At 52.8% G+C, this 70,533-nt stretch overlaps 1 protein-coding gene across 4 annotated transcripts; it reads left to right on the top strand.

The window, feature by feature from the left end:
* The first annotated feature begins 22,995 nt into the window (after positions 1-22,995).
* SP7 (Sp7 transcription factor) lies at positions 22,996-57,149 on the top strand. Of its 4 annotated transcripts, XM_074980011.1 has the most exons (3): positions 32,208-32,263; positions 35,938-36,000; positions 55,289-57,149. In XM_074980011.1, exons 1-3 carry the CDS (start codon positions 32,243-32,245, stop codon positions 56,561-56,563), a joined length of 1,359 nt encoding a protein of 452 aa, XP_074836112.1. In that variant the 5' UTR covers positions 32,208-32,242; the 3' UTR covers positions 56,564-57,149. The 4 variants fall into 4 exon arrangements, with proteins under 4 accessions (XP_074836113.1, XP_074836112.1, XP_074836115.1 ...); XM_074980012.1 differs by lacking the exons at positions 32,208-32,263; positions 35,938-36,000 and adding an exon at positions 22,996-23,089; XM_074980014.1 differs by lacking the exons at positions 32,208-32,263; positions 35,938-36,000 and adding an exon at positions 32,280-32,367 and having other exon boundaries at positions 55,287-57,149.
* The last annotated feature ends 13,384 nt before the right edge of the window (positions 57,150-70,533 follow it).

Below are 70,533 nucleotides of genomic sequence, written 5' to 3' on the forward strand. Positions count from 1 at the left end.
AGACCAAGGTGTTCTGAGGATCTCTCCAGGGCTGAGTAGTTGGAATAATGGGGCCTAATGGTGGTTCCCAGCCCCTGTGTGGGTCGGGGAGGAGTGGGGGCTGCATGCAGGACCCACACATGGACTGGCCCTGTCCAGGTGCTTGGGTGGGGGTTGGAGATTTGCTGCTCATGGGGGGAATCTGCAGGCAGGACGTGGGGAGCTGGTGGCCTGCACGTCTCCCACAGCCAACGTCTTACGCAACTTTGGGTCAGCGGCGGGGGCGGGGCAGGGCTGCGCTTGGCTGGGAGTCTCCCAAAGAACGGGCAGGAGCTGCAGGCAGCCCAGTAGGGGGCGGTCTCCCCTCTGTCGGTGCAGCAGTAGGAGGTGCTGTGATGCAGGAAGCGGGGGGCAGCTACGCCCAACCCACGGGCACCTTCTGCAAGGAGCGGGCAGAGTCCAGGGGTCCAGACCCAGTGCCAGCCTGGGTAACACCTTCTGGCCCCTCCTCCATTGGAGAAAGGGGGCCCGAGTCACTGTCACCCCGAGGAAGGTGGGGGAGCCGGGGGGGGGCTGTACCCCCAGAAAGCACCACAGGGGCTGCTCTCCCCGAGGTGGGACCCAACCTGCCCTGAGTTCCAGTCTGACCCGCACCCCCAGGGTCACACAGGGAGGACTCTGCCACAGGACTCTTCCTTACCTCCTGCGGAAAGCTGCTGTGCCCCCTCCAGAGGTGGTGGCCTGGCAGGGTGGGGCCAGTGACCCCCTATGTGTGGTCTGAGAGGCAGCTCGGGGTCAGTCGGCATCATGCCAGGTGGGGCTTTTATTTCTGCCCCCTGCCTGCTTGCCCTTTGCCGCTCATCTCAGGCCACTGTGTCCCACCACTGCCGGGGGGGCACTGCCAACCCCTACCCACTCCCAGTGATGCAGGGCCATTGCCCACATGGGTCGCAGCGCTGTGAGCTTCCCTCCAGCAGTGCCCTGCCAGGGCCCACCTGCGATCTCAGCGTTGTGTGCTTCCCTTCAGCAGTGTCCTGCCATGGCCCCCCCCCCCGGAGCTCAGTGCTGTGAGCTTCCTTCCAACAGTGACCTGGCAATGCCCACCTGGGACTGCAGTGCTGTGAGCTTCCCTCCAGCAGTGCCCTGCCAGGGCCCACCTGGGACCTCAGTGCAATGAGCTTCCTCCAAGCTGTTCCCGTTGTATTCAGTGAGGAGCGAGGAGTCCCTGTCACTGTCCAGGGAGCAGCGGGGTGCTTAGGACCCCACCCAGGGGTGCCACTGGGGGTGTCTGGCTGCTGCAGGCTGGCAGGGAGAGAGGCTTGGCCCAGGGGCAGTGGAGCCTGGGGGCAGTGGGTCGCTGCCCAGGCCAGTGGTGCCAGCCACACTGGAATAGCAGCGGGCAGAGTAAGCGTCGCCAGGCTGCCCGCGGGGCTCCCAGCCATGGTGGTTGGGAACCACAGAAATGCAGCGCCCGGGTGTGCCAGAGCCACCCCCCACCACTGTGGGGAAACAGCCCCCCAGCCCCTGGCCTCATTCCCCCCCGGGACAATGCATCGCCTGTGTCACACACCTCGAACCACGACACAACTCTCTGCCTGCAACCCCCCATCACACCCCCAAAACACAGCATAACCTCTAGGTCATATCCACGCTTCCTGCCTCATACACTATGATAATACACAACCCTGCAACACATTCCCCCTGAACACAACACGCAACACACCATAACCCCATGCATCCCACACACCATACACACAATAGTGGCAGCATTACACCCTCCTCCACACCCCCCCCCCACAAGCCCACATTTCACTGCACACCGTCACTGCTGGAGCACACAGACCACCTACATTTCTCCCCACGGCCCCTGTGTAACACACACGCGTGCACGCGCACACGACAGCACACCATAATCCCTGGATTACACACTCCTACATCCCTCCCCATATTCTCTGTCATACATACACAACACACTGTAACACCAGCATCAGGCCCCCACAACCCCTGCATCGCACAACAACACAACAACAAACACGTAACCCACAACACCTGCAACATACTGCTCCCCACACCTCCCAGCACACACGCACATAGCCCCCCCGCCCCCCCCCCAAACACCCACATAACCCTGTCAACACAGCCCTAACACCAGGGCCCTTACACACACTGTACCGGACATGTAGGTGCACACAACCAGTGCAGCAGGCACATGGCCTCTGCAACGAACGCTGAGTGTCATGTTGTCCCCCAACATCCACACATGCCCGCAACCCATCCACACAAATGCCTGGTGCTGGGGTGGGTTTCCGCATTGTTCACAATAATAAGAGCAGGGCCGAGCCCTGGCTAGCCTCCAGTCAGATCAATGCAGCCACCTCTGGGGTGGAACAAGGTGGCTGTTCATGGTGACGCTGAGCAGTAGCTGGCAGTCACATGCACACAACACACAAAACACCACAACCCCTGCATCACACACACCACAACCCCTACTTCACACACGCGCTACAATCCCCACAAACCCTGCAACAAAGAGCTGGAATAGCATCCTGGGAAAATCCCCCTTCATGGGGGGCTGGACTGTGGACCAGGCCGGAGGGGGTGGGGGGCAACTCAGGAGATTCAGACCCTTTCTTAGCTTTGGATCAGAGCTCACCTGTAGCTTCCAATTTTAACCTCCGATGTGCCCTGGCCCATGAAATCCACATTCATCCCCCGGAGCCAGACAGACCACAGTATTTCTGCCTCCCCCATCCCTGGGGCAGTACTTTCAGATTGGGGCGAGGGGGTCTGAACGTCCCAGTGCTCTACCCACTCCCCATTGGCCCCCTAGTGACCTTCCAGGCTGGGCAGAGCCAGGAGGGGAGCAGAGCTGGGCCCCCCCGATCCAGGGGTGGGACTGATCTCTGCTACTTCCCCTGAAAATTCCCCTTCCTGGGGATGCCTGGGAGACCCTGCTGGGGTTGCCCTGTTGTGGCAAGATGCTGACACCTACTGGTCCTTCCCAGGGCTGGTTATTAGTCAAGGCTTCACTGTGCTGGGAGCTGTACGTTGGGACAGGCCCTGACCTAGCGAGCCTTTGGTTTAACTACTAGACAAAGGTTGGGCAGAGAGGAAGGGACCTGCCCAAAGTTACCCAGGGGTCCTGCACTGCCCCTCTTCTTAACTTGATTGTATTTCTACTGGCAGTGAAGGGCCAGGAGTTTTATCAGTGACCTGTTTGGCTCTATCCCCTCTGGGCCCCTGAATCTGACCTTCTGGCTCCCGGAGTCCCCCTCAGCGCTGTGCAATCTAACGCTCCACAGCTGGGGGCTCAAGCAGGAGGAGAGGCTGACAGCTCCCCATGGCTTTCACCCATCCCGGGGGCTCCATGGAACAGGAGTTAGGAAGTCCCATTCGGACTCCTGTAGTCTGCAACCATTTCATTTGCGCTGCCTGCCTGGATGGTGGCTGGATGAGAGAGACACGCCCACTGTGGAAGCCCTGCCTGGAGGCTAGCAGGGAGGGCACTGCTTGGGGGAAGTTCGCAGCATGGGGCTGCTGGCTGGGTACTGACAGGGCACTGTTTTGGGGAAGCTCACAGCACTGATGTCTTGATCGGGCACGACCGGGGCATTGTTGTGGGGCAGCTCCCAGTGCCAGGGTCCCAGCTGGGCACGGCTGCAGGGAGGCTCACAGCACTGCCTTGCTTGCCAGGTTCTAACCGAGCACTGCTGTGAGGAAGCTCGCAGCACTGAGATTCTGGCTGGAAGAAGCTCGCAGTGCTAGGATCCCAGCTATTACTGTCGGAACACTGCGGAAAGGAAGCTCGCAGCAGCCGGGCACTGCTACGAGGAAGCTCACCGCAGCTGGGCACTGTTGAGCAGGGCTGCCAGAGCCACTCACAGGCCGGGGCGAAATGCCAAGGCAGTGACTTCCGAGAGGGAAACTTTCTCATGCGGAATTAGCACTGGAGCAAGGCCCATGCCAGACTCGCTGCCTGTCTTCTTCCGCCTCTGGCTTTGGCTTCAGTATTAGCCAAACCCGGGCGCCCGCTGGACACCAGCACCCCTGGGGGCGAGCAGGCGGGGGACCATTTTGCCAGGGGGAGGGGAGACTCTGCAGGGGTTTGTCAATGACATGAGAAGCCCCATGGCGAGGCTGCTCCAGTATTGGGAGGAATAAATCACCATTCACCACGGCTAGGACGTGTGTCAAGCCCCAGCTTGTCTGCAAATGGGGGTTGGAGGGATTTGCCCAGGAGGAACTGGAGGGGCTGAGTTCTGGCGAGTCACGGCCCAGCTCAATGGCCTGGGGAGTAGTCCCAGGCCAGCCCCACGGCCAGGAAGATGAGGGGTCTGCGTGTTGCACAGCAAGGGGACGGCATGTGTGGGGGGGGTGCAGCTGGAAGAGCTGTAAACCTCCCCCACAGCCATGCAGTCACCCACAGCTGCTTGTGCTTAGCCGCACACAGTCACCCCCCCACACGCATGCACACGTGGACACGCCTGCGCTAACGTGTGCGCACGCACAGAGGCTCGCGCACTTATACAGAAATACGCACGGGTGCCCTCCACATAAACACCCCCGCCCAGGCAGAGCCACACCCTGGGGGAAGGGCAGAGCCACGGGCACAGACGTCACACTGACACGCAAGGCAGAAAGCCGGACACGCGTGTGAGCTCCCTGCCGATGTGGCCTCCCTGGAGCTAGAGGGAACCCAGCTTTCCAGGCAGCAGCATCCTGAGCGTGTGCATGTGACAGCAAGGGGAGTCTGCACGGGAGCGAGTGCGGCTAGGGGCTGGCGTGTGAACACGTGTGGCGGAGTGCCGGCCCCGCAGCTGGCACCCATCCGAGCGGCGCTGTGGCAGTCGACAGACCTGCCGCCCTTCCCACTAGCCGCCTTCCTGCTCTCGAGAGGTGCAAACCAGAGCTCGCCCGTGCAGCCGGGCGTGCCCGGCCCGTGTCTGTAGAGTGCAGGCGTGTGCACGCCCGGCCTGGACGGGCGCCCCCCACCTCCGTGTGCAATGGGTGGTGCATGCATCTGCAGCGTGTGCGTGTTCGCAGGGTGACCCGTGTCTGTGCGTGTGCCGAGACCACGTGTATAACGGGGGGGTGGGGGTGTACGGCGCTGTCCTGCCTCCCATGACATGCAGCCCCTCTCTGCGTCTCCCCCTGCCAGCCCCAGCCCCCAGCTCCCAGCTCAAGGCCCATTCATGCCTCTAGGCCTGTCCTCAGCTGAGTCACCTTCAAACCCCCTGCCCCGGACTGGAGCAGCAGCAGGGCTGGGGGACTCTGGAGCCAGCTGAGTTCCTTGCCCCATTCGGAGCTGGCTCCTGAGGCTAGGCCCTCCGGGGGTGCCTGTGGCCTGACCCGCCCTGGGGGCTGCAGGCCCCTGGATGCCCAGGGCCAGGCAGACGCCTGCCCCTCTTAGCCAGGGGCCCCCCGAAAGCAGTCAGGCCTTCTGCGGCCTGTGCGCTGCTAGCCAAGGCTTTGATGAGGGCTCCCACCACAAGCTCAATCGCTGCCACATGCCGGCTGCGAGGGGCTGGTTGGGCGGCGGGGGTGGAGGGTGGGGGGAGGCCGGCCTGGCCCAGCCTCTTTGAGCGGCCACGGAGCCTCCGCGAAGCCTGGTGCGTCTCTCATGTGGCTTTTGCAGCCTGGCCCGGCCTCCTCCGTTGGGAGCCTGCAATTAGGGAGCAATTCCCAGCGTGCGGTCGGGTTGGGACCAGGCGAGAGGAATGCGGCGCGGAGCCGAAGGGGGGCGGGGGGTGACCGCCCTCCCAGCGCCCCAACCGCAAGCAGCGCTGCTCCCCTGGGAACTGGGGGTGGGGGCAGGCTGCAGAATCCCCCAGCCCTGCTCCCCCATCCTGGGGCTGAGAGGGTGGTGGGCAGGAAACCCCCACTTCTGCCTTTGGGGGGGTGAGGGGACAGCAGCTGGAGAACCCACTGCCCCCTCCCTGTCTCCTCTAATTCTCTGTGCCTTCCTTCTCCCCCCCACTCTGATCTCCACAACCTCTTTCCCCAGCTGATTTCCAGCCCTTTCATCCCCGGCACTGCCCAGCCAGGTCCCTGGGAGCCAAGTGGCTTTTCTCTCACTGGGCAGACTGGCATGCACTCGGGGGATGGAAGCTCCGGCTGGCTGGTTATCAGGTGCCATGGGAAAACCAGGCTCAGATGGCTGGTCTGGATGAGCCTCCTCCCCCATCCCAGACCAGTGGGCCCCTCTCACTTGGGACTCTCTCTGCCATGCGCCTCATCTTGCCTCAGTGGAGCAGAACCCGCTCAGAGGTCACCTCTGGGAACAGCTAATGGTGCCATTTGAGCACCCTACAGTAAAACCACATGCAAGCTTCATGCGACGTGTTGGAGTCTCAGAGTTGGGGGTTGCTCGCCTCAGTTTGGCACAAGGACTGGGGCTACACACAAGTCAAAAAAGCTATAGCCACCAATCAGCCAGAAAGGCTTCCCATTCCAGGCCACCTCCCAGCCTCAGTTTGCCCATCTGTAAAGTGGGGATAATGTCCCTGCCCTCCATGGGAAAGAGCTTGGAGATCAACTGAGGGAAGTGGCAAGATAAGGCCAAGTTATTATTAATAATCTACGATAGCCATATGTCAGTTCAGAGGCCAGAAGTGACCATTACTGTCCAACACAGGCCACAGAATCTGCCTTAATGACCCTTGCAGGGAGCCCAATAACGCATGTTAGACTAACAGGCCTTCCACAAAGGCAGCCAGTGTGGATTTAATGTCTGAGTCCTTTGCATAAAGACCCGCTTTTCTGGGAGAGTCCATCGAACCGTTTCCTGGAACCTGCCTTTCAACTCGCCTCCCGCTCCCCAGTGCAAATCAAAGCTGCGTGCCCAAAGTGGGGCGGGGGGCAGGCCCTGCTCCCCCCATCTGCTGTCAAATGTGACTCTCACTCAGCAGGGAGAACAGAAGGGTTATTAGGTGTCAGGGACACAGCGTAGAACAGACTTGTCAGCACAGAAACCAGGAGCAGTCAGTACAATCCATCTTGGGGAGAGGGGCCCACAGGGGGTCCCTGAGCCAGAGCCCTGGCCCCCTTCCTCCATCTCCAGCCAGACCAGACTGCCCCACCCAACAGCCCAGTTCCAACTTAAACCAGTCAAGCCCCTTCTCCCTCCTTTGTCCTGTTTCTCAGGCAAGAGAGGTGCCACCTGGCTGCCTAGGTTACAAAGAGCTTGGAGGGTCTTGGACTACATGTGAGAAGACATCACACTGAAACTCCCATCACCGCTATGCACTGATGCTGTGCCTAGGGAAACTGAGGCACACACCTTGAGTTACTACAGGGCATCAGGAAACACACGCCGCCTAACCAGGGGGATAAAGGCCTCACACAGCCCACTTTGGCACACCAGCCTCACAGACCTAGGCTATTCCCCGCAACAGCTGTGATCCCACCCGTCCTGGGGCTGGTACCCAAGTGCCTCGACCCTGGTGCTGAGATTTCCACCTGCACAAAGGGCTGCTGAGCCTTAGACGTGAGTTCGATCAATGATTCATAAATAAAGGTCAATGAATTTATTCCAAACGCCCACGGCGCCACATTCAGCACCGTCTGCCGCTGTGCACAGAGCCAGTACATGCCATTTATGTGTAATATCTCTTTAAGGGAGGAAGGCAGGAGCAGTGGTTAGCACATGCTGGGGCTCAGGAGACTGTCTCTCTGCTCTGCCACAGACTTTTGGTGTGACTTTTGGGGTACAATTTTCAGAAGTTTCTAAGCAGGTTAGGAAATCAAATTCCATCCCTTCTGAGCCTCAGCTTCTGCATCCGTACAAGGGAATCTTAGCTCTGCCCTGCTGTTTGGAAGGGGAGATCCATTTAAGATTTGAAACGCTCAGAGGCTAAGGCCTTATAAGTACCTAGGCTAGATCTAAGAACCATCTGAGCTATTTCTCATCTCGGTACCGGATGTGATCATTGGACTGCACGACTCTATGCTGGAGGGCGTTCACGTAATGTCCGGGTGATCTGTCCGTTGAGTGAAATGAGCTCTGAGCGTAGGGGAAAGAAGCGTTCTTTACTAATTTTGATGTTGCAATAGCTTCTTTACAAAGGCAAAACCTCCAGGATCAATGCCCGTGTCTGGTTTTGGCCATTTGCAATCAAGTTTCTCTCTCTTCTGAGCTCGTGAAAAACTCCTCTTCCACTGAGGCATCCAAGAGCCCTGTGTATATACCAAGGTGGTTCTGCTTTATATTGGGATAGCTAAAGTGGAACAAACTCCCTGGATGTCCTTACACAAGTATAAATGTACTTACACTTGGGTAGCTATTCCCCTATAGGACGGTGAATAAACCAGTTTGTAATCTCAGAAGGGGAGCCATGTTAGTCTGTAAATTCATTACCTACTAAATAAATTTGTTAGTCTTTAAGGTGAAGAGCTATGAGGAGAGGCTAAGGGATTTGGGCTTGTTTAGTGTACAGAAGAGAAGACTTAGGGGTGATTTAATAGCAGCCTTCAACTTACTGAAGGGGAGCTCTAAAGAGGAGGGTGAGAAACTGTTCTCAGTGGTGTCCGATGGCAGAACAAGGAGTAATGGTCTGAAAATGAAGAGGGAGAGGTGTAGGTTAGATTTTAGGAAAAACTACATCACCAGGCGGGTGGTGAAGCACTGGAATGCGTTGCCTAGAGAGGTGGTGGATTCTCCATCCCTTGAGGTTTTTAAGTCCCGGCTGGACAAGGTCCTGGCTGGGATGACTTAGTGGGGTTGTTCCTGCTTGAAGCAGGGGGCTGGATTAGATGACCTGCTCAAGTCCCTTCCAGCCCTGTGATTCTGTGATTCTGTAAGGTGCTCTGGGACTGCTTGTTTTTATACTGGTGTAAGGCCCCTTCAATTCCCTATAGCTGCAGCCTCGCATGGATTTGTATGGGCTTAACTGTATAGGAAAAAAAACATCACACCTCCAGCTGACACCGGCTGCGTGCAGAGCTTTGCCCATGTAGGGAAAGTGGAATTTAGGCCATCTTTAGGCTACATCCATACTACTGTGAACGATTGATCTACTCAGTGTCAATCTTCCGGGGTTTGATTTTGCGCAGGTACAAAACGATGCTCTTGGGGGTCAAAGTTGACCTCTGCGCTCCTTGCAGGAGGCAAGGAATAAGGAAGGTCGAAGGGAGAAATATAGACAGACCCGTAGCTGAAATTTCATATCTGCTGTCGACTTCTACGTCTAGTGTAGACAGAGCCCAAGTCTGATCTAAACTCTTCCCTTCCCTAGTCAAGACAAGACTCAAGGGTTTGTCTACACAGAAGCTGCCCTGCTTGAGTTTAAATCAGTTTAGTTCAACTGGTGCTATTATCTTTGCGTGGCCTCTTTCATGCCACCTTCATGTCCCCCCAGCTTTCCCGATGGGGCTGATCAAACCAGGGGCAGCAGACCCATGTCAAGGGAAGGAGTGTGGAACAGTGCTGTGACTCTGACCAGGTGGGATTAAAACTGGGAGGCCCTTGGTCCCAGCCCCGCCTTTACAAGCGCTGCCAGGCAATGGAGCGGCTGACTGTGACTCGGTTTCCCCACTCGTACCATGGGGCGAAGGAGAGTGGGATGGGGTGGGCCAGCTGCCAGACTGAGAGCACAATGTGGGGTGCACGTGTCGGGAGCAGAATTTCCAGATGCCCGGGCCACTCCTTGTGCTTGGGTCACCCCATCTCCCCAGCCCATTGGGTTAAGGGGGCTGTGCTGCCACAGAGCGCAGCCACGTGACATGGGGCCGAGATCATGTCATGGTGGCAAGGCCTTGTTTTGCCTAGGATGCAGACTAGGTTTCTCATCATATAACGCTGCCCAGGACAGGATGCTGGGTCCATCATGACCATATCACCATGGCCTGGGCTGGTCTCAGGGCAAACTGCTGGACCCCGACTCTTCTGCCTGTGGGGGTCAATTCCATGGCAGGCTGTTCTCCATGGCACCCTCCAGTCAGGGCTCTGCCCCTGCTGGGAGCTGAGTCCTCTGGTCTCTCTTGCTAAGAGTGAGGTTCCAACAGTGCCCCCCTCCCCAGCCCCCAGACGCACAATGGCTTTGCAGAGCCATCCTCCCCCTGCCCCCCACCTCCAGGCCTCCACAACCCATAAATCTCTCTGGGCTTTATTTAAATAACTGGAATGTGAGGCTCTTTGTTCAGAAAATAGCTCTGCGGAGCTGCTCGGGCGCAGATAATGAGCTGGGAAGCTATATCGGTCGGTAACATTAGCGTAACTTTCCATATTTATATTCCAAACCTAATTATGGTTTGTGTGCTCACTTGAAATGATGATTCATCTAAACCAAGCCCGGGCCACAGAGCGGTGGCAGGAGCAGCGTGGTGGGGGCCGGCCCAGCTCCTCAGCTGAAACAGCAACGTGCCCCCGGCCGGCTGGCCGGCCCAGCCCTTCCCTCCCAGCAGTTGGTGAGGGGGCTGAGGGAAACCTTTGGTGGGCTCTGGGTCAGGCCTAGAGAGCAGGGGGATAGGCAGGCTGTAAAGGGAGGGAGTGATGTGGACTCTAGGTACAGAGAGAGAGAGATCAAAGGTGCGTGTGGGGAGAGAGACAGACAGATGGAGGGTATATACGTACATAGATAGTGTCTGGGGCAGACAGACAGACACGTTGCTAGCCTCTGGGGACAAACGGATCCATAGATAGAGGGTGCCTTGCGACAGACAGACACACAGACAGACAGATAGATAGACACTCTCAGTGGGCCAGGAATTCTCCCTTGTTCCCAGCTGTGCGGGGAGAATATCCTTTATTCCCAGGGGTGTTGAGCTCCTTTGCCGACCCCACGGTGGACCCAGCACCCTCCAGGATGGTGCTGCTGGAGCAGGAGCTGCCCCAGTGCAGGAATATCCCGGCTCAGGCCTGGGCACACAGCTAGGTAGTGAGCTCCAGTCGGGGGCCAGAAGGAGCAGGCGACTGAGGCCTAAATAGCCCCTGGGGTCTCTCCCTGGGCTGGCTGGGTTCATGCGGCACGGCCAGGCAGGGTTTGCCCATTCCACGTGGTGACCGCACCGCCCGGGCTGGAGAGACGCCCTGCCCTGTGCTTTGAGCCCTGGGAACGAGGTAATTAGAGGGTCGGAGGGGAGCCGGCCTGGCCTGGCTCTCTTTGCCAGGGTGGCTGCCTCCAAATCACAGTCTGCCTGGGCTCCGTGGGCACCAGCCTGGCAGGAGGAGGAGTGAGCCTAGAACCCCCAAGCCAGCCGCCCGCTGGCCTGCGTCGGTGCCTGCAGCTAAGGCGGCCCAGGGCAGCGCCCAGCGTGGGGCAGTGCCACGAGCCGCATGTGAACGATGCCCAGCAGGTGGCAGCATGCGGGAGCCTGGCTGGCTGAACAGGTGTACGTGCCACACGCTGGCTACCTCCCAGCATCTCTCGGCGCAGGCTGGCACGCTGTCCAGGTGGGCAGTCCAGGCCACATGGCTCTGTGTGTGGCTGGGCAGATGCCTTTGGCCTTGGCTTGCTGTGACTCTCCCACTCGGAGGGTGGCTCGGGGCTGGGGGGGGGCACGTGTTCGGACGGAGAACCAGCCTGGCTTAAAGGACCTGGTGCTAGGTGGGACTCGGGACATCTGGCTCTGCCGCGGACCTTGGGCAGGTCTTCTGTTTCTGTTGTTCGCTTGGATTGTGAGCTCTTTAGAGCAGGGACAGTGGGTCTGTGCAGCCCCTGGTGCGACGGGGCCCCGATTACAGCTGGGGCGAGAGTCTCTGTCACGGTGTGTCTGTGCCGCGCCTGGGGCAGGGACTGTCTCTCGCTGGGCCTGTGCAGCTCGTGGTGTGATGGAGCCTCCAAGAGGTATCTTGCCACTTATTTCTGCCCCCTGCCCGTCCCCGTCCTCTGCTCCTGTTCTCCCTGCTGCTACCGACAGGTGTGAATTCTCCCGAATCCCAAACCCGCTGGCTCAGGCTTGGAGTCGCAGCCCTGCCTCTTCTGCCGGAGGCAGTGGAAGGGGTTGGGAATTCCCAGGACCCATCTGTTACCTGCCCTGAGAAAGGAAGTTTCTGTGCCGGGTGGCTTCCCCAGCACCAAGGCTCTGTCCTGGTGTCACGCAGAGCTTGCAGCTTACTACAGGGAGCTGTAACTTCCACTGGCGGACGGGCTTCAACATCCCATTTGTTCCCCACCCACGGTACTGCAGCTCCTTGCACAGCTGGGCCTGAGACCCCAGCTGGGTCGGTTTCACATTCCCTCCTGCTACTGATCCAAATCCCTCCCTGACCCGCCGCCCTCCATCCTGCGGAGCTAGGAGCAGCCCCTCAAAGGAGCACTGGGCTGAGGCGCCTTCCCTCCATGCTGGACCAGGCAGCTTGGATCTTTGTTGATCCCACCCGGGATGGGCTGCCAAGGACAGCAGGTGTGATGGGTTGCATGATATTGGCTCCTGCCCTTACCCTGCCCCCCGGACCCCTGTTCCATGTGGGATATTCCAGTATTGGGTGACAGGCCAGTGTTCCCCAGTGCTCCTCTCACCCCATTCCTTCCCCTCCCCGAGACTGGCCCCTCCAGCTGTGACACCTTGTCTTTAGCTCGGACTCCCCCTTAAGGCATTGACTGTATTTGCACAGCTCCTAGCCTGGGATTTAGCCTGCCGTGATGGTTTTTTTGCAAGCTCTCTCTGAGGCAGCGTGGTCCACTGGGTAGAGCTGCCTCTTACCACTAAGGAGACTTGTGTGTTATCCCTGGCTCTGCCACTGACCTGCTGGGTGACTCGGGCAAGTCCCTGCCCCCGTTCTGTGCCTCGGTTTCCCCTCCCACCCTTGGTTTATTTAGCCTGTCTCTTGCTCTGTGCCTATGCAGCAGCCTGGAGCCTCTATGCCTGGGGTGGGCTATCACGATAGTGGACAGGCTGCATGAGCAGCCCTCCTTCACCTCAGTGGGCTGTAGCAGCCGGAGACCCACTGGGGTCCTCTTGTGCCCCCCCGCCTACTCCCTCCCCACCCCCCATGCCTGTCGCACACTGGGGCACCAGAGCCCCACCCTTACTTGCTCCGTCCCCACCCTCCCAGAGCTAGAATGCCATGAACAGCTGATTCCCAGTGTTCCAAAAGTGCTGGGAGGGAGGGGGGGGAGCCTCTGAGCACCCAGCCATTAAAGGATGGGGACCCTCATATGAAAAGCTCCCAGGGACCGTTCAGAGCAGGGGACACTGTCTCTCGGGAAGGTATGGGTGGTATTTCGGGGTGTCTCGGGGGAGGTGACGTCTCTGCTGCTTGTATTTTTAGCCTTTCCATGGCAGAAGGGAAGATAAAAACCCTACAAGACTAGAACAGTTTAAAAATTATACAGCCGTCTCCGTCTCCTAATTAGAGAGCGGAAGGGAGGCAGCTGGGCCAGAGGTTTTGGAACAGGATCTGAGCGCAGGCTGGCTAACCTGTCCTTGCTGGGGCCGGAGACACCGGAGACCAGCAGAAAAGCAGTGTGGCCTAGGGGTGAGGGCTCTGACCTGTCCTTTTCTGTGGTAAGTGGGTCAGAGTAGAGATGGTATCTCTGCTTGTGTGTATACAGCACCTAGCGCAACGGGGCCTGATGCGACTGGGGAAGTGGGGGAGCAAGAGAGATGGGCCTGCATCACTGTGGGCGATCAAAAGGGCTTTAGATTCGGCCTCAGCCTTAGGGATCATAATAAAAATGATTTTGTATTGTGCTTCTTCGTCAAAAGATCTTAAAGTGCTTCATCATCTTGCAATTAATTATCCTCACCACTCCCCTCAGAGATGAGGAAAGGTCATTATACCCATTTTACAGATAGGGAACTGAGACACAGCGTGGCTTAGCCCAAGGGAGCCCATGAGAGAGCAGGTAATTAACGTGATTTTCCCAGTGCTTACATCAGTGCCCCAAATCACTGGGCCATCCCTCCCCTTTGGTCTGTGTTCCATCCCCAAAGGGCAGCCAGCGCCTTGGCTTTTACTTAAGGTTGTGGTGAAAGGACTCCAGGAGGAGCGTGGTGTGTGCATCTCCTCTGGGATAGGCGGCTTCCCCCTGCAAACCAAGGCGCTCTTGGAAATGGAAAGACATATCGTTTAGAGAAACCAAAAGGGATCACTGGCCTGGCATGACAGGGTGAATGCTTCTGGGGCAGGCTGAGAGCGGCTGGCCCTGTAGGAAGATTGACCAGTTAAGTCATAGAATACCAGGACTGGAAGGGACCTTGAGAGGTCATCGAGTCCAGCCCCCTGCCCTCATGGCAGGACCAATTACCGTCTAGACATCTATCTAACCTGTTCTTAAATATCTCCAGCGATGGAGATTCCACAACCTCCCTTGGCAATTTATTCCACTGTTTGACCACCTGAACAGTTGGGAACGTTTTCCTAATGTCCAGCCTAAGCCTCCCTTGCTGCATGTTAAGCCCATTGCCTCTTGTTCTAGCCTCAGAGGCCAAGAAGAACAAGTTTTCTCCTTCCTCCTTATGACTCCCTTTTAGATACCTGAAAACTGCTATCATGTCTCCCCTCCATGTTCTCTTTTCCAAACTAAACAAGCCCAGTTCTTTCAACCTTTTTTCATAGGTCACATTCCCTAGACCTTTAATCATTCTTGTTGCTCTTTTCTGGACCCTCTCCAATTTCTCCGCATCTTTCTTGAACTGCGGTGCCCAGAACTGGACACAATACTCCAGCTGAGGCCTAACCAGTGCAGAGGAGAGAGGGAGAATGACTTCTCGTGTCTTGCAGAGAAAGGGGAGCCCAGGTGTTAGGGTGATGGCGTGTGCTATTAGGAGTCAACACGTGGTTCCATAATACAAAGCCTTTTTTTGAGCAGTGTTCAGTCTTGGAAGAAACGCTGTCATTGTGATGCAGGTTTTTATGAGGCACTCTGGCAAGTAGCGGGAGAGTTTGTGGCCTGCCGTAGGCTGTGTCTACTCTAGGGAAAGAAAGTCGATTGCAGATATGCAATTCTAGCTACAGCAATTGCATACCTAGAAGCCACATATCTGCAATTGACTCACCTGACCGTCCTCAATGAAGAAGGTTGACAGATTTTCTCCCTTTACTCCTGGTGACTTGCAAGGAGTACAGGGGTCCACACTGACTTCTGATAGGTCAATGTCCTGTGTCCCTACCAGACACGAGAAATCAAGCCTCGGAATATCAACCCCGAGAAAGTCAATCTTCCGGGCTAGTGTAGACATAGCCTTAGCTGTAGCAACCTGCTTGGAACACAGGGGGAGGGGCCCAGTTGCAGGAGGGAAGGGTGCATGAAAGAAGAGCCACTCTTTGGGTGGGGCTGAGATGCTGGGACCTGGGCGCGGGTGTTCGTGTCAAGAGACCTGACAAAGGGAGGTTGCCTGCTTGCCATTGGTAACCACCTCTGCTCCAGGACTGGTGGAGAAAGTCCCAGGAAACCAGCTGCTGTAGGAAAACACCCAGACTCTGTGCTACTTTCTCCTCCAGCAGGCGGCAGATCTGCAGGGCATCACTCCTGGCAGAGCAGCCCTGGTGTTATTTTAGCTTAAAGGGATCAATGCCCCCGTGGCCTCTAACATGGCAAGGATCTCCCCACCCACACGCCCGCCTGCCTCTAGGGGAGCCCCCTGCACACAGGCTATTCCTTAGAGGCTGGCTGCAGAGCCATGAAGCCCTTCCCCCGTTGATGAAGGGAGGGTGGCTCACAAATCTAACCCGCCCCCCCCCCGCATGCTTGTGGTGTCCCCTCTGCTGCTCGCCGCTGAGCTGTCTGGAGCCCCGTGGCAGCTGGCACGAGCGAGACGGGCTTCGGGAGGAGCTAGCGAGAGCCGCAGCGCCGCACCCACACACCCATTAAGGGAGGGTTATTTCAGTCCCTCTGACCACAAAGGAAGCATCCGGGGCTGAGGCTTGAGACAGGCGGGGGAGAGAAGCAGCCAGTGGGTTCTGCGAGAGAAAGGAAGGAAGCGAGGAAAGGAGGAAAAAGCTCAAGTTGGATTCTCCCAGGATCGTTCCCCCTGGACAGGCTGCTTTCTGGGGGCGATCCAGCTGGCCTCAGGCAGGCACCAAGCCGAGCTCCCAGAAACACAGATTAGAACAGAGCCAGGAGCCAGCAGCTCCCGGGTGAGGGTGGTGGGGTTGTGCGCTGGGGTGGGAGTAGGGGTCAGGCTCTCTTGAATTTTTTCCACCCATGTGCGGAATGCATTTTGTTATGGGCCCTGAGAGCTGTGCGGATGCGCACCATCGGTAGACACAGGCTGCCGGCTGCAGACACTCTGCAAATCAGCTGGGCAGCACCTGAATCTCTCCTGGGTGGCTGCCCGAGCGCTTGGCTGACAGGGAACGCTGGCGTGTCTGCGGGAGGCGGGCGGGGCAGGGGATCCAGTTTTTATACCATCCGTGGCTGCTTGGTGGGCTCCAGAGCTGCTCTACCCCCTGCTAGCCTCCCCGGGATCTGGTCTTGCAGCATTTCCATAGTCACTGTGGTGTTTGCCCCCGACTGTAGGCGGAGGGCCATTCCTGTGGGCCCTGGTAGCACAGATCTGATCCAGCAGTGGCTTGTGGGAGTGACCAGGATGTCCACCTGTGCTGGGACTCCAGTTAGGAAGGGGGTTACCCAGCCCCACCTTAAATCCACCTCCGCCCCAAGCACGGCCAGCACCAGCCAGGGCTAACACGGTGGATGGGGGCAGATCCTGTTTAACCTGGAGGTGGTGGGGGGTGGGAGAGTCCTTCAGAGAACGGGGAGCAGCAAGGGTTAAAGCTGGGGGGCTCTGTGCTGGGCCAGGGGCGCTGGGGAGCAGAGAGGGTCCATCTGAGTCATGATGGCTGGTGAGCTATTAATAGCAGGGGAAAGTTTACTAGGAAAAGCTTCCGGAAGCCGGCACGGGGTGGGCAGGGGAGGGAGGGAGGCTGCAGGGTGAGGATGGGGAGGCTGTTAATCCCCATGGTGTGGGGCAGAGGGGGCTGGCTCAGGCTGAACTGTGGCCTTGCTGGAGTCAGACACCAACAGCGGCTCAGCTGAGGGGCCTGATCTCAGCAGGGTTGGGGATGGGGTGGGGTCCCTGCAATGAGGCCGGCAGGCCGGAGCCTGGCGTGGGGGGAGAGGGAGAACAAAATCGCTGCCGTCACCATTCCCGGCCTGCGGTTCAGTGGGCAGGGAGTCAAAAGGATCCCTGGGAAGGCCAAGCAGTGGCTGGTCCCCGGGAGAGGTGACTTTCCTGTGTAGCCCGGCTACCACCACCCACGCTTGGAGAGCAAGGGGGAGCCGCAGGAGGGGACCAGACAGTGCTACTGGCCTGGCCTCTTTCCAAAGAGGGAAGGGATGGAGGGGGCTAGCTCAGGGCACTGCCATCGGGAAGCTCACAGCGGCGGAGTGCTGGCAGGGCCCTGCTGCGGGGAAGCTCACATTCGCGGGGTGTTGTAGCAGAGAGCCCAAGGCGCAGTGTCTCTGCTGAGCTGGGAAACACTCGTTAGCAGAGCGGGCAAGAAACACTTTTTCTACCCTGTGAAGTGCAGGGGGGATTTCAAGCCTCGTTCCTGTTCTGCATCCCTTGGGATAAACCAGCAAGACAGAGCGAGGGAGACCCCCACATGGCCTCTGGGGTGGGGAAGACCCAGGGTCGGGCTCAATGCGAGGGTCCAGCGTGCCCCAGCCCTTGCTCTAATCACTAGACCACACTCCACTCCTTGAGCTGCCCCCGAGCTCCAGAGTCCTGGCCCTTATTTCGCCCAGCTCCAATCCATTACACCCCACTGCTTCCCTTGGAGGCGCTGTTCACACTGTGCCCTTAACGCGAAATAAGCTACACAACGTGCGCGATGCCACTTTTGAGTCAGTGTCGAAACACTGCGCTATGTCGCGGTGCCCCTTACTCCTCCTGCGGCGAGGGGCAGGGGGAGGCCGTTAGAGCGCACCCTCATCTCAAAAAAACCAGGTGTGTTTCCTAGATACAGAGTTCCCCTGTTGGGATACCTCAGTTTCCCGAACTAGCTCTGCAGCATAAACAGCGCCTGAGAGCTGGGGCTAAAACCCAGGGAACTCCAGGGCCCTTGTGCAACTCAAGGAGGGGAGTGCAGGCTAGTGGTCAGCTCCCTCCGAGTCAGGCCCAGCTGGGCTACCCTGGCTGCACCGTTTGTGGGATTGCATTGGAGCTCAAAGCGGGACTTCGCTGCAAGATGAGACAGGTACCCCAAGCCCCTCCTCCAGTACACACACCTCATCCCCGCAGCCCCTGCATCCCCTCCAGTCCCCCACCATCCTGCACCCCCTCCATGCCTTGCAACCTCCACAGACCCTGCAGCTCCCCCGCCCACATCCCTCAGCCCTCTTCCCACCCCCTGCAAACCCAGCTCAGCCCCACCCCAGATCAGCAGGCTGGGCACTCACACTCCGCCCCGGCCAGGATTCTTCCTGGCACTTTGCATTGTACTTTGCCTTTTTTCTCTCCCTCCTGCAATCTACCCGGGTCCCGGGAATGAGAGAGGTGCCCTGTCACACCCATCAGGCTTCAGTCCTACACTCCAACCCCGTCTATCCCCCCTGTCAGCCCTGCTTCCCTAAACTCACAGCGACTGTCCAAACTGTGCGCCCCCAGCCGCCGCTGCTCCCCCGTGCAGAGCCGGGCTCCCACACATGGAAGTGATTCCACGGTTTATTTTATTTTCCCCTTTGAAGGGATAGAGCGTGTGCCGGCTTTCCCTCAGGGACGTCGCAGTCTGGGGGTTATACCCCAGGGAGGGCGGGGTGGAGGAACCCTGGGGTTAGATTGTCTAGATTTCATAGTAGTCCTGGGGGCTATTGCTGGCACTTGGGGGGTGTTGTCTAGTGGTTAGAGCAGGAGAGGCGCTTCCTGGATTGTATCCCTCGCTCTCAGAGGGGAGTGGGGTGGGGGCATGTAGAACGAAGAGGCAGGACTCTGGGGCAGGGATGTGCAAAATGAGCAGTGGGGGCATGACATTTTGAAAGCAGGACAGAACACAATCGGCTGCTGGGTCTCAGGCTGATCCAGCTCATTAAATATGTTGAAATCTGTTCCCGTTTTTATGTTGGTTTAGTCATATTTATCTGCCACACAATAAAGCTTTTGCGTTCTACTGACTAATTTGCCTTCCCGCGCCGAAAGGGATATTTCTGTTCATATGAATACAAGTGAAATTTCTGTCGGTTGCGACAGGGGGCTGCTCCCTGCTGGGGCAAAAAATGTGGCCCGATGTAAAAAGTTTGCTCCCCTGCTGCCCTGAGGCATAGTAACAGAGCGATAGCTGTGGTAGTCTATGTACTATCAAAACAAACAAGCAGTCCAGTAGCACTTTAAAGACTAACAAAATAATTTATTAGGTGATCATTTGATGATCTGAAGAAGTGGGTCTGTCCCACGAAAGCTCATCGCCTAATAAATTATTTTGTTAGTCTTTAAAGTGCCACTGGACGGCCCTAGTGCATGAGTGCAAATCGAGGAGGGGAGCAACGTTCTCTCTAATTTTTTCCATCTGTGGGTGGAATAAATTTTATTATGTGCACTGCAGTATGTGTGGATGGGCTCCAGCAATACAGGCACAGGCTGCTGGCTGGGGGTGCTCTGCTAATCAGTTGGTGGCACCTGAATCTCCCCTGGGCGGCCGCCCACGTGCTCAGCTTACAGGGAACATGCGATCTATTTTGGGCCCCAATCCCAGACCCCTACCCTAGGGCTAGACCGCAGCAATTCCCCCATAGCTAATACCAACAGGCAATACCTGGCCTGGGAATGGGGCCTCCTCCAAGTCCAGAAAACACACAGCATGACCAGCAGATCACCTCAATGCTCAGCACTGCAGAGCCGATCGTGGGGAGGTCCCAGAGACGAAATTTCAAATTTCCCCCAGCGATGAGGAGGCCGAAAACATCACTTTGGAAGCCTCGTGAGGGCTTGGGTGCAGCGTTGCAGGTCGCGACCACCAGCAAACTAAGGCCGTCCCGCAGCTGAATCAGCATCTCCCAACCAGCTGTGGTGAAGGCTTTGCTGAGCCGGCTAGCGGATGGGCCTCTTCGCCCCCTTGCGTCCCTCTCCTGAGTTTGGGGAAGCTCCTTTCATTCAGGGACGTCCGGAGGGTCTGAGGGGCAGCCCAGCCAGTGAGTTGTGACGTGCAATGCCGTGATGGAGGGAGTTTCCCGGGGAGGAAGCTGAGAGGGCAAACTGAGGCACAGAAACTTTCACAAGGTCACCCAGCAGGCGAGTGGTGGAGCTAGTAACAGCATCAAGATCTCATGAGTCCCATTCTAGTGCCTTACCCACTAGACCGCACTCTCTTTAAAAAGAGATGATAACTCACCCACCTGTCACTTTCCGGCCATCCAATAGCAGGCACAGACCCCAGGAGCGTCATGAGCAACAACAGAAGAAGTCATTTTCTTACGCTCTACTCTGCGCTGTTTCAGGCCTCAGGTGGAATATCATGTCCAGTTCTGGGCCACGTATTTTAGGAAAGATGTGGAGAAATTAGAAGGGGTCCAGAGAAGAGCAACTAAAGTGATTAAAGGTCGAGAAAATTTGACCAAGCAGAAGAAGATGAAAATGAAATTCCTCCCATGGATGGAAAAAATTTGAAGGAACACTGGTGTGGATTTGGCCCCTGGTGTGGGCACACATTAAGTGGCAGCTTGTATTAGGGATGAGTAGGAGCCTATGGCCTTCTCAAAGCATTCACTGAGCTTTCTGATGGCAGCAGAGCTGATGGGGGCAGAGCTGAAAATTTGACCTAGGAAAAGAACTGGGTTTGTTTCGTTTGGCTGAGAGGGGACGTGATCGCAGCTTTCAAGTGCCTAAAAGGGTGTCACAAGGAGGAGGGAGAAAAACTGTTCTCCTCGGCCTCTGAGGATAGGACAAGGAGCAATGGGCATAAACTGCAGCAAGAGAGGGTTAGGCTGGACAGTAGGAAAACTGTCCTGACAGGGTGGTTATTTACTGGAATAATTGGCCCAGGGTGGCTGTAGAATCTCCATCGTTGGAGATATTTCAGAACAGGTTGGATAAATATCCAACGGGGATGATATAATTGGTGCCAGGTCCTACCATGAGCCCAGGGGACTGGACTTGACAGCCTCGGGAGGTCCCTTCAGTGCTAGGATTCTATATTCTACCATTCAACTGCTGCCAGCTGATTTCCAGAGATGCTCCCAGGTTGAACCTGACCAGCTATTAAAACAAGCTTTTAGCTCCTGCAGGACATGTGCGTTAGGGAGCTTTGAGCTACACCCCTCCAGGCAAAGGGATCAGAGGGGTTTATGAATGAAATCTCACAAGCCACCTTGGGAAGCAGGGGGATTAAACTAACCCCATTGCATTGTAGGGGGCGACTTGTCCATAGATCCCAGGAGTGCTGGATTTCAGCTCCCCCCCTCTGCCACCAGCAAACACACCTGGGTGCTTAAAACGGGTCCCAGGCAGCTAAACTCCTAACCACTGAGACATGCTTCTTTCTCTAGACTAAAATCAGGTTCTGCCAGGACGTAGGGGGTGGGGAAATCTCTCAGGCCATGCCTGATAGTAAAACCCCTGCCTGTGCTTTTTAACCAGGGCTGCAGCTGTGCATCAGTTCCCCGGGCAAACTCACCAGCATCATTCCCAACTGACCGCAATCGGCAATCCAGGAACTGAAGAGCTAAGACAACCCATCTCACCCCAGCAACCACAGCTCTGGCCCCATCAGAAAGCTCAGTGAATGCTCTGAGAATGGCATAGCCTCCTACTCATTCCTAACACGAGCTGCCGCTTAATGTGTGCCCACACCAGGGGCCACATCCGCGCCAGTGTTCCTTCTAATTTTTTCCATCCATGAGCGGAATAAATTTTGTTACACACACCAAGGCGTTTGCATATATGCACCACCAATAGAAACATGGGCTACCCACTGGGAGTGGCTGTGGGCGCTGTGCTAATCAGATGGGTGGCACCTGATTCTCTTCTGGGTGGCTCAGCTTATAGGGAAACTGTTCTGCACTTACCCAAGCCACGCCTTTGCAGCTGATTGGCGGAGGTCACGCTAGACACACTGTAGAGCTCGTTGCTGGGGATGTTGTCAAGGCCAAACCTATATCATTGTTCATAAAAAGAATGTGATACATTGATAAGGATAGGTCAGCAGCACAACCCCATGCTCTGGGTATTCTAAATCCCCCGGCTGCCAGGAGCTGGCATGGAGGATGGGGAAGGGGTGATTCAATGATTGCCTGTTCTGTTCATTCCCTTGAACCCCTGGTATTGCCCAGGGTCAGAAGACAGGAAACTAGGTTGAAGGACCTTCAGTCTGACCCACTCTGGCTGTTCTTATGGCCTGCAGAAAGGATGAGGGGCTGTGATAGCCCAAATGGGCAGAGTTAAGGTTATGCACCGAACATCCCCTTTACGCAGCATTACCAATCCTTGCGATGGGGAATGAAACCCTCCTGTTCTGGAAGGAGCCAAGTTTCATTTGCAACTTTCACAAAGAGACTGCAAGACCAAGAGAGCCTAGCACAGCAATGCTTTGCCTCCTAAGACCTGCAACCAGCAACTGAATAACTCTGCAGGGATCTAGAGGAGGAATTTGTCTGCTCTGATTCACCCAGGGTCCCATAGCTAATTAGAGCCAGGGAACAGAACCCAGAACCTCTAGCTCCTTGCCTAACATGATGGGCCACTGATCCAGAGGGCTGGATTCCCTGACCTATCTCGGCTCACTGGGTCTCTGCAGCTTCCTTTGCAATCTCACCCTCAGTTCCATCAGCTGCAAGGCCTCACCCCAGCTCCGCCCTATGCAACGAAATATAAATACACCAATAATTGTGATCGGCTTCACTCGTGGTCCAGCAGCCGGGTCACCCAGAACGCAAGCTGCTAAAATAAGAGAGTGAGTTTCCTGCGTAGCCAGCCTCTGGCTCTGCCCTGTAATCAGCCGAGGGCTAAATGGCATGTGTATTTATAACCCTTTCATTTCTCCCTCATGCGCTCTCTTTGGTCCGGTGACCACAACAGCTTTGAATGGGCCGAGGGGCTCTGCTGCACGGCGCTGCCCTCGGACCCAGAATCCACGCAGCCTCCTGGGTTAACCCTTTGGAGTTCATGACGGTGACGAGGTGCTACCGAGCTGGAGAGCGGCAGGCCAAAGGCTCGGGATGGGGGTTGCGGAGTGCCAGGCTGCCTCTTGCTGGACCTGCTGCCTTGAGCTGCGTGGCTGCCCCTCCACCCCCCAGTGAGTGTGCACTGAAATGCATGGCTCCCCACTGACTGTGCATGGAGCTGCACGTCTCCCTCCTCCTCCCTGCAACTATGCTCTGAGCTGCACGGCTGCTCCTCCCGGGGGGATGTGCATGGAGCTGCACGGCCGACTCCTCTGGTGACTGTGCCCCGGAGTGCACACCTGCCCCCCTGGCAACTGTGCACAGAGCTGCACAACTGCCCCCCGGCGACTGTGCACAGAGCTGCACGACTGCCCCTGGTGACTGTGCACAGAGCTGCACGACTGCCCCTGGCGACTGTGCACAGAGCTGCACAACTGCCCCCCGGCGACTGTGCACAGAGCTGCACGACTGCCCCTGGCGACTGTGCACAGAGCTGCACGACTGCCCCCCTGGTGACTGTGCACAGAGCTGCATGACTGCCCCCCCCGGCGACTGTGCACAGAGCTGCACGACTGCCCCCCTGGTGACTGTGCACAGAGCTGCACGACTGCCCCCCCCGGCGACTGTGCACAGAGCTGCACGACTGCCCCCCTGATGACTGTGCACAGAGCTGCACGACTGCCCCCCTGGTGACTGTGCAAAGAGCTGCATGACTGCCCCCCGGCGACTGTGCACAGAGCTGCACGACTGCCCCCCTGGTGACTGTGCACAGAGCTGCACAACTGCCCCCCAGCGACTGTGCACAGAGCTGCACAACTGCCCCTGGCGACTGTGCACAGAGCTGCACGACTGCCCCCCGGCGACTGTGCACAGAGCTGCACAACTGCCCCCCGGCGACTGTGCACAGAGCTGCACGACTGCCCCTGGCGAATGTGCACAGAGCTGCACGACTGCCCCTGGTGACTGTGCACAGAGCTGCACGACTGCCCCCCTGGTGACTGTGCACAGAGCTGCACGACTGCCCCTGGCGAATGTGCATGGCTCCTCCCAGTGACGCTTCACAGCTGCTTCTTGCTTCCTGGAATTTTCTTCCTCTGTGGACTTCGCCAGCTAACGAGCCCCAGACCCCACTGCTCCCCAGCAGTCCAGAGTGGTCATCAGATAGCTGCCCTATGCCAAGCCCCTACCTCAGGAGAGGAGGTGACCCTGGGGAAGGCAGCTGGCCAGCGGCAGCCATGTCACTGCAGAGGCCTGTGGCTGATTGGACAAAGCCGAGTGGTGTAGCCTCACCTTGGTTACCCAGGGAAGGAGCAATTTAGGTGACTCCTGCCGTGTAATGGGCTGGGAAGCTGAATCTCTTACAAGCTAAGTCACAGGAACCTTGGGCAGATGTTAGATGGGAGACCTGTAAGGATTAGCAGGGATTTAAAGTACTCTGTGTGCTCGTAAATTACTTCTCCCTGCTCTTACCTGGCTTCCCAATGAGGCAGGGCAACCGCAGGAGAGAGTCCAATCTAGTGGCAGTATCCTGCTTCCACTTTGACTACTGCAGTCCTCCTAGGGCTATCCCACAATGCACTAGTCAGTGCAGAAGTCACATGTGGTTGGAGTGGGAAGTTGTGCCCTTGTGTTCAAAGGCTGCTAGCCCAAGTCTGGTGTGCCAGCTGCTCTTGGTGAGCACAAGGGAGACTCAGGTGGCCAAATCCCAGAGTGCTTTCTGCTCCGGCTGTCCCGAGCAAATTGCCCATTGCTGACCAATATTCTGCCTTCCCCTTCTTGTCCTAAACTCAGTGGCATGCCGCTTATGTGCTGCCCTGCCCCAGAGGTGGCTGCATTTCTGGGGTGGTTGGAGGCAGGGAGGGGGAAAACCCTACATTTAAACTCATGAGACCCCTGTGAGACAAACTGTCCCTACACCACCTCTGCAAAGCCTGCTGAGCAGCTCCACGCCCTTCCTGTGGGAGTGACTCTCCATGGGGAGCAGAAGCCTCCAAAGCATTATGCGGCTGTCAGGCAGGGTCCAGCTGTGCCCAGACCCTCCCCCTCATTAGGCAGGAATGCATCCTTTTCAGGGCCCTCCAGTCCTGGCCTATCTCACCTGCAGAGCCTTTGTCTTCACCCTCAACAATAGCAGCTGAAGGATGCAGGATTCTTTCCTCCTGCCCTCAGGGGCTGGGCCCTGGTCCTTCCAGAACCCCCGTTGTTATGGTGTTGGCATGGTGCATCGCTGTAGAGACAGGCCAGTTCTGGAACATCCGGAACTGTTGGCTTCCCCAGAGCCCAACATCAGGGCTGGGCAGTGACTTCTTGTAGCACCTCCAGGCAGCTGACCAGTATCAGGGCCAGGTTCTGCAAAGACACAGCCAAGAGACCAGGTGGAGGGAGGCTGGTCAGTGTCACGGTGGCTGGGCAGAGCTGAAATCAAGAATACAACCCAGTTGTCTTGATTAGACCTGGGTGAATTTTTTTTTGATGGCAAATTGTCTCAGAGGGGTCACCATGTTCGTCTGTAGCTTCATGAAAACCAAGCAGTCCTATAGCAGTTTAAATACTAACAATTGTATTGACAAGGTGGGTCAGACCTACTTCATCACATTCATTTTTTGATAGAAAAGTATTGGTTTGTTGGCTTTTTTGTTCGTTTATTTGGAAGAGGGGAGGATGTCTCAAAAACTTGTCAAACTCAGGTCAAATTTGATGGCTCATCAGGACCAAAAAGGAGACACTGAATCTCCTTTTTTCATTTCCAAATGGCATTTCAGCAGGGGCATCCAATACATGTGGCGAACAGGACACTGAGTTGTCGCAAATACGGTTCTCGAGAGTAGCATAACCATGGCCTGGCTGTGCAAATGGCCCTTTACCTTAGCAAAATTGAGGATGGTTCTCTCTGCCCACGGCGTCGCTTTGGCTCTTTTCTCAGTTCTGCCACAAATAATTTGGTCAATAACGAATTCATGCACCTGTTCTGGGTTCCGATCGAGAGCCTTTCAGGTCAGATCCATGCCAGTGTTTGAGTCCTAAAAAACAGAAGTGCTGAAATTTATGATTTCACTAAACCTTTAAGAGGACTCTCGTGAATCCCATTTTTTTAGCATCAATTGCTCCGTCTTAGTTTTACAGTTACGACTGTTTCAGTGCCCTCCATCCCAAAAGCACCAGTCCAGCATCCGTGATTCCCTCTATTTTTGACATCCATGGGTGGAATAAATTTTGTTCTGTGCACCAAGGCCCATGCAGATGTGCGTCACCAATAGAAACACAGGCTGCCGGCTGTGGATGCTATGTAAAACAGCTGGGCAGCAGCTGAACCTCTCCTGGGTGACCGTCCAAGTGCTTGGCTTATAGGGAACGTTTCTCCAGCACGCCCCAAAAATTCCTGAGTGGAACAATGCTGAATCCAGCCCCCAGTCTAACTCTCTTCTAAAGCACAGCCCATAGAATTTCACTCTGCGATCCCTGCCTCTCCCCCAACACCCTGCGGCTGAACGCGCACGTAACTTTTAAAAAGCCAGCCAGTCCTGATTTCAAACACACTGTCTGATGGGGAAATCCACCGTATCCCTCAGGAAGCTCTGCCCTCCCCGTTAACAGTTTGCAGCTGATTTCTAGTGTGAATTTTTCTAGCTTCAACCTCCAGTCACTGGGCCTTGCTGATTTATATCCTTCTTGCCTGTGCTCCCATGGAGTGCAGTGCCCAAAGGGTTGGACTGGTTAGACCAATCTAGTTAAAGTGGGACTGCCCCTCCAGTGTAGATACAGTAATACCAATATCTATGTGGTCATACTGGTAGAGGAATTCCTATAAAGAAGAGGATGTCTTTATACCACTGTCAATGTACCCTCTAATTTTTTCCATCAGTGGGTAGAATAAATTTTGTTATGTGCACCAAAGCACGTGTAGTGTGCACCATCAATAGGGTATGTCTACACAGCGAAGTTCTTTCAGAACAATGGCTGCTCTTTTGAAATAAGTTTGCAAGCGTCTACATGGCAAAACTGCTATTCTGAAATAATGTTGAAATAGCGGATGGCTGATTTCGAATTCGGTAAACCTCAGTCTACAGGCAATAGCGTCTATCGGTATTTCAGACTGGGGCGGTATAGACTGGGAACGGGGCTATTTCAAAATAAGATAATGCAGAATAGCTTATTCTGAAATGACACTGCTGTGTAGACACAGTATTTCAGAATAAGGTTTGCTTATTTTGGGGCTGCTCGAGAGTAGCGTAACCATGGCCTGGCTGTGCAAATGGCCCTTTTCCTAAGCAAAATTGAAGCCATTTCTCTCTGCCCACGCCGTCACTTTGGCTCTCTTCTCAGTTCTGCCACAAATAATTTGGTCAATAATGAATTCATCTGCCTGTTCTGGGTTCCGATCGAGAGGCTTTCAGGTCAGATCCTTGCCAGCGTTTGGGGCTTCCCTGTGGCGCGGACGCACTATTCTAGAATAGCTCATAGCTATTCCGGAATAACTCTGTAGTGTAGACAGACTCGCAGAAGCACAGGCTGCCCTCTGGGGGTGCTCTGCTAATCAGCTGGGCCACCCCTGAACCTCTCCTGGTCATCCGCCCCAGTGCTCAGCTTTCAGGGAACACTGCCTGCTGGGGCTGTCTACGCTGAGGTTCTATGGGTGTAACTCTCTGGCTAAAAATCAGACAGCTAATGGAGATAGTACCAAGCCAGCCGGCTGTAAAATCAGCCCATGGGTATGACGCCAGGGCCAGCAGCCCCACCTCACTGATTTCTCTCTCTTGGCTCGGCCCAGACCACCGCCTCAGACCCAAACGCTCGTCGCCTTCGGCGGTGGGTGAACCTGGGTCTGGATTCCAATCGCCTGTCCTGTTGCGGGTACAATTGCTCTGCCCCTCTGACAGCCAGGGTAGCGCAGCAACAGGCGTACCGGCCTGGCAGGGGTGTACACCCGCAAGAGGGTGGGTCATGACCCCCCCAGCTGCACAAGCAGGAAGGAAGGTGCGTAGTCAATCGGTAAATCAAACCCAGCACTCCTGCCTCGCCCTTCCCCCTAGGCTGCCCTGGGGAACTCGGAGGGGGAGGATCGAATCAATCAGCAGATAAGCCGTCAGAGGAACCTGTTTTCTGGGTAACCTGCCAGCGGCCAGTGGAGGAGAGTGGAAAGATCCTGCCCTGTTCTGCGAGCTGCTCTGTCCTTTGTTTACACGTTCACGCAATGGGACACATGGGCAGCCGTTTGGATCCTGGTTTGCCCCTGGTGCAGCATCTAGAGTCCAGCAGCTGGCTTAAGGAATACCTGCCCGATCCTGTCCTCTGCCTGGTTATATCCCTCACGCCTGCCGGCTGCAGCCAAGTGTCTGATCTCTTGCGTTTTTCTTCCTTTGGGCCATGCAAAATGCCTACCCCATGCTCATTGCAGGCCCAAGCTTCCCTGGGATTCATTGGCAAGCCCTAAATCAGCCCGAGGCAGGCTCCAAACAATGACACCTGGCTCTTCCTTACTGCCTTTCTTTTTTTCTCTTTTCCTTCCCCCTCTTCCTTCCGCCCTGCTGTCCTATCTAGCTGACTCCTCAGTTTTCATTTAATTTTCTTCTATCTTTCTGCTAAATTCTCGTCGTCTCAATTATCGTTTATCAGAATTTTCCAGATCTGAAGAAGTGGGTCTGTCCCACAAAAGCTCATCCCCTAATGAATTATTTCAAGTGCTACACGACCGCGGTTTTGTTTCGTGGAGATCCAGATGAACAGAGAGACCTCCCTGTGCCTGTCATCTTAGGCGTTCAAAGGCAGGGTGGCCGCCCTCTGGTGCAGGGATGGGGAAACTGAGGCACGAGGCTGGGCAGTGGCTCCCCCCACCCACGATCCCGCAGCAGATCAGGGGCAGAAACGGGAAAAAGACCCCAGCAGTTCTGACTCCCAGACACATACCGCCCCCCCCGCTCTAACCACTAGATCACACTGTGCAGCGGAGCCCAGACTACCTTCCTCCTCCCAAAGCTAGGAGTAGAATCCAGACACCACCCCCAGCCCAGCCCCATTCTCGAAGCAAAAGACCTGGCTGCCTCCCACCCTGAATGGTCTTTGTTGTTGGAGACAACCCAAAAAGTACTTGAGTAAAAGTGTGGCTACTTTCATTTCTGGATACTTGAGTACAACATAGGGTGGGTGGCTGGGTGCGCATGTGTGCTTTTATTCAAGTAGCTTTCCAGAGGGACACCAATAACTTGTACTTAAGTACAACACCCCCATCCCCCCGCCCCAAAAGCAACCATACAAGTGATTTTTGGGGTACTTTTTCCACCTCTGTTGTGCTTTCCTGGCCCAGCCAGCCAGCAGATGCACCACGATCTCTGACCCTCTGTCACATATTTGCAAGAAGCCAAGGTTGGAGACAGGGAAATAATTTATTACCTCCCCGGCTGCTGGTGGTTCCGTTGCTGAGTTCCCCTTGCTTTGCCCTTCTGGCGACATTCATTTTAAACAGGCCTTTAATGTCATGGTGGCAGATCAGGCTCAGGTCAGGAGCGCATGCCAGGGTGATCTTTGATTCCCTCTGCTTTCCACCAGTTGCTGATTCTTCCCCCCTCACCCCCGACTTCAGATGTACAAAAAAATAAATACTTCCAAATGTGGCCTCCGAGTGGGCTGTGAGCTGCTGTATCTTTAATTAGTGGCTTCACCCCCTGCTAACTAAAAAGAAAAATCCAGGCAGAGAAAGATTTAAACAGCCATTGCACGGCTGGTCCTTGGAGGAAGGAGGGGAATTCCAGCAGATGAAAGACTGTCTGATTTTATTAGCAAAGTGGTTGTGAGGCTTGCATTGCCTGGGCCCCTGGGATGCAGTGCAGCGAACAGGCCGCTAGGCTGGGGCCCTGCTTTGTAATCCCCTGCTCTGCCGCTTGCCTGCAAACCACACCCCTGCTCCGGGCCTCAGTTTCCCCTCCCAACTTTTGTGCATTTAAGCCGCAGCTCTCCAGTGGGGCTCTCTCTGCGTTCCTGCAGCACCTGGGATGATGGGAACCGGGGCGCTGCCGGGATGTGAAGCTTCAGCGGTGGGGTCAAAGGCGCCCTGCTTTCAAAAGCCCGTGCACAGAGTGGAGGAGTAACAGGAGATGGGATGTGCCTGTGCGGAGCACTTTGTATGACTAAATCTAGCAGGGATCAGGCTGAATTCCGCTCTCATTTACAGCAGACTAATAGCAAAGCCCCATGGCACAGGGCTAGATTCTGCTCTCATTTACACCACCCTAACCACAAAGCTGCATGGGACCAGCCTAGATCCTGCTGATTTACACCACACTTAACTGCAAAGCTCCACAGGACCAGGCTAGATTCTGCTCTCATTTACACCAGACATATGTCTCTTACTCCTGCGGCACGTCGGTTTTGATGTGGAACAAGGCTGCTTACTTGCTATTTACCGCAGTGTCAATGCGGGTCGGACTCTGGCTCTCCAGGAGACAACGTACCCCTTCCCCTCCGCCTGCCAGGTAGAGTCACGCCCAGCACCTCCACTCTGGTGCCAGGCTCTGTCTCTCGCACGTTCTCGCCTTTCACTTTGGTGGCATTTCTCTTTGCTGACAGGGCCTGTCTGGCCTTGTCTTCTTTTACACCCTCATTGCTTCTTCTCTCCTCCCTAGCCCCTTTCTCCTCCCCACACGCTCCTTGATCCTCTGGCTGATGGCCAGGGAGCTACATTAAGAGTATATCTACACCAGTAAGCCTCAGCCAGGAGTACCTGCACCCAGGAGGTACGCAGAGCTCACCCAGAGGGCACATCAACTCAGTGTTTCCCAACTTTATTTTACGAATAAAATAATTGGACTTTTTTTTTGTTCATCCAATTGTTTTTATTTATCCTTTTTGCAGAGTCGTAAGGACGACCGCAAGTTCCTTGCCTATAGAGAATTTCTTCCAACCAACCAGTTCTGATGAAGTTGTTTAAACAAATGCATTGCAATGGTAGGAAAAAGTTTGTGTGTCTGAACACTGCAGATACTGGGGGTCCATATATATTGGAAAAGGGGTACTTTATAAAAAAAAAAGTTGAGAACCACTGACCTACGCTACCTGGGAGATCAACTATTCAGAGTCCATGTTCTGGGGTTCCATTTTGTGCACCTCGTGTGGACGTGTGAGATCGATCGAACTCTCGGGGGTTGACATTCGACCCCTGTACGCCTCAATCCCATGAGGAGTCAGGGAGACCCCCCGCAGCGAGGACGGCCAGGTAAGCTGATCGTAAATACATCAGTTCCAGCTGGAATTGCGTTTCTGTGATCGACTTCAATGTCTGGTCTAGACCTGTCCTGATTCTCATAGGTCTTGTCCCACCTGCACCCAGGCGACCCTTTGCTCCATCACCCAGGGCCCACGTCTGCCCCAAGTGCAGCAGGAGGCTGGATTGGGGCCCCCTAAGCCCGTTGGAAGAGGCTCAGCCCTCGAGCGAGCGTGCTTTGGAAGAGGAGTGGGAGTGGAGCTAAGCTGGCCGGGGAGGGTCTGGCTCCGCCTGCGGGCCCAATCCTGCTTCCCCTTGACGTTAGTGACAAAACGCCTTGGGACTGAAACAGAGTCAGGATCAGGGTCAAACCTTTTGGGCCTGATCCTTCCCAGACGCCCCCTTGGCTTGAGCAGGAATGAAGGGTGTGTGAGGACTGCAGGGCCGGCCTTCATCCATCCCGTGGGCACAGCCTTCCCCAGCCCCCAGCACTGCCCTGTGCCCTGGCGGAGAGACCAGCCCTGCCCTTCCAGGCTTGCCCAGCTCCCTCCTGGTCCCATCTGCCCTGCTTTCCTTTGCTGGCGTGGGACAGAAGGAGGCTGCTTCACCATACAGAGTCCCTGAAAACCCTGGGAAAGCAAAGCTGAGGCTGAGCCACCGCAAACCCCATGGGGGGCACCGGAGTGGGGGTGGAGTGAAGGCTGGGAGCGCTGGGGCTGCAGCCCCAACAGAAACCATCTCTCCTCCACCCCCCCTTCCATTTCCTTCCCTCTTTCCCATCCCTTTTATTCCCTTTCCTCCTCTTTTCTTTGCTCCCCTCCTCCCCACCCCCCTTTCTTTCTTTTCTAACCTCTGAGGAAACCAGGATCAATCCAAAAATGTTGACTTCTCCCCCCCCCACCCCTGTCCCTCCTCCTTCATTGGATACTAGCGGGTGCTCAAAGGCTCCTAAGCTGTAATTAGAGGGTGGATCCTAGTGCAGAGGGAAGCAGCTCCCCCCCAGTCCCTTCTAACTACGGATCAACTAGTTCCTCTCCCTGTCTCTCCTCAAAATCAGCTGCAACCGCCCCAGGCTGGGACACACAGAGAGATGGCATCTCCAGCGCTCGAGGTAATCTCCCCGCTGCATGCACTCAGGGGCCTTAGAGAGTCCTGACTTAGCAGCAATTGGGTTTTCTCAAGCCAGGTGGAAACTAAACCCCAAGGAGCTGGAAAAAAGTAAGATGCTTTTTTTCTCCCCTTCTTTCTTTCTTTGCATTTTCTTTATATTTGGGGGGCGGGGGTTGCCCTAAAATCAAACCCGTTGTGAAGGAATAAAGAGTGGGCACAGGGGGTGCTGGGCAGCTAACCTTAAGGTGGGGTGAAATATACCAAGAGGAAGGAGACAGGGGTTAGCAATAGAGATCAGAGATGTTTTAGCTAAACTTTGGAGTGGGAACGCCTGGGTCCTCCCTGTGGGTGCCCTGGATTTCAGCAGCAGCGGTGTAGCGGAGTTTGTCTGTATCTTCAAAAACAACAAGAAGTCCTGTGGCGCCTTATAGACTAACAGTTATTTTGGAGCATAACCTTTCGTGGGCAAAGACCCACTTCGTCAGATGCATGATTTCGGTGTCATCTGTATTTAGTTTGGGTGAGTGTGAGCGCAGCCATTTGCGAAACCAAGCCAGGATTGTGCCCCATTGAACTGGGTATGTTTTTCAAACCCTAGGGGAGAGTTTGCCTTGTTCTGATGAAAGGCAAAACTTGGACGAGGGGAATAAAGTGAGAGAGAAATCCTTCCCTAGCCTCCCAGGCAGCGATCACCTTCAGAGCAAAGGTTGGGCGAGATTCAGAAACCCAACTGCCCAGCTGCCCTAGTCACAAATATTTAGGTTTCGGTTGAGGACAAACTCCCAGTTCAGGGCTATTTTCAGATTTTATTGGCTACAGAAATTTCACCGGCTGGAGTTTCTCTTTAAAAGGTTGTTTTTAAGCCCCTTTTCTGGTTTGTTTTTTTGTTTTGTTTGTTTTTAGAGAGAAGAGAAAAATTCTTTTTAATGATCTCATGTAATTGTGCAATGCAAAAGTGTCCAACAGAGTCTTTTTTTTAACGTAGAAAAGCAGGGGGTTGGGGAAATTTAAAAGTTTGCTTTCTATTTTTTTTTAATAAGGGGGGAAGAAGATAACGAGGGATTTTAATTAGAAGAACAGGAACTAACAATCGGAGGCGGAAAGTAAAACCGGCCCAAAGCTTCAAAGTTTTTAAAAAAACAAGTTGTTTGTAATTTCAGGGGCAGTGCAAGATTTGTGTGTTAATATTCCACATTCATTCCCTCCAGCACCCAGCTCACCCCCTCTTCCGTTCTCTGCTTTGGAAAAAAGAAGGAGGTGGGGGGAACAGGTCTCCTTAGAGCCATGGGGCTCTCCTGGAACCTGGCTACTGGCATGGTGCGCCTGCATGTCTGGCTTTGCGGGGTTAAGACAAGAATGGGTTCAGTCAGCTCTGGGGGCTCTTAGTTGGCAACACTAAGTCCCAGCCCCCTGGGCTGGTGTAAATCAGTCGATCCGTTGAGGGAAATGGGGCAGATCCTCCCCAGATGGTGTAAATTGGCAGTAGGGCCACATCCCTGCAAATGGGGAGTAATGGGCGAGATGGCCGACCGGGATGTGTTCTCTTGTGTTCTCTCCGAGTTGATGGGGCCAGATCCCTGGCTGGCGTCACTCCACTGGCGTCGATGTCTCCATGCGGGTGCCCGGCACCATCTGAGGAGTTGCTCAGAGCCTCCCTGGATGAGGCCCGGGGCAGGTGCGAGTGGCCGATGCTCCCAGGGACTGGGTGTGGGCAGACCCAGCTGGGGGTCTCTCCTAAGATGCTGGCTGAGGAGGGCGAGAATGTAGAGGCATAGATCCTTGTCCAGATGGCCACTGATTCCATGGTGATCCAAACCAGCCAGTCTCTCTCTGGGCCCGATCCCTGTGGTGCCACTAGCCTTTAGCTCATTGCAAGTGGAGGGGCCGTTATTAAAGGGATTTAGTTGCCGAATGTCCAGGAAACGTGGCCTTGGGTCTACAAGCTCGGCCCGACACGGGGGAGTTGGCCCACAGCTGGGGCACCTGAATCTTCTGCTTGATGTCGCGCTGCCCCCGGCCTCTTCTGTCTGCCGCCAGCCCTGTGTCTGTCCGCCCGGCGTGAATTACCAGGAGATTACCAAGGTGTGAGTCGATCGCTAGCTATTTCCTTTCGAGAGGACGGATTCGATCAGGATGGCGTCCCCTACCGTACGGTGTGTGCTGGGCACCTCGCCCAACTCGGCTGCCGTCCACGCAGGGGGAACCAAGGCTGTCAGGGGATAGCGGGTGCGTAAGACAGGCTCCCTCCTGGCACACATGGGCTTGGGATTGTCACTGTGCAGGGCTGGCGGGGATTAGATGAATGCGCGCGTCCTGCCAAGCAGCAGAAGCCAGGACTCCTGGGTTCTCTTCTGGGAGGGAGCTGAGTGGTTAGAGCAGGGGCCTGGGTTCTGCGCCAGCACTGGGAGGGAACTGAAGGGTGAGACTGGGCTGCCGGTGTTCTGTCCCGCAGGTGTGGTTGAGCCAGGAGAGTGAGACGCCCTTCCTCAGAGAGGGAGTGTTTCCTAGTGGTTAGCATATGCGGGCGAGGTTCTGCCATTGACAAGCTGGGTAACCTTTGGCAACACCCTGCCTCTTCCTCTCCCCCAGCCTCCATTTACCCATCTGTACGAGAAAGTTAATAACCTCTTCTGCACCTTCCCCGGACACCAGCAGGGAGTTTAAACCAGGCCTGTAAAATGCAGCTAATTCCAGGGCGGCCATGGGTACATGTAACAGCCGACAGGTGGCCTTGAACCAGGGACCTCAGGAGCTTAGTGCAGCAGCTGTTACAGTTAGAGCTAAAAGCCAACTGTCTCCCAGCTAAGACCATAGAAGAGACCCTGTCGCTCTCTCTGGGGCAGTGGTCTAGGTGCCTCTATATGGGACAGTGACCCCCACCTAGGTGTGTGGGATACACGTGGTTGCTGTCGGTGTCGGCAAGGCAAGTCACGTCACGCTGAGCGGGAGTGGGCTGTGGGTTTACCAGGAGCTGAGATGGGGCATCTCTGCCTGCCGCAGGTCCCAGCTGGACAGCCCCTGAATCTTTCCTGGATGGCTGCCCAAGTGCTCGGCTTACAGGGAACGCTGCTCTGACACCCCCTCAACTCCACCCCCCCTACTCTTTTCCATCTTACATCTCTATTAGCCCCTTGCCGCATCCTCTGTGGTATTCACGCAGGATCCTATGGAACGCTGTTGTTCCTCCTGACATGAGTTTTACCCATTATCAGCCACCCCCCCACCCACACCTTTACGCTGATTATTTTATTGCTTAGGGTTCAAGGAGGATTAGGGATCAAAGCAGAAGTCTGAGGTATTCACCCCTCACACCATCCTTCCTTTGTCATACACAAAAGGATTCTTCTAGCTTCCTCCTGGATTTCTCAGCATCCAGCCTCCCCCGCAACCCTTTGCTCTAATGACACAGGGAATTCCCAAAGGAGTGGATTTTCAAAGCCATCTCGGGGAAGTATATTGCCATCACAAGACAACAGGAGTTGGCACTGTAATTAATTAAAATGCGAAATATCGCACGTCTTGGCCAGCTGTATGTGTCATTAGCCTGCCCATCCTGCTGAGTTCCCCCAGATCTCACAGTCTAGTTCGACAAAGCATGTGAGGGGAAACTGAGGCATGCGAGGCCCCAGTGAGGTAGATCACCCATTAAGTAGCGCTCATTTTTATTTCTTGCAGCCAGTGCAAGGTCTGGACGTGTCTTTCCACGGTGATATGCTTAAACTCTTGGTCGGCTCAGAGGTAGGAAGCCTCCCTCTTATTCTGAGTTCAGTGTATAGGAAAGATAACTTCTGGCATAGCACAGAGTCTGTGGGGCAGCTCTGTAAATCTGTAGCATCACCAAAAGAACCCAGCCCACCCAAACAAATCCTATAGCAAGGGGTGGCCAACCAATCAAAGTGGAACCAAAATAGCTGTGGATAGAGTGTTAAGAGTCACATGTTATAGGTAGATAGATGGATAAAAATAAATCTATAATACAGGGCTCCCCCTTCCCCAGATCCAGGCACCCCGAGCTCCCTGCTCTAACTCAATGCCCTTCCCTTCCTCCAGATCCAGGCACCCCCAGTTCCCTGCCCTAACCCAATCCACCTCCCCTCCTCCAGATCCAGGCACCCTGAGCTCCCCACTCTAACCCAAACCCCCACCCTTCCCCCAGCCCCAGGCACTCCCAACCCCCAGCTTTAACTCAGCTCTAGTGACACATCAGAGTTGCTGCCACTGCCAAGCATTTCTCCCGACAAGCACTGGGGCACCTGCGCAGAGCGGCAGATGGTGCTCCTGGTGCGTAGCCCCGAGCAGGAGCCGCATTTAATTGCTCAAAGAGCCGCATGCGGCTCGAGAGCCGTGGGTTGGCCTTCCCAGCTGTAGCACCTTAAAGTCTAACAATTGCATTTGTTAGGTAGTGAGCTTTCATGGGTAAGACCCACTTCCTTGGATTTTGGAGCAAAAATGAGAATACAGGGTATAGATGTAGGAAAGGATTCTCCATCCCTCGAGGTTTTTAAGCCCTGGCTGGGATGATTTCGTTGGGTTTGATCCTGCTGTGGGCAGGGGGCTGGACTCGATGACCCCCTGAGGTCCCTTCCAGCCCTAGGATGCTATAATGCTATGAAAGGGAATCAGCTGTCTTTGATGGCCAGGCTAATCGACCCAGCAGGCAGAGAGAGGGTGCTGTGTTGGTGTGGGTAGCAGAGCCCTGCTGTAGTCCCACCACCTTAGTTCTTATGTCAGCATTTCCATTCCCAGCCACGCTGCACGCCAGAGGAAGGGATGGAGCCCAGGAGTGCAGGTCCCCCGCTCTAACCACCTGACTTCCTCCCAGACCTGGACTGAAAGCTGGAATCCCAACCGCCTGTTGGAGCTTTCTTGCCATGAAAACCCAGCTCCACTCCCAAACCATCTCCTTCCAAGCCAATCCACTCCTCAGCCTCCTCATTCCGTTCTGGGAATGAAACGCAGAACCCCCGTCAACAAAGAACGTGAATTCTTAAGAGGAACACAGGGATGCCCCAGGTCAGGTTCCCCGTCCGTTATTTTAAAACACCCCCCAACCCACCTTTCAGACAATGCCCCAAAGTCACATTCAAAGAACGCTCCCCCAAAGCCCCATTTCCAGCTTTAAAAATATAGTCAAGCTAAAGGTTAACGTCATTTTTCAAAGGGAGAGCCCTCATGTAATTCTTTTTGACTCTCGTTCCCCTCCAGCCCACTGCTTTTAAAGTCCTACATGGTGCCCCCTTCCCCCCCAAAAAACCCCCACGACCTTCTCTTTCATACACACATGCCTGGCTGGATTACGGCAGGGAGACGGAGCAACACAGGGAGAAGCTAAAGCAGTGATGGGCGAACTGGGTCTGGAGAAGAGCAACTAAAGTGATTAAAGGACTAGCAAATCTGACCTGCGAGAGAAGATGAAAAGAACTGGGTTTGTTTAGTTTGGAAAAGAGACAGCTGAGAGGTGATACAATCACAGCTTTCAAGTACCTTACAGGACTGGAAGGGACCTCAGGAGGTCATTGAACTCCTGTTGGCAGGACCAAGCACCATCCCATTTTTGTTTTAATTTAGATGCCCCATGTCCCTAAACAGCCCCCACAGGGATTAAGCTCACAGACCCTGGGTTTAGCAGGCCTGTGCCCAATCCACCGAGCTACCCCTCTGCACTGCAAGGTGGCTTTGCTGAATGGGACTAACACGGCGACCCCCGGCACTCAGTGCTTCCCAGAACGGCTCCTTACCGAAAAGGTTGTTACAAGGAGGAGGGAGAAAAATTATTTTCCTCAGCCTCTGAGGAGAGGACAAGAAGCAACGGGCTTAAACTTCAGCAAAGGAGGTTTAGGTTGGACATTAGGAAAACAGTTCCTGTCAGGGTGGATATTTACTGGAATAAGTGGCCCAGGGTGATTGCAGAATCACCATCATTGAAGATATTTAAGACCAGGTTGGATAAATATCTAACAGGGAGCTTGGCCCTGTCGTGAGGGTGTGAGCCTGGACTTGATGACCTCTTGAGGTCCCCTCCAGGTGTAGGACTCTAACTCCATAGAAACAACAAGAAGTCCTGTGGCACCTTATAGCCTAACAGATATTTTGGAGCATAAGCTTTCTTGGGCAAAGACCTGCTTTGTCAGATGCGTGTAGACTACTGATACTTCACTTCCATAGACTCAGTCTCTTTTACACTAATAGCAACGTAGGGTCCTGTGGCACCTTGTAGACTAACAGAAAAATTTTGAGCATGAGCTTTCGTGAGCACAGACTCACTTCATCAGATGCTGGTCTTGGAAATCTGCAGGGCCCTGCAGATTTCCAAGACCAGCATCTGATGAAGTGAGTCTGTGCTCACGAAAGCTCATGCTCAAAACTTTTCTGTTAGTCTATAAGGTGCCACAGGACCCTTTGTTGCTGTTACAGATCCAGACTAACACGGCTACCCCTCTGATATTTTACACTAATGTCACTTTTATGGCAGTGTGGCTGTTTAAAACGACTTTAGAGAATCCCAGCGGTGCTATTTTAACAGCAGACTCACGAGCTGCAGTTTTTCGGGAGGTCCCAGAATGGGGAGTCCTGGGGTTCTGTCAGAATCACCTCCCTCTTCTAATTGGGGTGAAAAGCCTGAAATGCCACGGACCTGAGTGTCACGTGAGATGCTCAGAACCCATCCAAACAAACACTACCACGTGTAAACAGTGAGGCCCACAGTACTGTGTTTGCAAGGCCACGTAGCATGGTCTTATTCCAGGCATCTCAAAGCTCCAGAGGGTTATTACTGCTCCAGCACACCAGGCTAATCACAGGTTCACCTTCCTAGTCTCAAGTCTGATCTTCAGGACACAATGGCTACGTCTCCACTGCAGAGCTCTTTTGAAAGAAGCACCCTCAGCAAGTTTGCGGATGACACAAAACTAGGGGGAGAGGTAGATTTGTTGGAGGGCAGAGAGAGAATCCAGAGGGACCTGGATAAATTGGAGGACTGGGCCAAAAGAAATCTGATGAGGTTCAATAAGGAGAAGTGTAGAGTCCTGCACCTAGGGCGGAAGAATCCCAAGCATTGTTACAGGCTGGGGATCGACTGGCTCAGCAGCGGTACGATGGAAAGGGACCTAGGGGTTATGGTGGATGAAAGGCTGGATATGAGTAAACAGTGCGCCCTTGTAGCCAAGAAGGCTAACGGCAGACTGGGGTGCATTAGGAGGAGCATTTCGAGCAGATCTAGAGAAGTAGTTATTCCTCTTTATTCAGCACTGGTGAGGCCACATCTGGAATATTGTGTCCACTTTGGGCCCCCCAGTATAAAAAGGATGTGGATTTGCTGGAGCAGGTTCAGCAAAGGGCAACAAAAATGATTAAGGGGCTGGAGCACAAGACCTATGCGGAGAGGCTGAGGGATTTGGGCTTGTTTAGTTTACAGAAGAGAAGACTTAGAGGTGATTTAATAGCAGCCTTCAACTTCCTGAAGGGGAGCTCTAAAAAGGAGGGTGAGCAACTGTTCTCAGTGGTGTCAGATGACAGAACAAGGTGTAATGGTCTGATATTGAAGAGGGAGAGGTGTGGGTTAGATATTAGGAAAAATTACTTCACCAGACGGGTGGTGAAGCATTGGAATGCGTTGCCTAGAGAGGTGGTGGATTCTCCATCCCTCGAGGTTTTTAAGTCCCGGCTGGACAAGGTCCTGGCTGGGATGACTTAGTGGGGGTTGATCCTGCTTGAAGCAGGGGGCTGGACTAGATAACCTCCTGAGGTCCCTTCCAGCCCTGTGATTCTGTGATTCCAAAAGAACTTCTTTTGAAGGAGTGCGTCCACACACAAAAATGTGGATCAAAAAAGTGTGTCCACGCAGGCCCCACTCTTTCGAAAGAACGGGCAAGAGATCGAAAACGAAGACTGCTCTTTTGAAAGAAGGGCTCTGTGGAGCATCTACACACGTTTTCTTTCTAAAGAAGCTTTCGAAAGGGGGCGCTCTTCCTGAAATGGGAAAGGAAGAGTGATTTCGAAAGGAGGGCCACATTCTTTCGATTTTCTTTCGAAAGAATGCTTTTTACGTGTAGATCTTTCGAAAGAACTTGCTAGTGTAGATACAGCCAATGGGGAAGGGCTTTAGCTCCACGGCAGGGTATATGACCAAAAAGTACCAGCAGCTGATGAGCTGGTAACTCGAGTCCTCTCAAGGTCAGGTCTCAGTAATACATCCCTATTACTGCTGTAATCTGAGCATTTTTACCAGATGCCAGAATACATGTAAAAAGCACCCAATATTTATTATTTAATTTTCAAAGCTCATGAGTTTTTTAAGTCAATCTCGGATGTGTTTCGAAGCCTGACACATGACTTTTGAGCTCACCAACTTGATAATGCTAGAATCAGGCCCACACTGATTACATGGGAGCCAGGTGGGACTCCTAAGCTGTGTCTACCCTTTCATTCCTGTTTGGAAAGAGGCATGTAAGTGAGGGAAACAAAAAATGCAAATAAGGTGCAGATTTACATATCTGGCACCTCATTTGCATATTGTTCTTTGGAAAGAATGAAAACTCAGCATGGATGTGACTCTTTTGAAAGTGAACACCGTATTCCAAAGACCCCTTCTTCCTTTTTATGGGAAGAAAAGTTCTTTCGACTATGGGGCTGAGTTTTGAAAGATCTGCAGCTACGCTTTGTTTTTCTTCTTTCGAAAGGATATGCAAATGAGGCACCAGATACATAAATCTGCACCTCATTTGCATTTTCCATTCCCCTCATTTGCATGCCTCTTTCCAAAGAGGAATGCAAGTGTAGACGGAGCCCTAGGGTTGAATCTAAAGACATGTATAATGTTCTAGCTCAGATCCTGCAGTCTTTTGAAATCATGATTTGAGGACTTCAGTAACGCAGCCAAAAGTTCTGGGTCTGTTACAGGAGTGGGAGGATCCTATGATGTGCAGATCAGATGATCACGATGGTCTTTCCTGGTCTTAAATATCTGTGGCTACGTCTACACTCAAGAGTTTTGTCAACAAAACTGGCAGAGCATCCACATTCCCACATTTGTGTTGATGGTAAATTGACAGAATGGGGCACGTTTGTCGATAGCATTCTGCTGATCACCCGCGAGGCAGACCGCCTTTCTTGACAGAGATCTGTCGACTGAAAGCCAGTCTGCACATTCTGGAGTGCCTTCTGTCACCAGACAGGAGTTCTGGGACACTGGGCAGCCCTGTCTGCTGTGCTTCCGGTTGGCCATTTGGTCGAGAGAGCGGCTGGGCAGTTTGACTTAGCCATTTTGTCCAGAAAATTGTAACTTCTGGCAACAAATCGGTCTAGTGTAGACTTAGCCTCTGAGTCCAAAGACCTCTTAGGTGCCCACAGAAACTGTGTCACAACAAGCTGAACTACGCAAGGACCTAGTAAAAGGCAGACCGGTGCTCAGAGAGCTTCTTGCATGAAATAAGGAGATAAAGAATTTAGAATAAACAAAAATCAGCCTGGCGATATCGTTAGCTGCAAGCCCAGAGCAGCTGATTTGGAGAGAATTTTATACAAGTAAGGTGGATGCTTTGTTTGTATGAAAGAATCCAAACCCCACAGCAGGCTCAATAAAGAGAGAAAGAAATAGACCAAGAAAAAGTTTGGTGCATTCAGGGAAATACTCCCCCGCTTGGGGAAGTTCTAACAGTCCACAAACTAGTTTTAAATGTTCCTTTTTAATATTTTCCCCTTCTGCCAAAGGTAAAAACCCACCCTTTCCCCTCGAGCCCCATCCTCAGCTACCTGCACAGGACTGAACCTGCAGCAGTCTCCATCAAGGAAGACACGTGGAGATTGCTTTAGCCAGAGCCACAGTGCTGTGACCTTAGTGGCAGTAGCTCCCTCTCTGAGCTTGGCATTGATATTTTCATGGCAAAAGGGGCAGGAAAAATGGCAAGTCACCAAATGGCCATAAAATAAGGTAGCTGGTGCTGGAAGGTCAGACCCAGGGGTATGTATTGCGGGTGGAGTGGAAGCCAACCCTGTATTTGCACTACACCGGAAGCTCCTGTCTAGGATTTCTGCTATTTTTCTTTCATCTATGTGTAGTACCCAGAGGCACTGAGACGTCATCTGGGGTGAGTGAAGTCTCTGCTCTACAGCCTCAGCTGAGAGCGAGCTGGCCTTCAGCTCACCTGGTAGAGTGCAGGGCTTCAGACCTTATGCTTGCAGGTTCCATCCCTAGTGCTAGCAACCCCAGGTCTGTTGGCATTACATGTGGGTGGAATAAGTCTTGTTATGTGCACCACCAGCTGATGCTGGGCAGCACCTGCATCTCTCCTGAGTGGTGCTCAACCTAGAGGGAACATTTCTCCTGTTCCCTAAAGGTGAGCTTGATATCCTGCTCCAGGCACTGAAGCTGGCACAAGGCACTCCATTTTGGCCCATCCACCTCACTGTCTGCAGACAGGCCAAGCTTGCATGGCATCACAACCAGGCCTGCAGAGGTTGTGTAACCCACACACCTAGGTGTGGGTCAATGTCCCACATAGTGGAGCCTTGACCACTTCCAGCCTTAGCTGAGAGACAGCTGACTTTCAGCTCACAACATAGAGGCCCCTTCCGGGGTCCCAGCTTCAAGTCTGCATTGTGCCAATTACTGGAGCAAGACCACTTGGTTCAGGGGTTGCCAGTTCCTGGAGGTTTTATCACATTATGTCATCTTTAATTGAAGACGAAACTTTAACGCCTGGAGACAACCCTGGAGGACTGGCACCTCGAAATCAAAATGTGGTTTTACAGCCATTGCCAAGATTTCAGAGACTCACGATTTCCATGACAACCGTGACCTGCATGACAAAATTGTGGCCTTACCCATAAACCCTTTGGTGAGGGCTGGCCACCAGCAAGGGCTGATCCAACCTATAGGCAATGACAGAGGTGGTTTGAAACTGCCTGGTCGGCCAAGCACATGCCCAGGGCTCCCCAGTTCCAGATTTCATTTGCACCCTAGGAGTGCTTTGTGTAGACCAGCAGTATTCTGTCCTGGGAGAATGCCCCAAGGAGGAACCTGGCCTTAGTTATAGGCCGGGTTAGGTGAGGTAGTCAGAAGGCACAGGTGGCATAGGGTGTATTTGATGGCTAAGTCAGCAGCTTAATCCAGGGCTAGCTCCTTAAGCACTGGAAAGGGAGCCCCTGCGTGGAATGATTTTGGAGGATCTCAGCGTAACTCCTAAGGAACGAGGGCAGTGTTCTCTCCCGTCTTTTCCATCCATGTGCAGAATAAATCTTTATGTGCACCAAGGCACATGCAAATGTGCACCCCTAGTAGAAGCAAAACTTAGCAGTGGGCGCTCTGCTAATCATCTGGGTGGCATTTGACTCTCCCCTGAGTGGCCGCTGAACAAGGGTGAAAGGTGCAGAACCCACTGGCAGGGCCCGGCCTCCCAGTGCTGAAGTCTCAGGCTCATAGGGTGACCACAGTGCCCTACAGCAGATCTGGGACACCGGTCTCTGTGGATATGGGCCAGGCTGCTGTCCCATATCAGGACTCCTTGGTGATTGGGCTGCTGCCTCAGGATGAGGTACCAGGGATGGGGGCTCTGCAGCCTCCAATGGGGAGGCACCAGGGATGAAGGGGAGTGCAGGAGGGTGGGGCTCCAGACCCCCCCTGTGGAGGGGGTGTTCCAAAGCTTCCCAGGGTGGGGGGGTTGGAGTGAAGCAGGAGCTGCCTCCCTGAGGCGTGGGAGGCCAGGGAATGAGGCAGCCGACCCCTGGGGGGGACCCCTGGTAGCACAAGCTGCCTTCCCTAAGTGTAGGGCACCATGGAACAAGGCGGCCACCCCATTGTGGAATTTGGTGCCAGTGGGGGGCTGCCACTGTGGGCTGCTGGGGAATGGGGCAGCTGCCCCACAGAGGAGCTCCCCTGCAGCAGGTGCTGTTACCACAGGGCTCCAGGGAACAAGGCCGCCACCCAGTGGAGGAGCTCCCTGGCAGGAGAGGCGGCCACCCCACGGCATCGGGTGCCAGAGAACAGGAGCCCTGCAAAATATAGGACAATTTGCCTATTTTCTTAAAAAAGTCAGGATGCCTCTGAGACAGTCCCAGTAACCGTGGGACGGATGGTCCCCTTACAGGCTTGCCCCTCAGGCAGGGTACTGGGGACGCCGCTGTGGGCTGTGCTGGATCAAAAACCCCTCGTGATTAGAGCCTACAGGGTTTTTTCCCCGTCTCAGGGCTCAGGTGGGTCAGTAGATCCACAGCAGCAGCTCGAATGGGGAGGGGATTGAAGGGAAAAGTTAGCGGGTATGAAGTGGGTCCGTCCCACGAAAACTCATCACCAAATAAATCATTTTGTTAGTCTTTAAAGTGCCACATTTCTGCTGTTTTGTTTTGCTGGACGTCCAGGAGGCAGTGAGGTCTACCTAGGCAACGGGTACAGGTCTAGCTGGATTCTGTCCCTGATTCTGCCGTTACCTTTGAGCAAGTCACTTCCCTGCTTGGTGCCTCAGTTCCCTCCAGCCCCACTTTATCTGTTTAGGACACGAGGTGGGGCAGTGATTGTCTTTTGCAGTGGCTGTGCAGCACCTGCACCGTGGGGCCCTGATCTCAGCTGGGGCAGCGACTGTCTCCCACTGAGTGTCTGTGCAGCACTCAGCACCCTGGCACCCTGACCGGGGCGGAAGCCTCTATGCTACTGAGCTGCAAGTAACAATGACGACCATTCTCGCTCGGTCACCCTCACCACTGAGTCGCACCCTGGTAGCCAGCCCCTGAGCCCAGCTAGCAGCTCCCTGAGCTGCTGAGAGCAACTATCAGCAGATACTTCACTGGTCTCCAGGCTTTCACATTGTCCCTGATACAGCTGGGGCATGGATGTGGGGGCTGGGCCCAGCGTGGTCTGTTCCTTCTACCTGCCCTCACTGCTGGGTTTCCTCAGACTCTGAGGCGGCAGCGATGCCGGGCTCTGGCACGTCCTGTGGAGCAGCCCAGCCGCATCCGAGTCCCCGGGTGTTTGTGTGAATAGCTGAGGCTCTGGATGTTTCCATCTGGCTGTGCCCGTTGCCAGCCAGAAGTGAGGAGGGGAAAAAAGGACGTCAGGCAGCTCCCTGTCGTTTCACCTGGACTCAGGAGCAGCAGGATGAGACCTCAGCCAGACTCTGCCTCCGCCCCCGATCCAGCTTCTGCAACCACTTTGCTCCACACGGCAAAGCCAGCTGGGTGCTCCCAGGGTGTTGCAAGAGACACTGTTTGGCTTGAGGGTCAGTGCTGCTGGGAAGGGTCAGTCAAAAATGTTCTCCAGGAATCTATGGTTGTCCTCCACTCTAAGCACCAAACGTCCTCTCCCAGCACACCTTGGGACGGGTTCTCAAGGGAGCAGGCCCTGGGACGTCGTTAGGGGCTTTTCTATGTGCAGCATTGCTTCTGTTAAACTTAGGGTGCGATTTCACAGCGACCTAGCAAAATCAGAGCCCAGAGGCTATTGGGCCGTGTGTATTTCAGTTTAAACCAGACTCGCAGTGGTTTCGTTTAAGTCGATTAGGAACAGGTTTCAGCGAAACCAAAACAAGATGCTCTTCGTCTCAGCTAAGATCATCTACACCGGGCTTGGCACTGATTTCACTGAACTAGTTTAATGGATCTGTTGACAAATGCAGGGCATTATAAAACTGGTTGACTGGTCAGCTGAAGCTGATTTACTGCACTGGAGTAGAAACAAATTGAACAAGGAAACTTAGACTGCTTTTTTTTCTCATAGACTCATAAATTAAGGACCACCGTGACCATCAAGTTGGTATAATCCAGGCCATAAGATTTCCTTGTAAGGATTTGTGTTTGCATTAGAACGTGTATTTTAGGGGAAAAAAAGTCCAATCTTGATTTTAAAGCCAGCTTTGTGAATCAGTGCAAACTCCTAAGGTAGACACACTTAATTTGGTTTCCCCCTTGCATCCATTGTCTCAACGTAAATCAAAGAGAAGCTGCTTTACGTGAGGTAGTGTGTTTACATTAGACATTTCCACTGCCTTCGGTAGATTGGCTTTTCATTAAATTCATGCAGCTTTTTTAGTATGCAAGGCATGTGTCTTGTTATGTTTGGAAAGCAAGTAGCAGATTGTGGGTGACAGCGGAATCCTAATAAAAATAGACTTAGCTCAGGGAAATAACAATAATAATACCTTTTTTTTAAAGCCACAAATAGTGAAAGACTTAAAATATGATTCTTGAGCTGACAATCTTCCTGTAATAACAGACAAATCTGAGGCCATCTAACAATTCTTAGGAACAATGGAGCCAGAACTCAGACCCTTCTGCTCCCAAAACTCGCCTCCTTGAGCTCAAAGAGAATCTCCAACAGAAGTTTGCTGTAGAGGCTATAGGACACATAGCTGAGCAGCTACAATTCTGTCCAGCAGGAGGCAGTGTCACATACGTAAAACTAGGGAAAACAGTTACAAACATCCACAAACTCGTTCCGTTCTTCCTCACCCCCAATAAAAAGCAGCAGTGGCACAGGGGTGCGGGTGGAGGGTAGCTGTGATGCTAAAGAAGGAAGTGCCAGTTTTTGCACTCCAGATTCCGATGACAAGACAGATAGATGCTTAACATATGTGTCAAAGCCTCTGAGTGATGAGCTGGAAATACACTGTGTTTTTTACGCATTGCATGTTGGAATTGGCAAAGCCCCAACCTCCCAGAGCAGCAGATTAAAAACATAAAGGAAGCAAATAAAGAGGAAGTTATTTAAGGAAGGGAAAGAGAAGGATTTAAAATGCCACAATGTAATTCAATTAAAAGGCCATAAAAAAGAGAGAGAGAGAGAGAGAAGGAGGGAGGCGAGATTGGAAACAGGAGTCTCTCGGAAGCTAGGAGCTTCTGCGTGCAGAGGATCAGCCCTTCAGAGTAGCAAAATAATGAGACAAGCAAGGGGAGGACATGCCAAGGGGCTGGCGGCAGGGATTTAATGCAACAAAGCTGGATTTATAGCCTCGCTTCTGCATCTTGGGAAGGACGAGATTTTTACTGAATGAATCTGAACAATTCCCACAGAGGCTCTGTCCCTCCCCCAGGTCAGTCCAGTGGGCCCTGATTCAGGAAACCACTCAAGCAGATGGCGGCACATTTGATCATGAATCTGGCAGTGCCTGTGGTTTAATGGCAAGCCCTAGCTCCCGGAGTCACGGGGCTGCGTGAGAATCTCACCTTTTACATAAGAATATAAAATGGCCACACTGGGTCAGACCAATGGTTCATTTAGCCCAATATCCTGTCTGCTGACAGTGGCCACTGCCAGGGGTTTCAGAAGAAAGGAACAGAAGAGGACAGTCGTTGAGGGCTCGATCCCTGGTCATGCAGTCCATTCTTCCAGCAATCAGAGGCTCATGGACACCCAAGGCATGGGATGGCTAAGAGCCACAGAGATGGCTAGCCCTTGTTCTGGCAGAGAGAAGCTTCGAAGGTGACTCTCCCTTCAAAAAAAGCCAAGGAGAGTCAATCAAAAGAACACCCACCCGATGCCTGCACAGGATGATCTTTGGGGAATTGGCTCGCGGTGTTTTCGAAAGCTGGCTCAGTTAAACACGTGCTTCCATGCTTTCCTGAATCGGGGCCTGAGCACTCAAGCTTCCAGCCCTGGGATAGGCTGGGTCACACCACACAGGCTGAGGGTACATCTGCACCGCCCGAGAGATCAACCCGGTTAAGGTCGATCTTTCAGCGTTCGATTTCATGCGCCATGGGGGGGATGCATGAAATTGAACTCTTGGGGCTCGACATTTGACCCCTTTACTCCTCATTCTTGCGAGGAGTAACAGAGGTCGACGGGAGAAACGCTCCGTCGACCCCCCTCATTGAGGATGGCCAGATAAGTCAATTGTAGATATGTCAATTTCAGCATGTCTACAATCGACTTTCAGGTCTAGTATATAGCCGCCCTTAGAGGAAGGGCGGTTTTGGGACTAAGCTGGGACGCAACAGCAGAGGCCTCTCAAATCTAATTTTTAAACCCAAGCCCACTCAGTCTGACCCTGACATGTCACTGGCCGCCCCTCCGCCCCCATGCTGGGCTGTATGTGTCGTGGAGCAAGAGAAGCTGGGATTCCTGGCATATTTAGTCTGCAGCCCCTGTTGCACAGCAAGCTGGCAGTGGCCACAGGAGTGGGGAGCACAGCGGCCACTGTGCTGACTCCACAGGCCGCAGGAGGCGATCCAGTTCGAGCCCCAGAGGGTTCACTTCTTCATCAACCCTTGTGGTCAGGTTCTATTCAAGAAACTGAGGTTTGATACCAGGTTCTGGCGCAGACTGTGTGTGACCTTGGGCAAGTCACTTAGATTTTTCTGGCCTAGAACCTCAAAGGTATTTCAGCACTTAACACCCACAATAGGCATCTGCCTCAATATCCCAACTCTAAAATGAGTATAAACCTCCTGCCTTGCTGTGTCTTGCCTATGTTTGAACTCAAGGTCCTGTTGTGCTAGGTGCTGAAATCTCTAGGTGCTACCCAAGGAAATTCCCCAGATTTCATGCAGGTTGCTGCCTTTCTGGGACAGCAATGGTGAGTCCGGCAGTGAGCTGTCATGTAGATCAGCCACACGCTTTTAGAGCAAAGTGAAGAAGGGGAAGCATGCAACAAGAGAGATCAAAAGTAAAGACTCCTGGAGAGAGCACAGTGTCTGTATCTCCTCCCTGATAGGCTGCAGCAGTGCTGTGGACAAAATGGCTGAAAAAGCAAGGGAATTCTCCGAGGCTATTTGTTCTTTTTCTTTAGGTTCTGCTAACGACAAGAAAAGTAGAAATCAAAAATGTGCAACTGAAACAATGTTAAAATAGAATATCGGGTTTTTGACTAAACAAATATGTTCACTAAAACTACCTGCTTTCTGCAGAGATTTTCAACTGTTCATTGAAAAATAAAACTATCCCGTCCCCAAATTTATATTTGGAAGCCTTGTCGTGGTGTCTTATGGGACGTGTAGTTTGGATGCCTCATGGTGTCATTCCCTGCTAAGGACCAGGGTTCTCAGTAATACTGGCTCAGCAACCATGATGCATTGCTACTGAGAAGCCACAGGATGAGCATAAGGTATCATGGGAAATGTAGTCCAGCCAGGCAGCCCCAGCCAGAGGGCAGAAGGCATCCAAAGTACAAGTCCATGAGGCACCTCAGCAATATTTCTGAATAGGAATTTTTGGACTTGGAGTGGAAAATTTGAGGCTTTTATTTAGCACCCTCAATGCTGAAATTTTCCATGAACCTCTCCTTCTTCCAGCCAGCTCTAATAGAAACATAAAGGAACAGGGCACAAAAATCAAAATGCACCCATATATTGGAGTCATACATGCAACTGTCAATGAAACCTTCCCAGGCCATGAGAACTGGAAGGTGGAAACAGTATGTTACCATTACCAAGGTAATTATCACTGTATTTGCCATAGATTTGAATTTCACCTCTGGCCGCAATGTGGTTTGCGAAATCTCTGCAACAAAAATGCAACAATTCTTGAATTTCAAGTCTTTTCACATTACACTCTGGATTCTAGAATGGGGCCTGTTTCCATGGCAAATTTTGCCCAGGTGCATTAATTTTTCCAGTTTAAAAAAAAAACAAAAAAAAACCCACAGCATCTTCTGTCACAGTCTCAACCTCAACGCAAAATACATTGCTAACCATTATTGTTTATTCTTTGTTATATAATAGCGCCTGGGCCTCCATTCAGGGACCAGGAGGATCGCCTTGTGCTGGGTGCTGTGCAAATACCAGACTACAAGTCCCATGCTCTAGGCAAGTGATAAGACCATAAGGCAAGACACATGGTTTTTGTCAGTGTGAAAATAGCTCTTTCTCCACAAAAAGTCACACATAGCAACACACTGCAGGGGTGTGAAACTGCACACTGCAGTGAACATTACAAAAAAGTGCATGGTCCACTCATGAGTATTTGTGATCTTCCCATGAATAGTGTACACCCAAACCACACGTTCCTTCTGATTTGGCTGTCACATGGGACATCTGAGCGCACTCTGCAATGGGCATGGTCACGAAGATGGATTATTCTGACACGTGTTAAGAACTTTTCAATCCTCGAGCCCAGTTAGAAAGGAACCTTAGGTTTAACCTCAAGCCCTGGTTAAAAAGTAACTGTTTGCACGGTCAGAACGTATCACGTTATGTAAGTCTGGTGTGTTAAGTTAATCTCCTGGCCAGATTCCGATCTGGGAGTCAGATCCTCAGGTCAATATTTGTAATAATTCTATTTAATGTGTTGTCTATATAGCAGCAGCTGTTGTGCTAGCGTCTGCTCTAAAATCCCCTGCCCTGCAGTTTCAAATAGACAATATTTTCCCACTTCCTGTCCTACATCATTGTGAGAGTTTCTGCATGCAAGCTGCCACACCCCACCCCAGAAGTGGCTGCATTTTGATGGGGGATAAGTCAGCCAGAAGTAGCCATAGTTATAAGGCAGCAGTAAAATAAGTGAAGTGACCTGAAAACTTTCGGGAGTTAAAGTCACTATAGAAACTCAAGACACATTGGCTAGAATGTTATTCATTTCCAAGGATAGAGTCAATTAGCAGAGCTGGCTAATGGCAGAAATGTGGCTTGTACAGAGGCACTGGGCTGTGTTTGTGCTGAGAGTTAGGCTGGGTAAGGGTACAAGAGTGAAACTACAGCTTTGGTTTGTTTATTCATGTCTGAGTTCTCTCATGATCCAGACTGGGCTAGCCGGGGGAGCTGCAGGTCAGGACTGCAATGGGATCTATCAGCAGAGCTGGGCATGCAGGGTGGTCTGAGGTCTGGAACAGCAGTGGGAAAATGAAGGCCAGGAATAAGGAGCATAGAGCAGCCCAGTAGCGGAGCAGGGGATCCAGAATCAACTGCAGATCTGTGCACTGGGAGGGTAAGCCAGGGCTGGAACAGCAGGGGGGCTAAGTTACCAGGGGCAGAATCACAGCCCCTTGTGTTGTTGCTCAGATCAGCTCCTCAGTCCGTCAGTGGGCGAAGGAATTGCGGAAGGTCAGCAGGACCACGCCAGCCAGAGCACAAACAAGCCGGGAAGGTGGGGAAGGTAGTGGTGAGAAGCAGACGGGAAGAAACTGACAAGCCGACTCACTCCACTGAGTTAGGCTTCAGCTCCAAATTAACCCCTGGCCAGACTGCCAGAACCTGCAGAGCAGATTTTCTGGACATCTCAGCTTCCACTTGAACCTCAAAGATCTCAGCCTTTCAGATACAACCTGCAGGCTGAGCTCTGGGGGAAATGTCCTCCAGAGTGTAGCGTTATGTCTTTCAAATTGACACCTTCTGGGAGCCCTGGAACAGCTGACCCCACATCTAGTGGCTGTTTGAGAACATGGGAAAAATTGATTAAGTCTAGGAATGGGTGGGGGGGTGAGTGTGGGGCTGAGAGGGGTTAAGCCTAGGAATGGGGGGGCAGATTTGGGGGCTGAGGGCTGGGGTAGGTAAACCCTGGAGATGGGGGCAGGTTTCGGGGCCAACAGGGGTACAGCCTAGGAATGGGTTCCACAAAATTCTTTCACGTTTAAGGGGGTTCTGTGACCAAATAAAATTGGGAAACACTGATTCAGAGAAGTAACAGAGAGGGAGCCGTGCTAGTCTATACACTATCAAAACAAAAAGCAGTCAAGTAGCACTTTAAAGACTAGCAAAATAGTTTATTGGGTGAGCTTTCGTGGGACGGACCCACTTCTTCAGACCATAGCCAGACCAGAACAGACTCAATATTTAAGGCACAGAGAACCAAAAACAGTAAGCAAGGAGGACAAATCAGAAAAAAATGATCAAGGTGAGCAAATCAGAGAGTGGAGGGGTCGGGGAGGAAGGTCAAGAATTAGATTAAGCCAAGTATGCAGACGAGCCCCTATAGCCCCTGAGTCACTATAGGGGCTCGTCTGCTTACTTTGCTTAATCTAATTCTTGACCTTCCCCCTCACCCCTCCACTCTCTGATTTGCTCACCTTGATTATCTTTTCTGATTTGTCCTCCTTGCTTACTGTTTTTGGTTCTCTGTGCCTTAAATATTGAGTCTGGTCTGGTCTGGCTATGGGCTGAAGAAGTGGGTCTGTCCCACGAAGGCTCACCTAATAAACTATTTTGCGAGTCTTTAAAGTGCTACTTGACTGCTTTTGTTTTGATACTGATTCAGAGAGGTCACACCAAGCCCAGCTATTGTTTCTGGCTCTTTGCAGACTCAGGCAGACATCATTGTCTATCTTCCCTTTGATCTTTTCCACCCATGTGTGGAATAAATTCTGTTCTGTGCACCCAAGCATGGGCGAACATGTACCACCAGTAGAAACCCATGCTGCCAGCTGGGCAGTGTTTGAATCTGTTTCGAGCAGCCACACAAACACACAGCTGACAGAGAACACTGACTGCTGCATCAGTTACAGACACGGTAACACGCCTATGCAGCACTTTAAGTGTTAGATGGGCCATTATGCAGATTGAACCTCTCTAATCTGGAACTCTCCTGGCCTGCAACTTCCATAATCCGGCATCATTTTAATTAGCTGGATGACCACTTGTCATGGGTGTGGCCAAGTTTTCCGCGGTCCCATAAAGTTTGTTGCAAGCCGCCAGTCTTGGCTCTCAGTGTTCTGCATGGTTCTTTAGCTGCACTTTACCCCTAAATACCTTCTTGGAGCCCAGTAAGCAGTGGGAGTATTGGTAATGCTTCTAAATAATAGTGACCTCCTGTGGTCCGGCAAATTCTCTCATCTGGTACTGATCAGGTCCAGAGTGTGCCTGATAAGAGAGATTCAACCTGTACTTCTTTCAAAAAATGAAAACACAAGTTTCTTGAGAACAGGACGGCAATTTGGCACATCTTCAAGCATGCTGTGTTACCACCTACTAACCTAATCCAGGTCCTTTCTGCATCACACCTCTTCTGTTTTCTTTAGAGCTTTTTTTCAGTAGAAAATGCTGATTTGCCAAACCAAACTTATTACGGGGAAGGATTAATTATGACGAATCTTCCGAATCATGGGGGGGAAGTCAAAAATAGAAACTTTGACATTTTTGAAATGTAAATATTTGTTTTTCAGTTCATAATAATTTTTCATTTCAAATTTTTGGTGCATATATATTTTAAAAAGGTAGATTTAAAGTCAACCTGCACTGTTTCAAACTTATCAGCATGAAATATTTCACTTGACCTGACTGGAAATTTTTTTCAGATTTTGTGTTATTAAAAAAATTGATATTTCAACTTTTCATCCTAACTTGGAACTGGGAACACAGTTGGAAATCTCAAAAACTCTCATGAGATCTGAGAGCCTGTAGTTCTCAGTCCCCCTGTTCAGGTAGCCTCATCTTCTTATTGAGGTGTTGGTGTGACAATGTTTTGCATTGCCTTTCCAGCTGCTAGGAGTAGTTTTTTGTGTCTGTTTGCACCACACACTGCCGTTAGCTTCTACCTCTTCACTTTTTCTCTGCTTCTGTTGGATTGTGCTTTAGTGAAATGCAAGTCATTTTGTTCAGTACAAAGGTGATGGTGAAATTCTCTAGCTTGCAACATACAGGAGGTTAGAACAGAAGATCTTGTGGTGGATATTGGCCTTAAAATGCATGAATCTATGAGTCACACTATTTTTGAAGGTTGGTATTTTCAAAGTAGGCCAACAGATTTACATACAGGATTGCCAATTCCAAACATTCAAAAATCACGAGTCAGTCTCTAGAAAATGAAGAGAGTGGATTAACAATCAAAACTGTATAACAAATCCATTTTTCTTTGCCTTCTGGGTTTTCAGCCCCTAGGTCAGACTCCGTTCACGTTTACAACTATTTAAAACGAAATCTAAGATTCGTCTCTAATCAACTGACTCCAGTAACTGGAGCTTTAGCATAACAGAAATAAAAGCAAACAGCATTCTGGGGTGTATTAATAGGAGTGCTGGAACCAAGACATGAGAGGTATTCTCCATCTCTACTGTGTACTCAGCTGGACTACTAAGAAGTCCTGTGGCACCTTATAGACTAACAGATAGTTTGGAGCATAAGCTTCCGTGGGCAAAGACCCACTTTGTCATGCCATGACTGCAGGAGACTGGACTTGATCATTTCTGAAGGTTTCTTCCATGTTCTAGTAATCTGTGATCTTATGATTTGTGAGAAAATCACAAATTGGCAACACTGTAATTGTCAAAATCCCAGTGAAATTCAGTGGAACGGAGTACCTAGCTCCATTCCCACTGGAAACCCCAAATCTAATTGTGTGCACTTTGTGCTGTTATGATGCATCATGGGAAGCCCATGACTTCTGTGCTTCATGGGAGGTGAGTCCAGCTGGGGACCCTTGTCCATAGCAGAAAGAATGGAGGCATCGGACATCCCAGTTACAACTCTCACAAGGCACCACTTTGCAGGAGAACCAGTTACTATAAAACAGCTAAGCTGGTTGGGAATTTTCCATTGAAACGTGTCTTTGACAGAGAATGTGTTTTCTGTAAAATGGGAATTTTATGTGGGAAAATGTTGATTCAGTCATTTTGTGTAAAACAAATCTGTTGGAACAAATAAAAAAAAAAACGGTTAGTTGGGGTTAGTCTGAAGCTAATCTCCATCTGCCCAAGCCACTGTTGTGCTATGTGGGTGCCTCATGGCTTTGTCTTTCCCTTTGTCTTTCCGTTTGGGCAAGGTTTGTTGTGTGGACTACATCTCCCATGATGCTTCCCAGTCTCCCCTCTGGCGGGTATTGGTGCATCATAGGAATCCCATGACCTCTAAGCATCATGGGAGTTGTGGTGTCTCCGGTGAGGGGGTGCAGTACATAAAAGACACTCAAACTACAACTCCCATGAGGCACCACAATGGTTAGGTGAATGCAGTGCTTGGGAATGTGGGGTGATTCTCCACTGTTCTCAGTGGGATGGGAAGATTCTCCGTTATTTCCAGTGGTAGCTTATCTGTATCATAACGTATTTGTGTTGCCCCATATTTTGCCCCTCCTGGCCTGGCACAAACCCAGCTGCTGAAGGCCTTGCTGAGTCTATGCCGTGCTGGTAGTGGTTGCCTTTGCTGATGCTTTGCCCTCCTCTCTCCCTCCCCGCAGGAAGAAGCTCGCTATGGCTCCAGCCCTCTGGCTATGCTAACAGCCACGTGCAATAAATTTGGAGGCTCCAGTCCGATCCGGGATTCAGCTACACCAGGAAAAGCAGGGAACCCTTTGGGGAAGAAGCTGTACCAGCTGGGAGCCGAGCAGTCCAGCCCCAAGCTCCGCAGCTCTGAGGCCATGGCAGATTCCTATACGGCCGCTTTCCCCAGTGGGAACGGGCTGATGTCCCCCTCAGCCAGTCCACAAGCCTCCACCACCTACGGCAATGACTACAGCCCCTTCTCCCACTCCTTCCCAGCCTCCTCCAGCTCTCAGGACCCCTCATCCCTCCTGGTGTCCAAGGGCCACCCCTCGTCCGAGTGTCTTCCCAGCGTCTACACGTCCCTAGACATGCCGCACCCTTACGGCTCCTGGTACAAAGCTGGCATCCATCCAGGGATCTCCAGCAGCACCAGCAATGCCACGGCCTCCTGGTGGGACGTGCACTCCAATACCAACTGGCTGAGTGCCCAGCCCCAGTCGGACGGCCTACAGGGCTCCCTTCAGCCCGTACCAGCCCAGACATCCCTGAGCCCCCAGCTTCCCAGCTACAGCTCCGACTTCACCACCTTGAACCCTGCCCCCTACCCAGCTGTGGGCATCACCTCTTCCTCGCACCTCCTCCCTTCCGGCCAACACATGCTGTCCCAGGAGATGTACAAGCCCAAGCCTGTGGCCAACAATTCCCTGATGGAAGGTGGGATTGGACTAAAGGCCCCCCGGGGCGGTTCCTTCAGCGGCACCACTGGCCGCTCGACATGCGACTGCCCCAACTGCCAGGAGCTGGAACGGCTCGGGGCCTCGGCCGCCAGCCTGCGGAAGAAGCCCATCCACAGCTGCCACATCCCGGGATGCGGGAAGGTCTACGGCAAGGCCTCCCACCTCAAGGCCCACCTGCGGTGGCACACAGGCGAGCGCCCCTTCGTCTGCAACTGGCTGTTCTGCGGCAAACGCTTCACCCGCTCGGACGAGCTGGAGCGGCACGTCCGCACCCACACCCGGGAGAAGAAGTTCACCTGCCTGCTCTGTAACAAGAGGTTCACCCGCAGCGACCACCTCAGCAAGCACCAGAAGACCCACACCGAGATGGGGGCGGCCAAGCCTGCCGAGGGCGAAGCCGAGAGGGAGGAGGGGGCTACTGGTGGCTCCCCAGGTGGTGCCATGCAGGATGGGCTGGCCAACAACGATAAGGACACCACCAGCCCTGAACGAAGCAGCTTGCTGGAGATCTAAGCTCAGGGTGGAGCTTCTCCTCCAGCCTCCTCTTCCTCCTTCACCTCCTCTTTAATCCCCCCCCCGTCACTGAGGTAATTTATTTCCTGGGGGCAGCGTTGGCTCAGGTGTAGAGGCCAAGCAGGTTCTTGGACAGGAGCCTCTCAGAACCCTTGCTTTCTGCTCCACCCCCAGCTGGCCACAGGAGAGTCAAATGAGCTTGATACAAGGTCACGCCCAACAGGGGCTGGGATTTGAACCTGAGTCCCCAAGTCTCTGGTGTGTCCTTGGCCGTGAACTGGCCTCCTGAGACTCTCATCCTACCCCGCCGGGAATCTCTCGCAGAGCCACTGGTGTCGTCTTTCCAAGGAATTACTCAATGTTGACTGAGTTGTGTGTGTGGGAGGGCCGGGGGACCATCTCCCAGTTGGGACAGCTCAGCAAGCGCTTGATCCTGGGTGCTGTGAACCTGAGCCTGCAAATTGAAAGGGACTACTCATGAGTTTGGTGTTCAGCGGGTGTTTCGGCAGATTTGGGCCCAGGAACTCAGCACCTGCCCAGGTTGGTGCATCAGAACCTGTGCGCTCGAATCAGAGAGGCGGATACAAAAAACCCCTTGTCTGCCTCTGCAAAAGGGGGACCACCAGTCACTACGTGGCAGTACCCAGAGGAGCGTCCACCCCTTCCTCAGTGTATTTAATCTAGAAATGTAAGAATTATATTTATGTCTTAAGTTATGATGATGAATTAAGGGAACCGGGGTGGGGAGCTTCCAGGAGGCCTTTGTGTTTAAAGCACGGGAGAGGACTTTTAATTAGGGCTTCCTGTTAATTGGTGGTCTCTCTCCAGGGGGCATCTATGGTAAAAAATTAACCTGTATTTAGTCTTGCTCCCTTTTTTGGCTTTTGCTTCTTTATGATGGAGTTAAAAACAACAACCTGGAATGTTTCCCCTTCTCCCCTTACAGACCTTTTTCTTTTCTTTTTTATCTGTTTTTTAAACTTCTCCTTACTTTTTGTATCTTAGTAATATCAGGAATTTTAAAAAGAGCTCAGGGACAGACTTCCAATTCTTCAGCACCCAAATCCAGGCCAAATTGACAAAAGAGCTCACTTCCCCCTCCAGGGACAGGCAGGTGAGGAAATGCTAGATCTCCCAAAATCCTCAGAACCCAACCTGCCCCCTGTATTTTGGTGTCTAAATAAAAGTTGATCTCTTTTGTACATTTCAGCCATAAAGTCTGATCTTCTGTGGTGTTTCTTTTATTTTGTTTTATTTCTGAGTGACCTTTGGGAGGTCCATGGGCTGGAATAATTTAACTGAGTAGCTTATTAACAGTGGGTTCCTTTCTCCACAATGTTAATTAGGCATCAGAATTAAACAGCTGTCGATGAAGACAGTTCTAACAGTCTGCTTAAAAAATCTCCACTCCTTTCATTACTTAGTGCTTCTGATATTGCTGTTTTTCTAGCTTGCCAGTCACCACAGTCTTTTAGCCTAGACATAACCTGAATTTCAGACATAGGCTTGAAACTGATCTCATGGGTCATCAAGTCTAGTCCTTTCTTACCACAAGCAACCCTGGCAGACAATCTCTTCACAGAGGTATTAAGTGCCATCTTAAAACTAGTTAGGGTGTCTGCTCCCCCTACGGCAGGCGTGTCCAACCTGCGGCCCGTGGGTGGCATGCGACCCTGGACACCTAGTAATGCAGCCCCACAAGATCGTAAACTTTTAACATTATTATGTGATTTATATACATTAACTATATTATATATTTTGTACACGGCCCGAGACTATCTTCACTCAATGCAGCCCGGGCAAGCCAAAAGGTTGGACACCCATGCCCTACGGGGATTGGGAGGCTGTTCCAAAGTGTCCCTCTGATAGTTAAATTTCCAGGCTATGTTTATTTGTAGCCAGGCTATCTTCATTTACCAGCTGTAAGGAAGTGGGAGGAGGCCTTGGCAGTGCAGGGGCTAAATAAGGCCTTTTTGCCCAATTAGCCCTGCCTCATTTCACCTGCAGCCAATGCCAGACCTGGAGGGGGAATAAAAGGAGGGAACCTAGCTTAGTTGGGGGCTGCCCAGTGCAGGGGTAGGAGCTGGTTCTGCTGTCTGCAGGACCTGAGTCAGAGTTTGTGGAAGGATGCTGTGAGCTTCCACACCCTGTGCCAAGGGGAGAGCCAGAAGAAAAATCCCCCTGGGAGGGGGAAGTAGACTCTTGGGGCTATGCTCCCTATGGAAGAAACAGACTCTGGTAAGTGGCTGGCATGTGTACAGCCTGGGGTCTCAGTTAACACTGGGATCTAACCACTAGGCCACCCATCTGCCCTAGGGGACCTGGCCATACCATCATTGTCAGGAGCTCTTCTTTCTCATTGGTCTTCCCTCCTCTATGCCAATGTATTCATAGAGATCTGTCAGATCCTCTCTTAGCTTTCTTTTTGCCAAACCATGCTAGCCCCACTTTGTCTCCTTATGTAAGATGCCCAGAATCATCCTCACAGCTCTTGTTTGCACCTCTACCAATTCTAATGCTGCTTTCTTGAATAGAGGTGACCAGAATCATATGTGATAAGCAGTGTTCCCTGCAAGATGAATGCTGGGGAGGCTACCTAAGGGAGATTCAGGTGTTGCCCAGCTGATTAAGAGTTCCCACAGTAGGCAGCATGTGTTTCTATTAGTGGTGCATGTGCCTTGGTGCAGCTAACAAAACTTATTCCACCCTAGATGGAAAAAATTAGAAGGAACAGTGGTGGGGAGATCTTCCCAGAGCGTGGTGCAATGGCATGAACGATCTTCTAGCTCTGCTGGAAGGATCTCACCTGACAACTCCAGATTTCAAACATGTTAGAGTGAGGATTCACTTCTGGTCTGCATTCTGCACAAGGTGGTTGCTGTCCTACCTGGGCTTGAGGGTTGTACCCTCCTACCAGTAATAATAATGCTAATGCTGCTGGTGTTGTGCCTGGTGTTTGTTTTAAGCAAAGAGAATGCTTTTTTTTTTTTAAAAAAAAAAAGGCCAGAAAAGGCTTTGCTTATCATAAAGGGGCAGGAGTCTGTGTTCCCCCCCCCCCGCAACAAGGGCAAGTCATCCCAAAGGAAGGGTGCCCTGTTAATGGTGGGGATGTCTCTGTGTGCCGATGGAGGGGGGGTTTATTTGACAGAGGTTCTCTGACCATGGGGGCAGCTCTGTCAAAGCCTGCATAACTGTCAACAAGGATCACCTCATTGTTAAAGTTTTCCATTAGCTCTGTGTGTGTGTCCCTGTTAATGGGGGAGTGGTGCAAGGTGACTGTCCTATCCTGCAAGGGCATGTGGCAGCCAGTAGGAATCAGGTGACAAGGTGAGGGTGTGAAAACATGACCCTTTTTAGCCACACTACACTAAACCCATGCTGTTATACACACACTGGCAGGTCCACACATGCAAAGGTGCAGAGTCTCATGCACAAAGACACCACAGTGCACGCTTATACCTCTGCACAATGTCCCCAATGCACATGTCAGCTTGTGCAACAGCCCACAGGTAGACTTGAACCTGGGACCTCTGGAGCTTAGTGTAGTAGCCTCTACAGTGTGAGCTATGGCTGCAGAGGCAAGTCAGTTGTGCTCTGTGTAAGTGTTCTATGTGCTGCTACGTGGGACAGAGAACCACACCTGTAGGTGTGTGGGTTACAAACACAGAGCCGGCCCGCTGAGATGGGCTGGAGGGTAACAGGTCTGAGCCGAGTCCTTAGCTTGAAAGATATCAGAGGGGTCCCTAGTTAGTCTGTATCTGCAAAAACAACAAGAAGTCCTGTGGCACCTTATAGACTATTTTGGAGCAAAATATTTTGATGCTCCAAAATCTGTTAGTCTATAAGGTGCCACAGGACTTCTGGTTGTTCTCAAATATAGACTAACGGGTGCCTCTCATAGTTAACTAGTGTCAATGGCTGTTGCTGCCTGGATTTCAACTCCCTTTGTCAGGCCACCTCCTCCAGCTTCCTCCAAGTCAAAAATATACTGGGCAAAATTCAGCTTTGCTCGGAGTGTAACTGACTGAGAATGGTGTATTACAGCTGCCCGTCTGTGCACACTCCATAGAGTTTGTTAGAGTACCTGTAAGGGATCCTGATGCTTTTGGGTCTTCCATTCAATCCCTGGTGTGTTGGCCAAGGTCGGACCATCCCGTATGCTGATGCCACCTGCATCGGAGGGAGCAAGATGGTGTCTTTAAACATCCCTGCCCCAAACATACTTCACTGCCCTCTGACTTGGAATAGAATTGTTTGGATTTGGGGTTTGTTTTAATTTAAGTAATAAAAGATGAGGTATGTCGGAGCCTCGTGAACGTGACTTTAAGAGATCGAGCATCTTTGGCTGGCAGAGAAGAGCCAGCTAGAGCCGAGCATGTCCCGAAGGGTCATCTAGGATTCCTTAGCCAAAAAATCTCTGTGCTGGTAGAGGGGGTGTCTTATTAAAAAGTGTTGCTTCATTGGACTGGGATACTCTGAAGGTGGAGGCAGCTCTTTGGCAAAAAGCTGGGTGACTCTCAACAGGGATTACTTCATCCTTGAGGCTTTCAGTTACTGGGGAGGGTGGTGTGGGGGGGCGGGGTTGGGGAGGAGCTGTGCAAGCTGCACATCTGTCTTCCTAGCCCTCAAGGAAATGCAGGTGCCAGCAGGAATCAGGCAACAAGGTCGGGGTGTGAAAACAATGTGGTCCTCTTCAGCCAGGTAACACCCATGCTCTTAAACATACTGGTGAGTCAATACATGATGTGCAAAGGGGTGGAGCCTCTCACAAATATGTACCCAGGTCAGTGTTCCCTGTAAGCTGTGTGCTTGTGTGGTCACTTAGGAGAGATTCCAGGTCTGCCCAGATGATTATCAGAGCACCCTCAGCTAGGTTTTTATCTTTACAGGTGGTGCGCATCTGCACATGCCTTGGTGCCTGTAGGGAAATTAATTATGCACATGGACGGAAAAGACTAGATGGAACATTGACCCTGGTGCGTGCACAGAACCTTGCACGCTCATACCCACACAGTCCTTCCCCTACCCATCCAAGGGCAACCAGGTAGGGGAGGAGAGACCTTTTTATTGGACCAACATCTTTCAAGCTCCATGGAGCAAACAGCAATAGCAAGGCAAGAAAATGTCGCTTTCCCCACTTAAAGGTCACATGTCCTGTCTGCCTCTTGCTCACACACACAAATCACTTCTTTGGGCTCAGCCTTGTCACAGACACAATTTCCGCTGGCTAGGCAAGGGCTGATTGTGAGCATTTTTTATGTTGACTAAAGGAGCAGCCATGCCGTGTTTCAGGGCAGCAGGTGTGGGAGTGGGCAGATGCTAGTCCCAGCTCTGCCACTGCCTTTGGGTTCATTACTTAACAATAGCGTCTAGCCCTCATTAACTGCAGGTACCTTCAGAGCTCCTAGAGCCAGGGACATTTTCCAGGGGGGGAAACTGTTGACAAGGAGAGGGTGGGGATGGGCAAGGTCACCCAGCAGTTTATTGGCCAAAGTGGGGAACAGGACTCAGATCTCTTGAATCCTATCAGCTCCCTGTTATCTAATGTCCAACCTAAACCTCCCTTGTTGCGGTTTAAGCCCATTGTTTCTTGTCCTATCCTCAGAAGCTAAAGAGAACAATTTTTCTCCTTCCTCCTTGTAAACCTCTTTAAGGTGCTTGAAAGCTGTTATCATGTCCCCTCTGTCTTCTCTTTTCTAAACTAAACAAGCCCAGTCCTCCCTCATAGCTTGTGTTCTCTGGATCTTTAACCATTCTTGTTACTTTTCTCCAGACCTTCTCCAATTTCTCCACATCTTTTATGAAATGTGGTGCCCAGAACTGGACACATTACTCCAACTGAGGCCTATTCAGAGCACAGTAGAGTGGGAAAATGACTTCTCGTGTCTTGCTCCCTACACTCCTGTTAATGCGTCCCAGAATCTTGTTTGCTTTTTTGAAACAGCATCACACTGACTCCTACTTAGCTTGTAGCCTGGCCTTGCTGGTTCTCTAATATTCAACTTAGCTGTATCCTTGATGTGTTGTTTCATGGCTTAATGCATCTGAGATCATTCACAAATGCAGAGATTTTAAGGCAGAAGGAACTCCTATTAGATCCTCTACACTGATCTTCTAACGTAGACCAGAGAATTTCACTCACTGTACTGAGTCAATAAGCTGGTGCTGTCTGAGCATCTTCCAGAAGGACATTCAGCCAGGGCCTTGTCCCTCAGCACCACCGGGCACTGGGTGGGTAAATAAATTGAAGCAAACACCTCCGCCATGCCTGAAATCAGCAAGAGGAAAAGTCACCATCCCCAGAAAGCCATGGAGACAATAGAATGAGAACAAAAGGGAGTAAGAAAGAAGAGGAGGAGGAGGACAGAGAAAGACCTGCCCACCCGTGATGTGCTGCTGCAGGCTTGATTAAATACCGCAGTGCACCTAAGTCATTCCATGCCATGTTGTCTGGCAGCGGGGCCTGAGTGGGAATGATACAGGTCAGGGATAAGAACTCAGTCGAAATAGATAAGTAGTGGGGAGGGAAACTGTGTCATACGGTGGATAAATGTCTTCCCCAAGGTCACACCAGCCTGTCAGTGGCAGAGCCAGGACTGTATCTGTGCTGTCCTGAGTCAGCCAGTATTCCACCCAGCAGCCCACACTGCCCCTGAGCTTGTGGGGCTGCTCCCTGCATTGCAAATCTTGCCACATGCTAGAGCACTTCTGTATTCCGCTCCAGGCCCAGCTGTTCCAGCATACCCCATGCACTGGGTGGATGTCAAGCAGTTGCCCTGTGGCTCAGTTTCCCCTCCCACCCCGTGCACTGGGAGCAGAGACTGTCTCTCACCCTGTGTCCATGCAGCACCTGGCACAATGGGCCCCTGGCATGAGGCAGATACCAAACCTGGATGGGATGATCCAGGCACTTCAGCACAACAGAGCCCTGGGTTGACAGACCCAGAAAATGAAGCAGGGCACATCTCAAGGGTCCTTGGGTCTCTTGCTCTCCCTCATGCTGGGGTCCTCCTGTAGCATCACTGGGTCTTTCCCAAGCCGGCTGGTGAGCTCAGGGCAGAGTACAACTGACTCCGGAGGTCAGCGAGGGGACAAGCGGGTGTGGCCAGCAAGAAGATGGAGTCCCCCGGCCCCAGGAACAATCACAAAGGCCCCGAGCTGCTGTTAGAGAAATCACCAGCAAAAGCTCCGAGCTCCCCAGAACAAAAGGGCTTCTGTGTGGCCGGCGTGGCTCTCGCAAACGCACAAGGGGGCTTTGTCGGACCCGGCGGGGATGATCATTACAGCCAGCACCAGCCAGCCCCACTGTTAACTCCTGTGGGCACTGGCCAGACAGACCCCAAAGGAGCCCTGAGGAATGGCCTTGAGAGCCCTCACTGGGTTATCCCCTGCCCTGACGGAGCGCTGCTGCCCAGGTCCCTGAGCCATAGGGCAAATGCTGGGACTGGCATAGCTGGGAGTTCCCCTTATTGTCGGATGGCTCCTGCCCCACCCCTCCAGCACCCCCTGCAGGGAGAGGCTGGGGCTGTTGTAAACCCCCAGCTGACACTGTTTTAGAGGCAGACAAAAAAGTTGGTCTCTGTGGCTGTTTCCCCCACCGTTGCACTAGCCCTGGTGTACTGCCCCAGCGGGGTGAGCTGGGCAGCAGGGCACTGCCCTACCCTGCCCCACCTGCAGCTCTGGGGAGACCGTCCTCTGTTCCCTTCCCCCCAAACCTGGGGGGGGACCTCCCCCTTTCCTTCCATCCCAATTCTGGGGATACCTGTTCCATCCTATCCCTCCACCTCTGCCCTGGAGAGAGCTCCCTGTCCTTACCCAACCAGCTCTGGGGAGACCTGCCCCACTTTCCCTTCCACCCCAGCTCTGGAGAGACCTCCATCACCCTCCCCTCCACCTCATCTCTGAGGACACCTCCCCACCCCACCCTTCCCTTGCTGTCTCCCAAAGCTGCAGGAGACACAAACAACCTTGGGATTCCTTCCAGCAAAGCCCCAGGCCCTGGGGAACGGCTGGGCTCCGCTAGGCAGAGGCTCGTCCATTGCGTTCCCGTCAGGGCAGCGTCTGACGCATGGAAGCTGCCCACAGAGGTGACTAACGTTCTCTCCCCCTCCCATGGGAAAGGAAGCCCCAGAGAGGGGCATCCGTGGGGCGGGGAGGGGACAATGAATTCTCCCGCCCACCCACCTACCCCGGAAAGCCTCCCATCCAATTAGTATCTCCGGCCTGGGCTCGTGATGGTCCTGACCAGACCACACACTATGAAATGCACAGTACCTGGGAAGCACATCTGCTCTCCCTCTGGCCTATGCAGACCCACACGCCTGGCGTGGCCTCGAAGCCCGGAGCCTGGGTGGTGCCTGAAGCCCCCCCTGCCCTGCACGCACTATGCAGCTGCTCTGTCTTCCTTTTCCTTCAGTTGGAGGCCGGGGTTGCTTTCCAGCAGCCTGTTTGTATGAAGGCTGGGGTTTCCAAGGAGAACCTACACCTTGCAATGGAGTGACACAATCTTCAGGTGAGCGGTGACTGGAAAACTCTGCCCTGCAGCCAGCTGGGCGGGGGTGTCCCTGGTGGGATAAGCCAGTCCCTGCCCCATTTCAAAGCTCGCTCACCAGGAGACAGGCTGGCTGGAGCCCAGATGGGCAAGGTCTGGAAAGATCAGAAGCTGGGAAGGGGAAGGGGTTGGCTGCAGCACAGGAGATGCAGAGGAATTTCCTCCATTGCCTAGTGACAGACCAGAAACCCAAGCAGAAGCAAAAGACGTCGGGTGGTATCCCAGTTGTGCAAGGGTGGTTGATATAAGCATGTCCAGATGCATGGGACCGGTGTGCCTGTGTCGTTGCGTGTGCCTGCCTGTGTTTGTGCAGAGCCATGAGGTGACTCCACTGGGGACTCCCCACCCCAGGGGGTCACCCCAGCAGCAGCAGCAGCAGAGCCTTGTGCTCTTCTTCCAGCTTGTCTGTTCTCTCCCCTGGCCCAACCAAATCCGACTGAATTTCCGTAGCTCCCCTATTATTACTACTACTCTGGGTTATGCTATGAGAACGTTGTCCAGCCCTACCTGAGATCAGGGCCCTGCTCTTCCAGGCATTGCGCAGACAGTCCTGGCTCCAAAGAACTCACTGTCTAAAGGATCAAAGGGTGGGGTGGAGAAACTGAGGCACAGAAATAGGAAGTAACTTGCTCAGGGTCACGCAACAGGGCCAAGACTGAGCCAGGACCCCCCGGGTTCTATGCACCACTCCCAGGCCCCTCCCACTAGGCTATGCTGCCTCTCCTCACCCCCACGCCACCTGAAGTGCTTCTGCCCCTGGAGAACTTCCAGCAGCAAAGAGCCCCACTCCTGGATCACACATGGGGGTCCCCCAGTCACTGGTTTCCTAGCTCAGCTCTTATTGCTCAATCTGCTGGTGGCCATGCTTGTAAAGGTTAACAGGGCTAATAACAAAGCATGCCCATGATTGCCCATGGCCTAGCTGAGAGCAGGCACAGGGGAAACTGAGGCACAGACAGGGGAAATAACTGGCTCAAGGTCACCATGCAGGGCCAAGACCGAGCAGGGAACCTGTTTTCCAGCCAGGAGGAAATTACATGTAATCCCTTGGCAGGCTGAGCTGCTAATTCACCCCACCCCTAAACACTCCCACCCCTCCCCTCCCAGCAACCCACAGGCCTCCCCATTAGCCCTCACCCCCAGCCGAGAGGAATGGGGCTGCATGAAGAGGCCCTGGCCAGCGTCTCAAGGGGATTTCCCTAGACCCCACCACCCCACCCAGCAGCAAGGCCCCTCCAGAGTGAGCTGGTGGTACTGGGTGATTGCATGGCTTTGGTAGTGCCAGGCGTAGCCAGCAGCAGCCCAGCCATTTCCAGTGCCTTGGGCTCCCGCCAGGTCTTTCATCTCTGGGCGTCTCAGTTTGGGGCTTTTTTGGTTTGCTGAAAGATTTAAAAAAAAGCCTTCCGTCCCTCTGCCAGGACAAATATTGGAGAGGGAGTCCAGAGCTGCTGCCTTGGACATGTGCAAATGGTTACTGTGCCGATGGGGGTGGTGGGGAGAGATGCTCCCTATCTACTTCCCAGGAGATGCACTGGGAGGGGGACAGCAAAATCAGTGGGAGTTGGCATGAATTAAGGGACAGGACAGGAGGATGGGGACGTATTTGCAAATGGCCTGGAGAGTGGCCACTGGGCCAGGATCTCAGTGCAAGAATTTCTCCCTTCTGTATCTATGTGTTTCCTGATAACGGAGCCCATCCAGGGCTCCTGGTGCTGTGAGCTTCCCCCCAGCAGTGCCTGATGCCGAAACCCCAGGCAGGAGACCAGTCGTGGCAATCTGGCTGGCTGGAGTCTGGCTGCGCAGGCTCCTTTGCTGTGGCTTGAGACAGTGTGATCTAACGGCCAGTGCTGGGAACTCAGGAGACCTGCATTCTAGTCCCCATTCTGCCACTGGCTCACTGGGCGACCATAGACAAGTCACAGCTGTCCTCCGTCCCTCAGTTTCCCCACTCACCCTCTGTCTAGTACACACTGTGCCTGTGCAGTGCCCGGCCCTGATCGCAGTTGGCCCCTCTCCATGGTCCTTCATACTGAGGGCAGCATTGTCACATTGCTGATAACACAACCCCAAGGTGCTGGGCGCAAGCGGGCCTGGTGGACAATTCTCGAGTCAGTGGCCCTTGTCTGCAGCTAACATGGCCTCTGGGAAGGGGAGATGCAGAGTAGGCCCACAACACCACAATGGGGAGCTGCTGGCCCTTTACCCAGCCCCCAACCTACACACTTTATAAGAAGTAGACTGAGGCCAAAGAAACCCGGGACCAGGCTCGCCCTGGAGCTCTGAGGTCTTTCCCAGAAGCTAGTGAGCTCCAGCAAGACTAGGTTCAACAGTCAGGTCTCTGGGCCTGTAAAATTGCCCCCACATGATGAGACCAGCTGCCCGGGTCACAGGGATGGTGCCGAGTGCTTTCAGGGAGGTCGCAGCCGCCATCAGCTTCGGTGCGTTTCAAGGCCCGGACATGAAACCACAGACAGCCGCTGGGATGTGGTGAGGTGGGAGGGGGAGCGGAAGGTCCCTGCAGGGTCCAAGCAGCTTCCTGTGAAGTGGTTTTCCCCTGTGGGTCAAGGCGGGGAGCCGGAATGGGGGACAAGGCAGGCCAGGTGGCAGGAGTTCCTCTACTCTCAATGGATACTGTGTATGGGGGCTGTTCTCTACCCCTCAGCCTGGGCGGGGGGAGCTGTTTGCAATAGCCACAGGGGGGTTGGAAGGCTGAGATCCTCCCAGTATGGGCCTTGCCAAGGCAGCTGTACTGCCCACCCGGCTTGGCAGAGGGGGCAAAGGAATGAGAGTGGATATCCCTGGAGTAGGACCCTTGCAGGGACAGCAGGAAGCTTGCGCGGAGCAGCCCCAGGGTGAGCTTGAGGCATGTTTTCCATGAGAGGTTGATTTTTGGTGCAATGGCCCGAGGACCCATCAGCCTGTTCAGCAGGGACACTCTGGGGTAGGAACATACTCCCAGCCCTGCGCGGCACACGGCCGTGTCACAGAACAAGGACGTCACGTGCCACTGACCCCGCCGAGTGATGCCACAGCACGGCAATGACTGAGATGTTGCAATGTTGTCTGACAGTGACAAATCCCTACACTCTGCAGCCACTCTGAGTTCATAGCCGGCTTTAGTCTCTGAGTTGACTGCTTCCAAATCCAGAGCCCCTTTCTTTCTCAGTTAGAGGAGAATCTCCATCACACTGTTTACAGTATAGGGGCTGTGACACAGATTAACTGCATTTGTTCCGTCCAGTAGAGGATACTGGCATGTATATGCACAAGAAGTGGATAGCTAGTGCAGGGAATTTACTGTGTATGGGGTCCTCTTGTCCCTGCAGGGCCACTGAGCCAGCTCTGCTCCCCAAACTAGCTCCTGGCCTTAGGAGCTGCACGGAGTATAACATGGGTCACGTCTACACTAGAGAAAAACGTCGAAATGGCCATGCTAATGGCCAAATCGGAGAATACTAATGAGGTGCTGAAATGAATATTCAGTGCCTCATTAGCATGCCATTGGCCACGACACTTTGAAAGCAATAGGAATAAGGGGATTTCGATGTTTGCAGGGTCCCTTAAAAAGGACCCCCGTGTAGACAAGCCGTGCATTAGCAAAACGCGGCACTTTCAAAGTGCTGTGGCTGGCAGCATGGTAATGAGGCACTGAATATTCATTTCAGCACCTCTTTAATATTCTCCGATTTGGCCATTAGCATGGCCATTTTGAAGTGTTCCCCTAGTGTAGACGTAGCCCTGGTGTTCTGACGTATAAGAACATAAGAACATAAGAATGGCCATACTGGGTCAGACCAAAGGTCCATCCAGCCCAGCATCCCATCTGCCGACGGTGGCCAATGCCAGGTGCCCCAGAGAAGGAGAACAGAAGACAATGATCAAGTGATTTATCTCCTGCCATCCATCTCCTGCCCATGTACTGAAGGCTAGGGCACCATACTTTACCCCTGGCTAATAGCCATTTATGGACCTAACCTGCAAAAATTTATCAAGCTCTTTTTTAAACCCTAATAGAGTCCTGGCCTTCACAGCCTCCTCGGGCAAGGAGTTCCACAGGTTGACTGTGCGCTGTGTGAAGAAAAATTTCCTTTTATTAGTTTTGAACCTATTACCCATCAATTTCATTTGGTGTCCCCTAGTTCTTGTATTATGGGAAAAGGTAAATAATTTTTCTATATTCACTTTCTCCACACCATTCATGATTTTATATACCTCTATCATATCGCCCCTCAATCACCTCTTTTCCAAACTGAAAAGTCCCAGTCTCTCTAGCCTCTCCCCATATGGGACCCGTTCCAAGCCCCTAATCATCTTAGTTGCCCTTTTCTGAACCTTTTCTAATGCCAATATACCTTTTTTGAGGTGAGGAGACCACATCTGCATGCAGTACTCAAGATGTGGGCGTACCATAGTTTTATATAGGGGAAGTATGATATCTTTTGTCTTATTATCGATCCCTTTTTTAATAATTCCTAACATCCTATTTGCTTTACTAACTGCTGCTGCACACTTCATGGATGTCTTCAGAGAACTATCCACTATAACTCCAAGATCCCTTTCCTGATCTGTCGTAGCTAAATTTGACCCCATCATGTAGTACGTGTAATTTGGGTTATTTTTTCCAACATGCATTACCTTATACTTACCCACATTAAATTTCATTTGCCATTTTGCTGCCCAATCACCCAGTTTGCTGAGATCTTTTTGTAGTTCTTCACAATCTGTTTTGGTTTTGACTGTCCTGAACAACTTGGTGTCATCTGCAAACTTTGCCACCTCACTGCTTACCTCATTTTCTAGATCATTGATGAACAAGTTGAACAGGATCGGTCCCAGGACTGAGCCCTGGGGAACACCACTAGTTACCCTCCCCCATTGTGAAAATTTACCATTTATTCCAACCCTTTGTCTTCTGTCTTTTAACCAATTCCCGATCCATGAAAGGATCTTTCCTCCTATCCCATGACCGCCTAATTTACATAAAAGCCTTTGGTGTGGGACCGTGTCAAAGGCTTTCTGGAAATCTAGGTATATTATGTCCACTGGGTGCCCCTTGTCCGCATGTTTATTAACCCCTTCAAAGAATTCTAATAGATTAGTTAGACACGACTTCCCTCTGCAGAAACCACGCTGACTTTTGCCCAACAATTCGTGCTCTTCTACGTGCCTTGCAATTTTATTCTTTACTAGTGTTTCTACTAATTTGCCTGGTACTGATGTTAGACTTATCGGTCTATAATTGCCAGGATCTCCTCTAGAGCCTTTTTTAAATATTGGCGTTATATTGGCCGTCTTCCAGTCATTGGGTACCCAAGTGGATTTAAAGGATAGGTTACAAACCACTCTTAATAACTCCGCAAGCCACTTCCACGCAGCCCCCCCAGGATGGGCTGTACCTCCTCTGAGATGCGTATCAGAA

Source organism: Carettochelys insculpta, chromosome 29 (assembly GCF_033958435.1).
Source record: "Carettochelys insculpta isolate YL-2023 chromosome 29, ASM3395843v1, whole genome shotgun sequence".
NCBI lineage: Eukaryota > Metazoa > Chordata > Testudines > Carettochelyidae > Carettochelys > Carettochelys insculpta.

Excerpts from the sequence above, each read along its gene's own strand:
- SP7 (XM_074980014.1), top strand. The coding sequence starts at position 32,280 with ATGCACTCAGGGGCCTTAGAGAGTCCTGACTTAGCAGCAATTGGGTTT. Across the intron at positions 32,368-55,286 it reads AAACCCCAAGGAGCTGGAAA|AGGAAGAAGCTCGCTATGGC; the intron begins AAAGTAAGATGC and ends CTCCCTCCCCGC.